The sequence below is a fragment of the Corvus kubaryi genome, unplaced genomic scaffold, assembly GCF_017639235.1.
Source record: "Corvus kubaryi isolate FWS band 111438036 unplaced genomic scaffold, C.kubaryi_AGA036_p1.0 37385, whole genome shotgun sequence".
Lineage (NCBI taxonomy): Eukaryota > Metazoa > Chordata > Aves > Passeriformes > Corvidae > Corvus > Corvus kubaryi.
Window position 1 is genome coordinate 4,106,574 of NW_024581127.1, and position 72,089 is coordinate 4,178,662.

Genomic DNA, 72,089 nt, shown 5'->3' on the forward strand with positions numbered 1-72,089 from the left:
GAACAGCAACTTGATGTATTTTGAGCAGCAAGGGACCATATACTCTACTCATGCATTTATAGAAGTACAGGTTTGCTGCTTCTTCATATTAGAATAGTCTTGATGGGGGATTGTGTAGCACAGGGCAAAATGTCAGAGGTAGTTCTCTTCTGGGTGTATTCAGACATCCCACACATGCTCTGAAATCTGGCATAATTTGGTGGAAGGTTTACATGAATTTCTCCAGTACTGCTAAAGTTTTTTCAGTCTGGGAATGCCATACCTTAACTAAGGTGCACGTACTGGTGTGTGTCCCGTGGCAGGGACCAGGATTGCCACCTGCAATCAGAAAGACCTTCAAGTATTTCCTGAATTCCTAGGCAATGTGAAGGGTAAAGGTGGCAGGAAAGTAGGGAACACTCACCACAAAAAACACTGCTTATAACTAAAAAATGGAGTATTTGAAGTAAACTACTCTAAGGCTATCAGTTCCATTTGAGTAACACAGCAGAGCAACAACATATCCCACTCCCTTGGGGTGCAGGTAAACAGATGGACCTGGAAGGCATGGGGCAGGGCTCAGAGCAGGTTGTCTGTGATGGATGAGAGCTCAAGTTGCATCACATTGGTGTGGCATTCAGGCTGCACCTGGAGTACTGTGTCAAGCTCTGGGCTCCCCAGCACAAGAAAGACAAGGAACTACTGGAGAGGGTCCAACAGAGTTACAAAGATTGTTAGGGGGCTGGAACATCTCTCTCATGAAGACAGGCTGAGGGAGCTGGTCCTGTTTAGCCTGGAGAAAGGACTGAGAGGGGATCTTATCAATGCATACAAATATTTCTCTTAATGGCCAGACTCTTCAGTGGTGTCCAGGGCCAGGACAAGGGGCAACAGGCCCAAACTAAAGAGTAGGAAGTTCTACCTCAGTATGAGGAAAACCTTTGTTCCTCTGAGAGTGACAGAGTACTGGAACAAGCTATCTAGTGGTTGTGGGGTCTCCGTCTCTGGAGATATTAAAAAGCTGGCGTGCAACCTGTTCCAGGTGAATCTATTTTAGCAGGGGGGTTGGGCCGGATCCTCTCCAGAGGTACCTTCCAACACCAGCCATTCTGTGATTCATTTATGTTCATTTTTATTTTCTTCAGCCTCTCTTATTAGAGGTTTTAACTTTTCTTAAAGTCTAGGAGGAAAAAGTCCACAAGCCTAGATGTGTAGAATTGCTTTGTTTCAAAATTCAACAGTAAGCTCTTTCCCAGTTATTCAGTCTTTATTTAAAGGCTATTTTGTAAGTTAGGATTTTAGACATTAAAAACAGGCTTTTACATCAGAAAATATGCATGCTGGAACTAGGATTCCATTTTCACTCTAGAGTCATTAATACATGTTTTATGAGTTCCTCAGGAATAATTGGTGCATTGCTGTATTTATTCAGATAAGTGGACGATGCTTTTATCTCTTCTGGAAAAATAAACAAAACTCCCTTATGACTCACAGCCCTTGTTGAGGACTCTTGGCTCCATCCTTAATTCCCCCAGCACCCCTTGCCTTTTCTTTCACCAGTGAAATTTAAGAAGCTTTATAGTACTGATAACTTTGCTGTTGTCACAGGTGACCTCTGAGCTAGTGTCAATAGAGCGCCTTCCACATTTTCTCCCCTCTTTTAAGATCTGCCATAATTGCCTGCAGCCCCCTGGTTGGGTCAGATATGCTTTATATTTGCACCTCCTCCTCCTCATCCGACACTCACTATTCCCCACTGATTTTTCTTAGCCTCTCTGTTCATATCTATAGATGTCACAATTAAGAAAATAGCTATTTTAACAGTGCATGTTCATGGTCTCAGGCTTTCTGGAGAAAGCGAGATTGCGCACTTCAGGGTGTGCCTCAGCTGTGCTATGGCCAGGAAGGGGAACTCAGGGGTGGCATCCTCTGTGCCACCTTTGTTTGACCTCTCTGTGTGACAACATCCACCACACAACTGATCTCAGGCAGAGAAGGCATCATAAATCCTCCTCAGCTGCTGTGAAGCAAAATTAGGATAGTCTCCTAGGTCATGGGAGACTTCCCAGCTTCAGGCCACAGCTGATGCTGTGTCCTGGGGGCAGCAGAGGTGGATTTCAACAGCCACCTTCACTTTCTCGGCTCCTTTTACAGAAGCTGTTTAGAAATGTATACTTCTGCCTTACCTTCCTGTAAGAAGTTTATGTGGGAAACACTCTCTTTCACTTCCCCAAATGTTTTTCTGTGGTTGTACCAGCCTAATTTTTGTCCCTCATTCCTTCCACAAGACTCCACTTGTCTGGTGGGTGGGAGGGTAAATGTGCATACTTCTGATTGTGGTCATCTGCCTCTGCTTTATCTAACATAATTGTAGCATGTATTTTTTTTATCCTTAGTACTTATTTCCTCTTGTTACAAAATATTAGAGATCTTTTCAAAGCAAAATATCATTTATTTGAGTCAGATGAAGAAACGAAGAAAATAGAGAAATCTTTTGGCTAGTTTTATCTATTTATGAGGAAACATGAAATAACAGGCATTTCTTTTTTACATAAGCAAAGAGAAAGTTTTACTGTAACTAACAAGGGAATAAAATCTAATGAAATTAAATCAGTCCAGCTCCATTTATAATCAAAGTTTGTTGGGTTGAGGTTAAAGGCTGAAGTGATGCAGACTCCCCAACTTTTCCTTTGTGTGTAAAGCTTGTCCACAAAACATTTTACAGGACTATCAGCCAGCTTTCTTAAGGGAGAAAGGGTCAGGGCCTAAACTTGGACCAGATACAAACACTAATCCTACCTCTCCTCAAAACTATACAAGGTAAGCACATTCAGATCACCCTACAGACTCACTAGAGCCACCTGAGATTCAAGCTGTTGCCTTTCCTTTTGCTGCGTATTGACACCATCACAACTAAAATCCAACAAGAGGAGACGTCTCTCTCAGGTGGTGTTTGGAGTGCCAGACTCCAGCCTGTTCCACACAATTCAGGGGAGAGGTGCCCCTCTGCCCATGGGCTACTCTGCCTGGGGTGGGAGTCACATTGCCAGTGGCAGCCTCTAGCCATGATTACTTTCAGCCATTTAATGCAGTTGTAATTATCTCACAGACTAGGCAGATATGCCAATAAATGTTAAAATCTGAATCTGCAGGAAGTGAGTCAGCTCAGGCGATGAGAAATGACTCTGAGGTACATTATGGCTATCTATCTCTCACAGCATCACTTCCATGCTGCCTTGTTGAATCATTCCCATGGACACTGCCAGCTCCAGGGATTATCATCAGGACTGAGCTGAGAAGCACACTTCCTGCTTTTAAAAGTTTTAATGATCTTAACTCTCCCTATCCTTGACCCCATGTGGCTGAATGCAGCTGAATTTGACATTGCTGTGAGCAGCACTGTTGTACTCAGATAGGGCCAGTGGTACCTTGGGGCTTTCTGTCTTTTTAATGTGATCACACTAATGTCAATGTTAGTCCCAGTTCCTCTCAGTTTTTTTATCTGAGTTACTGGCCTGTTTGAACTTTCTGTTTTTCGCAATCCTCAGTTCCCTGCTGCTGGTCAATTTTTAGACTGCAGTTACATTTCTGGATAAATAAATACTAACAACACTACTAAAAATTTCTGAAATTAATAGCCTTAAACTTTGCCCTGCTTTTTAAGCTGTGATTCCCAACTATGAAACAACATAAAATGCATCCTTCTCATCACTTGCATTACTTCCCATCTTGACTTCTAAACTAAATCTTACCATTGATGAGATTTTTCCCTGCCTGAGTGTCCTGGTTTCAGCTGTGATAGAGTTAATCTCTACAATACTGATGCATTCAAGCATCTGAAGCACCTTCTCGAAGTTACAGTGACATTGTCTTGGTGCATTTCTATAAGGATGCGAAAATCTTTACCTAAGAGGTTCAGGTATGCTTGAGTGGCCTGTGCATGGACCAACCTGCGCCCTGGCTCATGCAAATCTCTCTTGCAATTCCTGTGTCGGTACAGATTTGCACCTTGGCACCACCCAGTATCTTTTTACTGGCACCACCCAGTATCTTTTTACTGCTCAGCAGATGCTGCCTTTAAGCAGTGCTTAGTTTTGGTATCAAGAGATTTTCTAAGCTCCTGTGTCATTCTTTGTATCTGCTCAATCATTCAAAAGAGAAAGCTCAAAATACTCTCATGCTGACTGTTACTCCAGGGTGAGGTTTGCTCACTCCTATACTTCGTCTGTTCATTACATGAATTCCTGCCCAAAGTGAGACCCCTTGTCAGTCAATGTAAAGACAGCTTACAACTGATGCATACCATGTTGTAGCCTAAGTGATTCCTTACACCTACAGGGCAGAGTAAAAGGGCATTAACCTAAGGGAAAATCTGACTCTGGTTTCTTCTCTTGGGTCCTCCTCTACAGATTAAGGATATTGTCTCATCTCTTCTGTCTCTTGCTACATGCTCTGCTTATGGGCATTTCATCTCACAAAACGAAAATCTAACCAGTGAGATGGACCACCACTTTGTTCATATAGATTCCTCTTCTTTCTTAATATGTCTAGCCCTCAAGGGTTTGAAATCATTCCCAGCTGATTTTGGGGGTGTGGGTGAGTTCTCCTCTACCAATCCTTTATAACACAATTTTTCATACAGCATTTTGTTGTGAAATGTTTCACAAAGTCACATTTTCAGTATGTTGCAGATAACAAAATGGTATTATACAACAGAACAAAAGAACACAAGGCTATTTCTTTGAAGAAAAAATGTGAGTCAAGAAATGATGGAGACTTACTTATAGAGTGGCTTTGTCTTTGTTCCAGCAGCATATCCAGAACACCAATATGCACACTAGACAGCTTGAAACAAGTTACTTCCTACTTACTGAAAAGTCTCACTCTAATCCACTTCAAATTTGGGCACTTCAGATTCCTACTAAGGATATATTTTATTGCTCTAGCTAATTTTAATTTACATGGGCAAAGTATTTTGCTAGTCCATCCTTATCAGCAAGAATCTGATGCTAGAAAGCCAGGCATATGGATCTTTGGTTTCAGCAAGGGATTGCCATCTTGTTTCAGACTACCAGCTCATGCAGAAATCTCATTTCTTCTCCCAAATTGTGACCCTCCTGTGTGTCACACAGATGAGGCACAAATCAGTCTTCCCAACAGGAACTCGTGGGATTGACCTTGTTTTGGTGGGAGGAGATGGTGCCATTGACAGAACCATATTGCCATTCATCTTGAGGAGAAAACAGTGACAGCACTGCTGAGCAGCAGGAAATGAAATGGAATATTTACCCTCACTATCTGCAATATTTGATATACAATCCTGAAAGAGACAAAAGGTGACTACGTACGCCTACAGAGACGTCAGTAATTGAAAAGTAACCCAATTGAAAAGGTGTTACTTCCATACAGACTAAAGGGACGTCAGTGAGTATTGGGTACAGATATACACCCATCACAGTTTGCAGATACTATATTCACACCCAGAGGACACATTTCAGTAGAATTTATCCATCTTAATTCCTAAGTGTGAATTTAAAAATTCACATTATGACACTTTTGGTTAACATATATAGGCTGCACCTAACATGTAACATATCTACACAGGTGAAGGTTGGTCTCTTCTCCCACATAGCAAGCAATTGGACAAGAGGAATTGGCTCAAGTCGAGCCAGCAGAGGTTTACATTGGATATTAGGAAAAATTCCTTCACTGAAAGGGTGGTCAAGCATTGCAACAGGCTGCCCAGGAAAATGAAATTACTGTCGTGGAAGAGTTAAAAAACCCATGTAGATATGGTGCTTAGAGACATGGTTTAGTGCTGGACCTGGCAGTGTTAAGTTAATGATTGTACTCAATGGTCTTTTATTTTACCTTACTTAGAGGTCTTTTCCAACCATAATGATTCTAACAGGATTGCTCATAGAGATTGCTGAAATGGCCCAATATCTTCAGGTCAGTCTACACAATTTTTTTAACAGTGATTTTTATTCCAATTGTACTTGTACTTTTCCTTAAACTCTACACCTCCTGTACTTAAGTTCTATTAGACAGCTCTATCACATGATAAATAATCTGTCTGATGATTTCCATAGAAAGATAAGTAATTAATTCAATGTTATCGTGTTAGCTAATTATAAAATAATTTATTTCTGTCATTCTATTTAAAATTGGAAAGGAAAACTTTTCTCAAATTGTAAGCTGAACATTCAGAAAAGCTGAGAGGCAGCTGTATAAAAAGGTCTCAAAGTTCTGTTTAAAGAGGCTCGAAAGGCTCAAAATTTTTGAGTGCTGACTCCTTTGCTTGTGCTGTAACCATACTACTGTTCCTCTTCACTCAAAATGCATTTAGGTCCAATTTTCTTACCCAAAAGTGCTATCACTCACTGCCATCTAGTGTTAATGGCACAGACTGTCAGGAATTTAAAATTACCTTTGTTATTACATTTTTCAAGTTCGGCCCTATCCTGAGAACCTGGGCATTCCTTCTACTGACAGAGGGAGCAGTGCAGAAAACCTCAACAATTTATTCACAGGAATAGATCTCACTTTAGGGGCCACAACAATTTCAGAGACTATGGTTATATTTTTACTTTTTCTGCTCTGACTCTGCTTACATGTTCTCTCCCTGTTTCACAGTGTCACACCAAGCTTGGCCCTGGAGCAGAGCTGCTCCTCCAGCAGTCTCCTCCTTTCTCTATTTTATCTGGCCAGGATTTAAAGTCTCTCTCTGGGATAGAGCAGTTGGGTGAGAAAGAATTTTGCCTACTGAACATCCATAGCAATTTTAAGGCACAAGTCACACTAATTTACAGTGCACCTTCCAGTGTTTTCTGAAGACTGGACAAGTTCTGTACAGTGTGAGTTACCTTCTAGTGACTACCTTTTAAATAAAGAGGAATGATAATTGATTTTTAATGAGAAGAATTAATGTATACTAAGTTGTTAAAGAAAATGTCTGAATTCAAAAGCAGACCACAGAGCCTTACCACCATGTATAGTCATAATTAGTTTATTAGCACTGGTTTTGAAACAAATATATTTGGGTACTTAAACACATTTTAATTCATGTTTATTTCTAAATTTAATATATTACCATATATTACATAATGCACTGAATATTCAGTAAATGAATAATAAAACCAAAGCGCGGATTAAAGTAGCAAGATCAGTTTTAGGTTATTGGAAAGGCCAAAATCACATTAGCAGTATAAGAACAGCAAGTTGTAAATGACTAATATTAAACATGTCGTTCTAATAAAGCTATATGCATGCTAGTACAAATGATCCCTCTGTGAATTGCTTCCACTTATCTATAAAAGAAAGCAGTTCTTCCCTTACATTACAACTTCATGACCCTTTACTTCCTACCTTTCAGGCCTGATCCTGCAGTCCCTACTCAGCAAAACTTCCAACACACTCTGTCAGATCAGTTTGGTACTTTTCCTTAAGCTACACAAAGTCCATTGGCTCTCTCCAAACAGCTGAATACTAAATTACTAGAATCTAATTTCTAAAAATTTAGAAATTGTAAAAATACTCGTAACAGAAAATTATGTAATTACATACAGACCTAAGTGTACTAGGGACAAATCCAGGAACAGATCTAGACAGAAGCCTTGGGAACTGCCAGGACAGCAAGGTTGACCTCTGTTGAGTTAGGCACTTTCCTGATTAGCCACTCACTTTTAGGATCACAGTTTTGGATGTAGACATCTCCAGTCTCCTTAAATAATGTTTTGAGCACCTGCATCCTGGTTTTGGATCTGGCCTTTTTTATACTTGAGTACATGATGTATCACATTAACATTATGCAAAGACGATAAGAGAAGTGACCCTAAGGTAGAACAAAATGATAATACAACAAGATATCATAGTCAAGTCTAGAAGAAGCTATTGTTCTTTTCTGTGCTTGGGTTAGGCACACTTGTTTTAACAGCTTTTAACACTGTATCCCATTTACTATTCTTGTGCTCTAACTGCCTTTTCCTAAATTTGTGCTGAAATAGATCATTGCTGTCTTCATCTTCAGCCTCTGACACTATCTCCATTTTTTGGATAATCAGTTTAATGAGGTCATGCTGCTTTTCCAACAATGTTGATATATCTTTGAGCCTAAAAAGCAAACAAACAAACAAATATGCATCAGGCTTTGTCATTTGATTTCAAAGGACATTTAAGTCATTAAAATTACAGATGCAAAAATTGACAGTACTTCACACTTCTGACAGTACTTAACTAAACTGTTCTGCTAACAAGGACTATCATCTAGAATACATTTAATTCTTCAAGCTGAAGTACTTATCCATGTTACAGGAAACAGGATTAAAGAACAAATCCATGGTTCTTGTGAAAAGTAACTCAATATATAGTTAAGGTAGAAGCAACTTCACTCTCAAAATAAGGTTGTTGACTGTTCTATCAGGTTTTTCCTATTGACCTATTTTCTGGTCTGGCAAGGAAAAGGACAGAGTTGCAATAGCAATTAAGCAACCAAAACATTTAGTGAAATTCACAACTACTTTTACAGCATATGAGAAATACTGATGAGGCCCTAACTGTTCTCTCTCAAAGTGCTATCCAAAGTGCAATTGATGCAATTAAGTAGTTAACCTAAGTTAGAATCACACATACATAACACAGTATCTGTTATCTTTAAAGAAACAATGAAAGAAATAGGAAATGTGTCTAGAAACTATCTTTATAAAACTACCAAACAGGCATTTTGAAAATCTACTTTTCTGAAAGTCTAGACTCACTAAATTACAACATGAAATCTCATGACTGAAAAGGCTCTTAGTGAAGAACAGTTGGGCAGCTATAGACATAGTTAGGGTTTTTTTCTTCATTTGTTTGGTTTGGTTTTTTTTAAACAAGAAATGGTAACAGATGTTAAAATATATGAAAATCACAAGAATAAAAATACAAAACAAAAGAAAACCCCACCCCAAACCAAACCCCAAAAATATATACACCCAGCACTGACTGACACTAGCTCCAGCAGCAACTGAACTCTGTTTTGAACTCTGATAATAAAAACATACTGGCAACATAGTAAGAGTTTTCGGTCAATATTTTCAGAGTAGTAAAAATAACTTTCCATAATGATATTGTCACAAGTTATTCTATTGCAAAGAATTTTATAAAATTATAGTTTTCTTCCTTCTCTGTAGCAAAAAAATCCCAACCAAGAAAGAATCTGTTTCATGCTGTTTTATAATATATTGATGTAGTATGCATTTGAAGAAAGACTTGCTAAGTCCATGATTTGCCCATATCTGTAGGGTGTAGTCTCACCCTCCTTCAACTCTTGCTTAGTTTTTCATGCAAAAAAAATACTCAATCTGAATCTGTGCAGGAAGACAAAAATTTGGTAGGTTAAATAAAAAAGGGAAAGAAAAAAAATGGAGAGAAAAAAAGTGCATAGGAAAGTGAGACTGAGTGAGAAAGAATACGTTTTTCTAGCTGTACATTCACAGAAAACTTTTTTTGAAACCATTCGTATGGATACGTTGGTACGATAAGTAAGTCAAGAAAGTACAAAGAATGCCTTCCAAGCCTTTGGGAAACAGGATTTGTTCAAGGGAGAATCAAGACACCAATCCATTTCTGGGGAAGCAATCTGAATCTGATTTACTATCAGACCAGCGGAAAGTCAGTAACAGATTGCATATACTTGCAAACCAACTGGAATGACATCACTTGGGAGTTCCAAATAACTCTTGAAAAGCTCCATACGCAAATCTCTAAAATGAAAATGCATCTTCCCCATTACTTCAGATTACACTAATGAGCAACAAGCTGTGTTGGTTTGGGCTGGGGAACATGGAATGTTACTTTTTTCTTACGTACAGTATGGAGCTTTAGAATGCTTTTTAAAATAGAAGTATGTTTGTAATATTTGCTCTACTTATTTTTACATCAGTAAAATATCACAAAAAATACCTGTATTTCTGCTTCAGAACTTCCAATTCTAGTGTTGTATCAGGGCTCTGCGCATATGTGGTAGAGTCCTCACACCCAAAGCAATATTGGAACACGCTCTAAACAAAACACGGAACCAAACTTAAATAGATCCTATAGTCTGACAATAGATTAAATATGTGAATGGTAAGTCTTCACACAGTGTTAAAACTGAAAAGAATTTCTGTTATGATGTTATTTTTTTATATATTAAAACATTTGTTTTTCAAAATTTGTTTTATAAGAAAATTCAGTCTATCAACAGCAGCTGAAATGCAAGTAAAAAAATAAAAGAAGAAAAGCCAAAAGGGAGTAATTCTACTTTTTATCTGAACATCTTTTGTAGCTTGTCTCACTTAATAAAGTTGCAGTTCACTGAGTATTCAAACACTAATTATATCTGAATACCGCTGCACTCAAACTGATTTATCATTTTCATTGACCTTAGTCAAGGTCTAATCACAATTCCCTTGATGTCAGTTAATGATTGAGTCTTATTAACACAATGTCCTCAGCAATGTGTGTACAAAGTTAATCATATCCCTTTTTGGTAAGAATTCTTCTATGTAATATTCACCATCTTACCATAAATCCACAGTATCTCGGCCTGTTGGGATATACAGTGATTGATTCCTGGTCCACCCGACTTAAGAACCAAAATGGCAGCTTCTTCTCTAAGTTGGTGTGAAGATTAACCTAAACGTAGTTTTGCATTTAAAATGAGATATGTTTATGTGAAAATAACCATCATGCCATTATATTCAATTCCCTACTGCACTACTGTGGAGTAGTTCTCCACACTGCAAACAGTGGTATAACATTTGAACAGTCCAGCCCAGACATTAAAACTACATAGCCATACCAGAATTGAGTATCTTAGCAGAATTAATTACTCCACATAGATGTGCACTCTTTTAACTAATGACAATTTAGTATAGCAGAATGAATTTTGTGTCCTTTTGATTTTTGTGTACCTTCTTTCCACTGCATACATTCTCTACTTATGAGGGGCCGCTATGGCCCCTCCCCCACAACCTGGGCTGCTGCCACCACGGGCAGGGGCAGCTGGAGGGGAGGGATGCAGCTTTGGCAAAGCCCCTGACAATAAAAGAAGAGGCGGGGTGGCCGTGGTGACCATGGATGGCACAGGCGTCCCCGTTGGCTTCTGGTTGGATGCCCCCTTGTCTCTGTTTCTCGCTTTCCACAGGTCACCCCTGGGTGGGAGGGACCAAGGTGAGGAGACAGCCAGCATGTGCAGCCCACAGCACCGCCCCTGGGCGTGGAGCCGGAGGGCAGAACCTTCCACGGAGAGGGCTGGGAGGGGACCTCTCACAGAGGGAGTGGCGTCCCTCCCGCTCTCAGGTCCTTGAGTCTTCATGGCACGCGGGGGGACTGGCTCAGGAGATGTTGTCATTGAAGCGAGCAGGGCCAGGGACTGCCTAGCTCCTATGATGAAGCAAGTTGTGGTCAGTGATTTGTAGTGCCAGGACTGGCCAAGGAAGATCTAACACAGCAGATTCAATGGAATCAGAGAGCTCTTGCTCAGGTAGCTCTTCAAAAGGGGAAGATGAAATAATAGCTGCTTTAAGCAGTCGAAAGAGGGGAAAGATAGCGAGAAGAACCATAAGCGAATGTAGTCCAATAGCCAAACGTACTAGGTCAAAAAGGGAAGAACCTGTTCTGCAAGCCCCTTTGAGGCAAGCAGTTGGCAATCAGGGACCCATCTATATAAAAGTTACGTACTGTCTTGTAGAGTTAGAACAATGGAAGGCCACCGTTGGAAAATATAAAGAAAACCCAGATAAAGTAGCTAATTTGGTAGGTAGGGCAATTAACACACAAAACCCTGACTGGAGTGATTTGAAATCTATGACGGACACATTTCTTGATCCCACTGAGAGAGAGATGGTTAATAAAGCTATTATAAATCCTTCAGAGGCAAATATAGCAAGCAGGGCAATACAAGGTATGGTTACTGAAATTTTTCCAATGGATAATCCAGGGTGGGACCCAAATATGCCAGAACAGATGGCAAGATTAAAACGATATCAAAATCTCATAGTATATGGGTTAAAACATGGTGTCCCTAAAGCTCTTAATTGGTCAAAACGCTACAAAGTAAAGCAAACTTATGATGACTCTCCCACTGATTTTTTAAATAGTTTAAGAGAAGCTGCTATCAGATATACAAACCTAGATCCTGATTCAGCTGAGGGGAAAACACACCTAGTTCTCTTGTTTATGGGTCAAGATACAAACAATATAAGAAGAAAGCTGCAAAAATTAGATGGGGTTCAAGACATAAGTAAATTGTCAGAAGTAGCCTGGAAAGTGTATTGGGACAGAGACCCAAGTGACAAAGTTAGACACCATCCTAGCAAGAGGGTTATTCAGGAGAAGCCACACAAGAGAACTTCCCCTATGGACAAAGATCAGTGTGCCTATTGCAAGAAAAATGGACATTGGAAAAGTGACTGTCCAATGTTGAAGAAGAAACCTCCAGTTCCCCAACTCACAGTGGGACAAGACTTGTACTCATAGTGATGGGGACTGAAGGCTCTTCCCCCAGCAGAGCCTTCGGTTATAGCTAAACTGGGAAAAGATGATATCGAATTTGTGGTAGATACCAGAGCAGCATATTCTGTATTAAATACTTTAGAAGGGAAACTAAGTCAAGATACTGTTCATGTTGTTGGGGCAACAGGGGTAACTGAAACATGGCCTTTCTTCTAACCTTTGAAATTTAAACTGGGGAAGCACTGGGTAACTCACCAATTCCTTTATATGCCTAATTCCCCTAAACCATTGCTGGGGAGGGATTTACTGGAGAAATTGGAAGCTGAAATTAAATTCAAAAAGGAAAGGGTGTACAAGTTATAATTCCTGAACCTAAATTTGTCGAAGTTGCCGCACTTTTTACAGATGTGGTGAAATCCTCATCGAAGCTGAAAATGCTGTCAATCCAATTGTGTGGGCCAGTGATGTCCCAGGAAGATCCAAACAGGCAGAACCAATGAGCATTGCACTCAAACCAGGAGCTACACCGGTAAGGCAAAAACAATACCCTTTGAAATCAGAAGGTTGTAGAGGATTGGCACCTATAATTGAAAAATTCCTCCAACATGGGCTATTAGTGCAATGTGAGTCCAGGTATAACACCCATCCTTTCAGTAAAGAAAGCTGATGGTAAGAGTTATCTATTAGGGCAAGATTTAAGAGCAATTAACAAAATTACAGAGTACATACACTCAGTTGTAGCAAACCCCTATACTCTTTTGACCACACTGACAGACGAATTAGGGTGGTTTACTGTTGTAGACCTGAAGGATGCCTTTTTCTGCATTCCTGGGCATAAAAACAGCTAGGAGCTCTTTGCTTTTGAGTGGGGAAATCCCGAAACAGGGAGGAAAAGTCATCTTACTTGGACAGTCCTACCCCAGGGTTTCAAGAATAGCCCAACAATATTTGGAAACCAGCTAGCAAAGGAATTGGAAGACTGGAGGAGACAAGAGCCAGGAGGGGTTATTCTTCAATATGTTGATGACATCTCAATTGCAGCTAAAACGCAAGATGACTGCATCCAGCTCACTGTAAGCTTGTTAAGCTTTTTGGGACTGAGTGGGTACAGAGTTTCTAAAGACAAGGCACAGATTGCCAAGGAAGCAGTAGTTTATTTGGGACTTGAGATCTTTTGTGGACACTGACAGCTCAGCAAAGAACGGAAAGAAGCCATCTGCTGACTTCCAGAGCCCCACACCGTGACAGAGATGCAAGCTTTCCTGGGAATGGTTGGGTGGTGCAGACTGTGGATACCAAACTACGGATTACTGGTAAGGCCCCTGTATGGAGCATTAAAAGCAGCAGAAAAGGGAATCATTACATGGACTGAGAGCACAAAATCTGCATTTAAACAGCTGAAACACTCTCTAATGTCAGCTCCAGCACTGGGTTTACCAGACTTAACTAAAGCTTTTGAACTTTTTACACATGAGAGACTCAATGTGGCATTGGGTGTATTAGCACAGTGCCTCAGAAGCCAACGGAGGGGCCTACTTTTCCAAACAGCTAGACAATATTAGCCAAGGATGGCCTGAGTGTTTGAAGGCTGTGGTAGCTACTGTCACCTTGATTCAAGAGGCCTGAAAACTCACCCTTGGACAACATTGTAGTGTATGTGCCACACGCACTAGCACTAGTATTAGAACAGAAAGGAGGACGTTGGCTGTCTGGCAACCAGATGCTTAAATATCAGTCACTGGTGTTGGAGCAGAATGATGTTACCTTGAAAACAACTTCTGTTGGTAACCCTGCCATGTTTCTGTCCTCTGCTTTAACTGACAATGTGCCTGAGCATGACTGTTTGCAGACAATCGAGGAGGTCTATTCCAGCAGAGCAGACCTGAAGGATGTGCCCCTAGAGAAGCCAGACTGGGAGCTGTTTACAGACAGGAGCAGCTTAATGAGAAATGGTAAACGAATGACAGGTTATGCAGTTAACAACCCAGGACAAGGTGATCAAGGCAAAGGCCCTGCCAGCAGATGTGTCATCACAGAAAGCTGAACTGACTGCGCTGACAAGGGCCCTGGACCTGAGTGAAGGAAAGAAAGTAAATATATGGACTGACTCTAAATATGCGTTTCGTGTTTTCCATGCCCATGGAGCCATCTGGAAGGAGAGAGGACTGTTGAACACTCAAGGTAATCAAATCAAACACGCTGAACAAATCTTTGCCCTCTTAGAGAGCATCAAAAGACCCACAGAAGTAGCTATCATGCATTGTAGGGGTCACCATAAAGGGAAAACCACTCCAGAACTGGGAAATCACTTTGCTGATGAAACAGCAAAAGGAGTTGCAGAAAAAAGGTATTCTTGCAGTAATTCCACAAAAAGAGATTGATTTTTCAGGGTTCACCCCAAAGTATGACCAGGCAGACCACAAGTTAATCAAGTCTCTTAAGGCTGAGATCATAGAAAATGGATGGCTTGTTATACCAGTGAATCAGGTTGTAGTCCCACCTCTAATCCTTTGAGAGCTAGCTCGAAGAGAACATGCAAGCACACATTTCAGGGTTGAAAATCTTTTGAAACATCTGAAAAAGGTAGTAATAGGAAAGGGAATGGCAGATGTACAATCAGTAGCGAGCAAGTGTGAAATCTGCTGTAAAAACAATCTTGATACAAGGAAAAGAGTTGTGTTAGGAGTAACAAAGGCAGGGGATCTTCCTGGAGATTACTGGCAAATAGATTTTGCTGAGTTACCACGCAAAGAAGGATACAGGTACATACTGGTATTGGTTGACACCTTCAGTGGATGGCCTGAAGCTTATCCCTGTCGCACTAACACAGCCAAGGAGGTGGTGAAAGTTTTGCTTAATCATGTAATACCGAGGTTTGGGGCTCCTTTGGGTATGGCCCCAGACAGGGAACCACATTTTGTTGCAAATGTGATTCAGGAGGTTAGTCAGATTTTGGGAATTGCTTGGGATCTGCACACACCTTACAGACCCCAAGCAAGTGATAAAAGTCGAACGCATGAATGGAACCCTTAAAGTACAAATCAGCAAAATTTGTCAAGAGACATCCATGACATGGGTTCAGGCCTTGCCTATAGCTTTGCTGAGGATCTGCATACAACCAAGGTGGAGGGATAACATCAGTCCCTATGAAATATTGTATGGCAGGCCATATCAAATTCCACATGTTCCAGGTGAAATTCACATGAGGGAGAAACTTGATTTACAGAGATATCTGATGGCTTTAGGTTCCACTTTGCAGAAGCTCCAGAATTACATCGTCTTATCCAGACCCATAGAACTGGACACCCCTGCACATCCCTTCCAGCCTGGAGACTGGGTCTGTGTTAAGTGGTAGGACAGTGATCCTCTACAGGCCAAGTGGAGAGGACCATTCCAGATTTTGCTGACCACCCTCACTGCAATCAAAGTCACTGGCAAAGGACCCTGGATTCACTAGTCCAGAGTAAAGAAGGCTTCTGCTCCTGAAACAACTAAGAAAACAGAGACTGAAACAAACAAAGATGATGTAGTTTAAATGATTATTTTCCTGTGCTTGTTATCTACACAGTTGGTAACCTGACTCAGGTTTGGAACCAAAATTTGCATATGATTCTAGTCCAAAGTGTATCCAAAGACATTCATTTGGATACAGAGCTAACAAATGACATGGAAACCAAAGCGGAAATATCAGCAAAATTTGTTTACAATTTGAGAACCAACTCAGATCTTATGTTAGATAGCATTCAAAGATAACACACTGAGCTCTGATTATATCTTCCACACCCTGACTTCATGGTTACCAAACTGGCCCTGGATTAAAGAGTTGTTCGTAGTAGTTGTAATTATAATTCTTGTGTATAATATACTATTGTTAGATGTATACTGCTTTTAGAGTAGATATTTAGAATATTTAGAATAGAGTCTCAACAAGGTAGAGGCCTTGCCAAGCCTCTAAAGGGGAGGAATGATGCCTTAAGTTTTAACTTTTATATTTTTCAAATCCTGCACTGCTTAATGGGTAACTCTGAAGTTTCATGTGGCCTGTTAACTACTCTTCTCTCCTGCTGGTTAGACATATAAGCCTCTCAAGGTTTGCTCTTCAAGGACACCAGGCCCCAAAACGGGTAAACCAAAACCTAGAGGGGGGGCAAACTTGGAGTAATTACATCATTAACTGAAGTTATAATTGGAGAATTAACCCTGATATGCAAATCGACCAAACTTATAAAAGTGTGAAGAACCTGTGACCCAAGGTCCATCTTGGGAGTAGCCTCTTGACTGCCCAGGGTGTATCTCTGAAGGCCCTTCAAATAAATACCTACTTTTATTCTCTTATTTTTGACTAGCCTCTGTTTTTTAGGTGGCCACCTCAAGGCATCAAGACAACTCTGCGATTTCAAGCATTGTAGTTACTGATTTTGTGACTCTGCTTTTGGGAAAACTCAGAATTGCTTTAACTGATGGTTGAAAAATTCCTTAAAAATGCATTTGCTTGTACACTTCTGGGGCAATGACTCACGAGTGAGAATGAGATTCAGAATAAGGTGCCATGTTCACCAGTTTGCTTTACAGGTATCCTAAGATAGTTAGGAATGTGATGACAAATCAACTATTTAAATTCTAGCAATGTTAGTGTTCTAGCAGTGATATGTACTTCCAATATTTGATGCTTCCACAGTATGTTACTCACCTGCATTGCAATCCTTTTGAGTGCAGCATATTTCTGCACTTCAGCGATATCCCCAACAGCCAAACCGATCTAGAAAAAAGAAAGATTTCACTATCTATTTTTTAATAGTCTGTGATTTCAATTGTATTTCTCATTCACATTTAAATAAAAAAGATATTATAGAGTTAAATTATTTTGTCACTTGAATTTGGAAACATTTTTTGCATATTTGGAAATATTTGTATCAATAAATGCAGAGAGTGTTTTTACTGACAACACTCTGTCTGTTGGTAAGGCACTAAAGAGCTACTTTTATCAAGAATAACATCCCTTCTTTTTGATTCTTCATTACTGCTGTAATCTTAAGAAAACTGCTGATCTCTTGATTAAGTAAAATCATGGCAGCAATAAACAACTTTTAAAAACATGAGCTGTTTGATTTTTTACTGCTCAGCTCATATGAATACATTGTTTCCTAAAAAACATTATGTTCAATGGAACATGGCTGAGGATATATTACATATTTTCCCCCTTTCTCACCATTATCACATTTTCTGATTATGTTCAGATCAGACTTGTTAGTCAGTTCTAACACTACTTGCTGTTTTGTGTGCAATGAAGATTTGAGTTTGGGCTTTATTTTTTCTTTTTTGAATTATTATGGTTAGTGCTAGGTTATGCTATAACAAGGGATTGAACAAAAATCGTTGTTCCCCAATTTTCTTTATCAAGACCTCAGAATAATACACTGCAGCTCCAATTCAAGTTTCACCACAGTTACTACCTAAAGATATACAAAATAATCCTGCAGGAGTGAGCCGTGGGAAAGTACTTAGAACTGCAAACTGGATGGAAAACAAGTGCAGAGAATGGCAACATTTTAATATGTTACTGAAAATATTGGTTAAATAATGAAGGGCTGTCACTTACTGAAGTAACTCTATATACTAGAACGCTCTATATACTTGTGTTTAACCACTTTTGCATATTAATAAGTAGCTTACTTACTAGCAAGTTCATAAGAAGGATTGGAATAAGCAAGGTAAATATAATGAGAACCGTGTAACTAAGGAATGGATATGGCAATTCATTGCTTAGTAAAGGATCAAGGAATGCATCATGGTAATTTATGTCTCCCAGCATCATTGCGAATGTCTTCATTACGGAAAGCAGAGGTGTGCTGTATGTTTGCTGCAAAAAGAAAGAGCAAAATAAAGAAAAAACCCAACTGATGAAATTTTAAAATAAAGTCTTGAGATGCTTTAGTCCAAGAATATTTATAATGATAAAAACTTAACTATATTATTGAACTAACCTGTGAACCCAAAAGGACAAAGAAACTCAGCCCAAAGGCCAGTATCAGGAAAAAGAAAACCACAGCAATCCGAATCAAAGTCCTCAAAATTTCCCAGAACATCACAACATAGATTCCATAGTTCTCAAATCTAGGTAATAAGTAAAAATAAAGATATAGAATCAGTCATAGAATCACTTCATTCGGAAAAGACTTTTAAGATAACCATCTCCAGCCATTAATCTAGCACTGCCAAGTCTTCTCCTAAGCCATGAAATACTGAAGTTAGAATCCCTTGCAGTGATTTATGTAAGGCAGTAAGTAATGCCAATTTTCATCTGTGGAAAGAGACTGCCTCTCTGAGAAATTCTGTGATGGTAACAAACCTGTTCTACTTTCACATCCAAAAGAGTGCACGTGATTCTACTTCCAGCAAGCTTATTTTTTAATGCACAAGAACAATTTTTAGATAGTATTTTTCATGGATAAAATTTATTCTCTTCATAGGCATAGATAGTACAATATTGTGCCACTTTTGCATTCAGAATAACAACATTAGCAAATTATCCAACTTTTTTCTGCTTCTCGAAGCAAATTAGCAACCAGAAGAAAGGACAACTGGCACCATAATCCATGTAGCAGCCACACACCTGATTTAAAAGATTTCACTGTTTACAAGATGTGAAATAAACTACATATCTGTAGTTTTATTGCAATACAAAGTATGAAAAACAAACAAACAATAAGAAACACATTGCTCAGGAAGAGAAGGGGAATAGCTTAATTTTAAGACACCTGCGTTTCCAACAACAGTCTGTCACCGGGCAAGCCTCCCCTATTCTTAGCTAACACAAAAACTAAATCTCAGAACAGGAATTATCATAAAGCAGATTAAATTACTTTTTCTTTCAAACCTGAACGTGGGAATTTATGTCCTCTCTGAAATCCAGGATCCAAGAGATTTTTTATGCTAGTACAGTAGCAACTGTGAAAATCCCTCCACATGATTTTCACTCTGAAATATTATGTGCAAGACTGAAAAGGTCAAGCTAGAAATAAAGCAAACATGATCTTCTCTTACTTGTTAGGCATTTATCAGGCAAAATTCAATTGAAGTCAATGGAATCACAGGTTGCCTTGGGAAAATACAGCCTGAATGAGTTAGAAAAATCATGTGTAGAGTTCTATTGCTACACACTTGAAAAAATAGTCAGGCATTTCATTGAGCAGCAGAAGGAACGTTGCGCAATCATCTGTTTACTTTTCGCTGTGTAGGTTCAATGCTCATTTTGCCCAGAGCAGACAGGACACGCCCATTCATTACTCCTCTAAGATCAGACCCAGCCAGGACAAGGTTTGCAGCAGAGGCAATGCCATAAAGGCACTCTCTTTGACATTAACTCTGTTTACAAACCATGTCCTTAAACATCCCTACTATACTAAAACAATCCCAAAATTAATCACCAACTGTTGTGTTGTCTGTCTGCAAGACTGCATGGGGGTGATTAGTGCATATATACAATAAGGCTTGGAAGAACATTTATGCAGTGTTATCACATGCAGTCCTGCTCAGGCACAAATGCATTTAATTTTTTAGTTTTAAGCACTACACCCACATTATTTTTTTCCTCCACCCAGCTCTCCTGCAGTTTATAACTCTTGGACACTATTGTGCCAGTGACAACATTTAAGATAATTAAGGGCAATAAACAGATGTCATGTCAACTGAAGAAATAATATCATTCACTGTAATTCTTTTACAGGACACTATGGTATAGAGAAGCGAGATGTGCCACTTAATGAGTAAAATGACAAAAGAATTTTCCTTCTCCCAGGTATTACTCATAAAAACCTAACTTCCTTATGCCTCTCATAATTCATATTTTTCTGGGTTTTTTTAGTCAAAGTCTATGCAGTGTAACAAAAGATGATTTTTAAAAGATACAATTAAGCATTGTTTTGCTTAATTAACATTAAAATAAGTATTGTTGTTTCTATAGCTGCTGTAACAAATGCTGTGATGCTCTACATGAAAAACACTGAAAATGACTTTACAGTTCATCAGAGATTAAAAAATTCCTATGGTCCTAATCTGGAAACTTGTATAGTTTGAAAAAAATAAAAATACAAAATGGGACTGTCAAACTTGATCAGTCACAGTTTAGGATATGTAAAATATCCGAAAATATTAAAATATTTTATGGTAAAGCCCATAAAAAATTTTTACCGTTGAAGATAAAGCAAGAAGTTCATCCAAGACAAGTATACAGCAATTGCTCCACATTCCCACTGCAAATGAGCTGGTGTATTAATAAATAAAGAAGACACAAAAATTATGCTTGTAGTATATATGGTCCAGTCCAGTAGATTGGAGTAATCCAACAAATATTTCAATTTCTAGGATTTAAGAGAAACAGGTTAATATTTACAAGTCATCCATCATTAAAGCAATGAATTCAATATGCTACTTAAATTATCTCCTCAGTTTTAATCTTTACATATATATATAAATTAAAAGGTGTAAATTCGCATTTCCCTTCTAATCAGGAAAAAATCAGATTAATTTCAATATCATACAAGCTTCCATGCAAGCACACTGTCTGATTAATGTTATTTCTCTATGTACTTACCTGCTGAATTAGCTGAAATATTTCTTTGCAGATGCCCAGTAAACTCATAATTAAAACTAAACACATGCACACCCTGGTGAAGTATGAGTCCTGAAACAAAAATCAGAGCACAAAAGAAATTAGAAATTATTAAAGGAATGTTCATTTCAGCTCTACCTATTATATATACATTATATTGCCAAGTTAAGCAACTCAGCTTGTGCCATATAAACTTATTACTATCTAAATTCTGTTTTACTAATATTTATTGTGAAATCCTCGTACTGGATTGGGCTGCATATGTGATTCTCATGATTTTTTCATGTATCAGGATATCTTCATGAACCCTTTATAACCCTTGAGTTTATTTTATTTTGCATTTCTACTAGCATATCCTTTTTGAGTTCCTGTTTCAGTTCTATGCCTTTTCTCTCATGTGAATCATTTTTCTTCAATATTAAACAAATATTATTCACTTCAGAGAAAAAGCTGAAGTAACCATGTGTAAATTTCTCAGAAAAAAGTAAAAACAAGAAATGAGAACTGAAAATTATATAAAAAGGTTGCTGCTGAATGCTTCGAAATACACACTTTAATTCTATTCCTTAGAGTTGCTAGATCATAAATTAATCTAAAAATTATTTAAATAATGTTATCATTTTGCTATAAAAATCCTAAACATATTGTGACTACTAATAAAAGTACCTCATATTCTAATGGTCTTGCTTCATAGAGCTCTGTTCCATTCTGAGGTCTTGTTGGTTGTATGTGAGTGACCAGAAGAGTCAGTGGGATGAGACCAAGAGAATATATGCCTAAATTCATTAGATGTGCTCGAAACCCATAGGCCATCCTTGAAAGTGAGAATGTTAAAGTTACAACACTTTACAAATTTAGAAGAGCATGCATTCAAATTTAACAGCCAACAATGTCTTCAAGATGAGGAAATAAACATTTCTTGAAATGTCCCTTTGTGATGAATGTGTTCATCATTTATGTGGACTAAAGTGTATTTGCCATTTGTTCCTTCCATTTTTAACTTGGCAACCTTAATTTATATTTTTGCAATAATTAGGAAACAAAGATAGTAGTTTTCTTTGTTGTAAGTATCAAAAAATCTTTACCAAATGCTAAGTTACTCTTTACAGAAAAGACATTTGCTCAGTCTACTCTATAAATATGCACATTTTATTAAACAACTTTCGGGCACAATAGTCTTTATCTTGACATGCAGTGTTATATTTTATGTACATTAAAATAGACCAACCATTTCATAAGCAAGTATTCTTTACACACAGGATGACTGAGTAGCTCCATGCGATTGTGGCGCACCATGGCCTACAAAACACAAGTAGAGAAGGATCCAATTTAATTCATCTAGGTAAGCAAAGTGATTACAAAACTGGATAGGCCACCTTTTTTACCTGAATATTAGCCTAATGGAAAATAAAATGTGTGTAAGATATGGCAAAGTTCTTTTGATTAAGTACTCTGGGGCAAACCCATCACTATCTTGCCCTCCCTGCCTGCTAAGGCATTCAGCTTCTCAGCTGTGGCTCTGTTAGTCTATTTCAAGCTTAAAAAAATTATACAGACTATTTTCAACTATACCTGTGAGACCACACTTTTAAGTTTAATAAGAAAATATTTATTTATTTATTATTAGTCAGTGCAACAACTAATTGCCAACAGCTATCCCAAAATGTAAGCATATTAAGCCAGAAAGTTTGTTGTATAAACATTTTCTGACAAAGAATGAGAGAACAGATTGACAATGCAAAAAACCAGCAAATTTGTTTGGGTCACAATAAGTATTTTGCAATTAGCATATGAAACAAATCAGCTTGTCAGGTTTTTCAGTGCCTTACATTCCAGTGCATGGTCACTACAATGACTGGAGTGTGGTTTTCTTTGATGTACTACCTGCACATACAGCACATTCTCTTGAACAATCATAGCTTTATCTAAACCTAAAAGAATTTTTTTTTATTACTTAGATCTTTGGCCCATACTTAATTTCAATATACTTTTAATATACAGAGTTATGGGCTTTGGAGAAGAAATATTATGATGAAAAATTAAAACCTCTTGATTGTATCTGAACCAAGACAGCAGGCAATGATGTCAGAGTAAAACTAGAACTTACGTTTAAAGTGGTAAGTGGTTCATAGAAAATATCTTCACCATCCTTTACTTTCCTGTTAAGTGTCAAGGGACACTGAAGATATCGGAAGTTATATTCAATCTATATAACACACATACACCAGAATTTAAATATAATGCAAATTGTTATCTCAGTCTTAGATTATGTTCTTAGTACAAAAAGGCTGTCCTTTAGAGAAAAAAAAGCATATTGTGTCAAGGTAGTCAGAATCAAGATGTATATTCACTGTTAGCTGAACACATGCTATCAAGATACACATCTGTGACTGAAAGACGTTTAAACAAACAGCCATTTTGAAATGTAAAACAAAAAGTGCACATTTCTTGCTAACACATTGCTATTAGCAATGATCATTTTCACAACTGTAATTTGTTTTAATGCCAACTTTAAAGAAAAGCTTGTCTTTAAAAGTTATATGGCTTTGATAATACAATATAAAGAAAATGCACAGTAGCAAAAAATTTGCAAGTTTTCTGTTAATGATGTGGACACAATCCAATATAATCATTGATAAGGAGGTTTTCAATATGGTTTCAAAGGTAATATAACATTCATGCCTCCGTAGCATTGTTAAAAGCAATCTACTGCTTAAGATTTTGGAGAAGCATGTACAAAAAAAAGAAATGTTGAACTCTGAATCAATGATGACAACTGCACTACTTATTACAAGCATACTTTTGATATGCATAAATAGATATTAGGTGTCTTCTCTCACTGCTATTTTGAAATACCCATAATCTCTGATACCCAGCCTGACTGCAAAAATTAACATAGCAAAGAAACCGTTTATGGATTGTAGAAGTTTAATGTCACACTTATTAAAATGTGTAAGCATGAAGATTACAGAAACTGAACTTCAAACCATTTACAGTCCAAAGGATAAAATAAGATCTGTTACCTGTGTTCTGTGTTAATATCTGAGATTCATCTGCAAGTGTACCTTACATATTTGAACTTGACATATACATTAAAATATATGTACTGTGCACTCTCCCAGACCTTTTCATCTACTTACGTAGAAGTCTCGACTTGTCTTTTCCTCTGAAGACTCGATTATGCAGTTGTCCAACACCAGCTTTGTAGATGAACAGAAAAGTGAATTAAGGTGATATAGACAATGTTCAACAGAAAGAATGTGTTTGGACCAGAAGAAAATGACCGTCAAATACAACAATCACCTAACAGAAGTGATGATTCAATCAGATTTTGTGATGTATGTTTTGAAGGCATAAAATTCCAGAGTTTACATGTAGGAGTTAAATATAAACTATTCAGTTTACAAGGCTACATGCTAGTTTACAAATATGAAGGGTGAATAGTTTATAAATACATACATACCAAGTCACTTGCTATTTTAATAAAAAAACATTTCTGTAACATTTAGCAGTTAGCTGAGAGAGTGAAAATATCTCAGATGATTTTGAACCCAATTCACTTATGACTTTCATTACATTTATACGTCTTTTTATGTTACTTTTATAACTCCATTGATCTCAGGAAGCTAAGAACTTTTCTAATACTGAAGAACATAAACTCGACAATTAGAAACTATCACTAGAATAATATTAAATAATTCTGTGAACTTATATTATTTCTATTTTATAATAATATGTATTAGTGAGGACAGCAAGCAGAAAAATCAATGCAACACAACTAAGGTTATTTTGTGAAGTCATGTGCAGAAAACTTACTTTAAATGAATCAGGAAGATACTCAACCATTTCCAGCAAAGGACACTTATTGGCACTGGAATAGTGAGAGAAAGTCACAACAGCTTCTTCCCATCTGCAAAAAATTATTTCAGATAATGCAAAATTATTTAATTGCTTCTGTTTTAAATTAACTACTTTTAGATTATTTGAGTTTTATTTAAGGTATTGAAAATCATAACATATAACAATTTTATGCACTATTAAATGGAAACTAAGCTGTTTCGGGAATAATTGAGTAATATTCTGGATGTTTCTGTAAGAATGATTCATGTTAAATTCTGTTATCAATTAAACAGAAATGTTTTGACTATGTTAAGATCTCCTAAAAAATATGAAACTGGAATGAATTCTGGAATCTTGGGTTACAAAAGTAGGCAAGTAATAATAAATACAGTAAAATCCTGTGAGTATTCCTGTAACTCTTACCAAAAGATGCAATGATTAGGCAATAGTGTAATGCTTTATTCCTAAAGTGGGGTTTCACTATACTGTAACATAAAATAGTCTAAACTGCAGTTGAAATGCCACATTTTAAAATATGTGCAATATTTAAAATCACAATTTTAAATTAAATCTCTTGAATTTTTTCAGTGGTATTTACACTTTGATTAATATTCTGTAGGCATTAAGCATTATGTGATAGGTCAAAATTATTTCTGATGGCTTCTACATGTTTTTTAACACAGAATCCAAATACTCAATGTAATATGAAAAACAACTTGCCACGTATCTGACGTCCATTACAATTATGCCATTTTTGATTTGTGCTCATTAGAACAGAACATAACCTCTGGAATTTTAAACTAAGTACTCAGTTTTACTTATTAAACTACAGATTTTCAGAATTTAATCTAATTCTAAAAAACCCCAACAAAACAAAACACACTGGAAAATAAATTCAAAAAGTGTTTTCTGTATACCTTACCTTTTGTGCAAAATGACAGCAGACACTACATCTTTTCTCCTATTGTGTATTGCTTCATGGAAAAAAGAAGCTACTGCTTTGTTGAAGAGAATTTTTGCACCATAGTCAAGAAGTAACCTCACTGCTTTTGCATGACCTTCTCGTGCAGCCAAGTGCAGAGCTGTGTTCTGAGCAGACAAGCAGTATAGCAGTATGTGAGCAAGTAAAAAAAGTGTTTCAGTGCTTTCCCACATTGAAAAGCCACAAGCTTTTTGCAGTTTCAAATCTCAAATGCTTTTACTAGCAACATAGAACATTAGAATATTGTCAGAGATTCTCATAGAGATTACAGACATGCTCTTTATGTCTACAGCTACAGTAGGGCAACATCTGAAGACGAAACTCACTGTAGGTAAGAAAAGCCAATTAATTAATATCTTTTAGTTTCATAATTAACGAACTGCAAGTCACCAATAGGTAAAAATGATGGTACCTACAGATACAGAACACCTGCATTTGATAATCAAGAAGAGAAGCATCCAGTTATATCCAGATGTTCTCATAAAAAAAAATCTGCAAGAAAATCTGAGGGCACAATTTTGTAAATGGAACATTTCTTTTTTCTTTGGTATTTTCATAAAAGTAAGGGAATGAGTGGTTTAGGAATCAAGTACACTGAAACTGACTTTTGAGAGTCTTCTGAATGCACCCAGATTCTTCTGATTGAAATTAAGGACAAAGAATTGGCTTATCACAAATTTATAGTCAAGATTTGTTTCTAATCTAGTAATTCTAAATGTTTTCAACACCAGTTCTCAGAGAAATTAGCAACAGCTTCTGTGTTGGGAATTGAACAGTTCTTTAAAATGATCGCCCTATGTTTCTGATGGGACAGGTTCATACAAGAGGCCTTCAATCCAAGAAAGGGATTCTGTCTTGATCTAATACACACTGCAGTTGTCCACACTCCAGAGCAAGATAGGTGCTGTTTTTGTTGGACAACACTGTGCAGTGGATATTAAACAATATGTTAATGAGCTATAGTTGATACCAGATTTTCAAAAATCTGTGTAAGTTCTTTAAATTTGCCTTACCGATGTTTGTACTACATTGCTAAAATATTCTTGCACTGTACAGGGAGCAAGGGAGACATGTCTAATACACTCAGTATTTCATGTTTTCTATTAGGCTATTTGCTATTTTTTGTCTCCCACTTAAAAGAATTGGATAACAATTTCATCAATCATATATTTATTCAAGAAATGAACATTTAACAGTGGTGAAATGTAACAGCACTGAGTCTGCCACACAAAATAAAGTATTAAACATGTAATACACAGTGGAAAACTAGTAATAGCCTAGCCCTGACATTTTGTCTAGAAGCAATAGCAGACAAGAAACAAATAATGTTAACACATACCCCTTCTTCATCCACTCTGTCAGTACACTTCACATTAGTATCCAAAATGATCTGCATTGTGCGAGTGTATCCTCCAAAGGCAGCATGGTGCAGGGCTGTCCAGCCTTTATAATCACTTACATGTAATGGTATAAAATTAGTTATTATAAATAAAACACCTTTTATAAATTTAAGGTAAATGTAAATGTATGCTCCTTTGACTCAGACCTCTTTTCTTTGGCATGAGTACTGCAGAGATGTCCATGCCTTCTGTCAACTACTATGTGAAGGTCAATATACCATTCAGAAATACGAGGTTCAACTCAATAACAGTACTCAGGTCTCCCTCTTTTAATCTCTGTTTCCGAGACATGAGGATCTTTGACCTGAAAGCAGGACTTACTCTGCAAGGCAGAATGCCTGTGAACCACCAGTCCTAAGAAACCCTACTCAAGCCTGTAACTGAAGCTGAAATGATTGTAATATTTCCAAACCAAATTTTTTTCCATGAAAAGGTTCAATATTCTTCTCTCAGGTGGATTCAGAGAAACCTCAGTTTCCCCAGCATTAGAGGCCTTGGCTTTACAGCTAGCCCTGACTCTCTGTTTTACAAGTATTTTATAAACATGCTCTTATGCTGCATGTTTGTATTTGCATACATTAATATAGTAATTATTCTAATATACTCATATTTATATTGCATTAACTTCCCAGCAGATGAACATAAAACATAGGGGGATACTTCTTTTTTGGCTTAATGAATGAAAATCTGTATACTTACCAGAGGAAAAGAGCCCCTCTCTTCAGAAGAAACTGAACTACCTTCTCATGACCATTCTGGGCTGCCAAATGAAGGGGAGTCATTCCCTTCTTATCACCTTCATTCAAAAGTCTTGTGTCTTTCATATCTCTTATAAGTCGTTGACAAGTATTGATGCGCCCATAGCTTTGCAAGATACACACAGAAATTAATGTCAAAAATACAGAAATTAAAACCATGGCATGGATTCCATTGCCCAGACTGTGCCACTAACCTGGCAGCAAAGTGTAATGGCGACTTCTTATCCCTGCTCTTAGAGTAGATGGAAACGTTGAGGCTGAGTAAATTATTTACAGAGAGGGCCACTCCTTGTCTGCATGCATAATGCAATGGAGTGCATCCTTCATTATCTTCATCCACTACGAGATTTTTAATATGTTCCATCTGTTATCCCCCCAAGAAATACCCAAAAACAAAAAAAGCAGAATTACATGTGTATCTCTTATGCTCCATATCTTCTAATAGCTTGCAACAATAGCATTAATACTTTAAAGCAGTATCTAAAAATAAGAAATAAACTTAAGTAAATTTAGGAACAAAGAGCATTTTTTATCTGCTGATTTGGGCGTCACCATTTTTTTCAAGCAACTACTCTTCAAAGAACATAGGAGTCTGCTAATTTGCATCCTTACTGCAGCCCAGCCACAGCACAATACAGGAAATTCTTCTTTGCTGCCATTCCAACATAATGCTCACTGCTGGCAGCAGAAGGCTTGTACCTTCATACATAAAGGCAGTCTTATAGTCTAGATTCAGGAGCAAAACCTCTGATTGTCAAAACCCAGCAGTTCACTGCTTTACAGTGTAAATTCATTTCCCGTTTCTCTTTTTTCATCTTCACTTCCCTGTTTTCCTCTGTACCTTGTCTAATATGCTACAACCTTTCTTAAAACAACAAAAAAAATCCTCCCACAGTCTGATCCACTTATTTGTCCGAATTACTAATATGATCCATAATCAGAAAGTGCAGAGAACTATCACTCTGTTTTAAAACTGATTCACTACATCTGCTGAAAAGGGAGGCTAAATCCATGCTGAAACACAATCACAGGTGTTCACAAATTTCAGCACATGTTTTAAGATGAGTTATATTTGATTCACATTTACAAGGCTATTTCTGGAACTCTGGAGGCCAGAAAATTTAACTGCTTCAAGCAAGCTTGGGCTCTATCAATATGAGTGCTTCATTTCAACATAGCCAAATACAAATTTATGTTCGAAATCTTTTTACAAAACCAAATCTAAGACTTCATTATGGTCCAGTCCACAGAAAGCTCCTGCAGAATATGCTGCAAATTCTAGATGTTGACTGATTATGAGCACGTCTCCTAGCTTTACTGCATGCAAGCTGGGAAAATAGAAGTGAAAAGTTCTATATTTTATTGCCTACCTCTTGAGCTATTCAATCCCCCAACAGCAAAATAATTTATGGGATTATGTTATTCCTTTGCCTGGCAATAAGAAAACTGTATTATTGGCTTTGAAATGTTTTCATGAGAGATATGTGATATGCACCTCTTCAAACCATTTCTTGTGACACTGGGCTACTAAACAAGTAACAAGAATTTCTATAAACATACTAAAATAAAATGGTAGTTGCTTTTTTCTTTACATTTTCTTAGTAAGGGTAACAGAAAGACATAAATTGATATTTACTGTACCTGTTGCTTTTTTCTTTACATTTTCTTAGTAAGGGTAACAGAAAGACATAAATTGATATTTACTGTACCTGCAGATATTTCTCATTCAGATGCTGTAATCCTCCAGGCTGCAACACGGTCAAATGCAAGAAATTCCGACCAAGATGATCTTTTAATGATACATTTGCTCCTAAATAAATATGGAAATAAATACCAGCAACTTCAAAACTGCTGGTTCTTGGCACTACATAATGATGTTTAAGACAAAGGAACAAATGTTGAACAAATATGTTTTATAAATCTATAAAATATTCAAGTCAGCCTTGTAATGTATAATTTTGCTTCCCAAAAAAATCACTCCTACCAACAGCTTTCATCATTCTCTTGTGTGTATGCATTTTGTATTTCATTGCAGTACTAAGGTTTATATGAGGCCCTTATATTCTAAGATGCTGAGCACCCACAATTCAGGAGGAAATTTAAAGATGCAGATAATCACCTCTTCTAATCTTTGAAGTTGTAACCTTATTACACTTTCAAAACTTACTATAAGGCTTTTTAACAAAATCAGTTGTACTATTAACTAGAGGAAGTAGAGTAATAATCATTAACTTGCACCAAAACACAGCAAATGAAAGAGATATAGCTCCAACATTTTCAAGGTGACTGTGATTTCATAAAACCATGGGTGAGGCTTGAACTGTGGGCTTTAACATTCAAAGATTGGTTGCTGGTACGAAACACAACTCTGTATGACTGGTGCATTTATTCTGCAGTTCCGCTTTACTTCGTGAGCTGCTGAGAAGTGCAGGGATGGAGTGCCAGTGCCACCTCCACCTTGAGAAGCGTGACACATGGCATACACATTCTTCTAATAGCCTGTTCATGCTGTATTTAAAGGGGTGAAATCATCACACCACTTCTTCCTTTATCTCAGGGGATACCAGCAGTGTGCAGCTGTTTAGCTCAGCTGCTCCTGGGATGGATGACAAAGTAGTGAATTCAAATTGAGAGGAAAGTTGGACCCAGAGTTTTAACATGAATGAACCCTGCTCAAAGGAAGTATATAAATATATATATAGTATGTGTATATTCCTTTTTTACCTTTTGAGAGCAGTAAATTGACAATTTTCCATGATGCACAGGAAGTGGCCAGCAGAAGTGGGGATCGACCTTCTATGTCGACGCTATCAATATTAGCCCCCTGCAAAAAAAGAATTCCAAGTTTATGGTGAATAATGAGTAAATGAAACTTTAAAATGGTGCTACCCTTTATCATCATGGCAGAAATATAGGCATTCTTAGTAACTTCAGATGCTCCAGATAAGTAATTTCACACTACATAAATACACAAATAAACACATTACCTCTCTCTATAAAACTGCTAGGGTTTCTATCCATCAGCCACAGCCCAATCATCTATATATAAAAATTCAGATGCCAAAATAATAGTGGCCTACTTCTAGGTATACTGAACTTACAGCTTATGATCTTTTTTTAGAGAACCTTTCCATGTACTTAAATTCTCAATATAAAATTTTAACTCGAAGATACCAGGATTGACACTATGTAAAAATGCAAAAATTGTAGCCCTTTAAATGGTGTGTTCTTATGTATCAAACAATTAGCAGAAAAAGATCTTTCTGAACCTCTACACGATTCAAGAAGTAATGCATCCAGAAATCAGTAGAGTTCAATCTGCATAGCTTGATCTATATTAATTTTCCATTCTTCAGCACAAGCAATATGAACCAAGTCAATTTTGATGCCAAAGTATCTGTATCAACAGTGGGCATATTTTATTCTGTTTTGTCTACTTTTGCACTGACACATATTGCCAGGACAGTATGGTCACTATAGTCACAGTATCACTATAGTCATATCAGCAAAGTACTACTGTAAGCATAAACATATCTATCTAAAAAATCCCACCAAGGGAGCAGGAAGATACAAGCAAATGAACCAATGAGATGTATGTATATTTTATGATGGTTTAGACATAATTTTTTTCTAGATATTGAGTTGCAAGTCAAACTTGATGAGTTGAACAAAGTACACAAAAAAAAATCTATTTTATTTCAGATAATATTCAAAGTTGATGAGAAAAAAAATCAATGGCAGCTTTTCCATTAACTTGAATTATCTTTGGGTCCAATCTTAATTTAAGAGAATTAATCACAATCCTGAGCAATATTTACTTTCTAGGATGGTAACACCTGTAATGTAGTAATAAGAAGCACTTAATAAATGGACAGTGATTACTTTTTCACGGAGAACAGGAAGCTTCCAATGTATGTTCATTAAATATTTGGGAGTAATACATGCAAGACTCTTCCCCCATTTACCTTTCTACAAGGTCAGACAACCACTTAAAAATTTTTTTTTTCATCAAGAAACAGACCTTTTTTTATCCAAGTGTCTCATTTATTTCAGTGAATACAGGGCAGCAATTTCCAGTTCCTTATGTAATATTTAATCACCTTTCCGCCAGCTAACGTAATTGTTCAGCTTTTGGTAAAGTGAATTTGGCAGCATTCTAATTACTTATCACAGTAAGAAGTAACTTATATATTGTCACATATATTTACCTCATTTATGATACAGCTGAAATAAGAGTTTGTAAAATAGTTTCTGAACTCCATTTACTTTTCCATTTCTGCTACCCTGAATGTATTAACATAAATGAGTTAAACAGATAACAGATAAAAACAAACATGTCAATTTTGTAAATATCAATTAATATTTGTACCAATTTAATCTTTCATTTTCCTTTTAGCAAAGACGCAGGAAGAAAAAGGGGAAAAAGTAAAAAAAAACAGAAGAAAATGTGTAAAATTACTGCTTATTTATTTTGAATAAAATGTGAATATTTAATGCATAAAATAAACAGATGCTTTTCTTTATTAGAACCCAAAAGCCTTTCTGAACTGGAATTTGCTAGTCCTTTCAAGCAGTTACATTGCTGCACCTTTTCTTTTTCACCCTCATGTACACCACAGCATAGGCAGAACTTTGTGATCTTGCCAGGAGTCCAAGGGAGGAGGCAGCACAGGCTGTACATGCAACATTCCTCTAACTCCAACTGTCATATTTAGAACCATTCCCAGACAGGATGAACTAAAACAGTTCTAAAGCATCAGAACTGACATACTTCATATGGAAAGCCAAAGAAACCCTCAGCAAATCTTCTGTGGAAGAGGCCAAAGTAGTCAAATGGCACTCAAGGAATGAAAGTTTGTTCTTAGCAAACGCAGTGTTAAAGGTATTTATGATATAATATTTTGTACACACAAGCCTCCACATGCAAAAACTTGTAACTGCGCTTCTCAGGTAATAAGGTTAGTTGACAGGTGGTTTTTTCAGAGAAGTTTAAGTAGACAAACCTCACCATTTCACATTTGAATCAAAAATAAGCACAACATCTAATTTGAACTAAATCCCTGTAACAGAATTTCTGAGAAAAGCAAAACAGTACGTAGAAGAGAATTTCTTTTAGTATAATTGCTATGAAATTAAGTAAAAATCCTAAACACACATAAAACAAAAAAGAAGTCTGATGTTTTCTGAAAATGTTCTCAGCCAAGTGGGGCGCAGAATGATTATATGAGCTTTAATTTAATTGGCAAAAATGGGCATTGGGAGCATAGCCAGTAGCATCCCTGATAACATTTCTTCTCTTTGTCCTTCCTAATTACTCAGTGAAGAAATACAACCAAAGCACACAGAATAAAAAATATTTCTAGATCATGCACAAACTTTGATATACAGCTATGTGATCCCATAGTAATCATATGTACATTCTTTAAAGAACAGATTTATTTCTGAAAAAAAATCAGATGAAATTCAATGCACGTTTAGCATTTGTTTTATATTTCATGTCTGGAAAGTGTAGTATGACCAGACCACTTCACCATATTTGGTAAAAGATGTTTATGAAACATTCTGAGGAAGTAAAATGGAAATAAAAATGTAAGATTTCATCCTCTGCAGCTGTGGGATGATATTATGGATCCACAACTACAGTTGTACTGTAACTCTCAATTGTACATTATGAAATGTATATGTCTATCTATCTAAATAGCTTACACCTGAGAACACATTCTGCTTTGTGAATTTCCTCTATGCAGACCTGTAGCAATAGATAGCAATAATCTCTAAACATGTTGCTTGATTAAATATTTACCATTGAAATCAAATACTCCGCCAGTTCATAATGATCAAACAACGCTGTTCTGTGGAGAAAAATGCAAAAATATATTAATATTAGAAAGGACAAAGAAGTTTCAAGCCAAAGGATAGCATTCTTCTTTTCTCAATTTTCTAATATTTTCAAATAAATCAATTTTAAAACAAAGAGACAGAGAGCTACTCTTATTACATAATTCATTTTAATGAATTGTTTTAATTTTTCTCATGGAGTTATCTTTCCCAACTAATTTCAGTTAAGTTACTACATTTGAAACTCACTGCAGGAAACAAAGACCTCATTGGTAGGTAAACAGGCACTTTATCCCCAATTTTTAAGAGAACCAGTAATTTTGCATGTCAAATCATTCAATATACCACACAAGGTCAATACAGAATTCCATAAATTTCAAATGCAGTTTCTTCCAAGCATGTCTGGAGCTTGAAATTAATTTCACTATTCAAAAATAATTTGGTTGTGTTTTGTGCAATAATGCTAGTATGAGGTTAAAATGGCAATGGCTAAATGTATTCTGAGTGTGGCAGGCAAGTCCACTTGAAAAAATATGAACAAACTAATCGGTATAAATTGGGCGTTTGAAGCATAGTCAGTATCATTAGATAAATATACTGATAACAAGTTGTTGTCGGTTACCAAAAATATTTTAAAGCTGTCTATACACTTGGAAACTTCTCCAGTTTTATTCTACAGTAAGACACTGAATTATATATTACAGGGGAAAAAAATGGTCAAAGCATGAAAGTATAGCACAGTAAATACACACAGACAAAACGTTTTCACAAGTCAGACCTCTATGAAATATCTGGACTCAATAAGCAACACAGAAGGATAACTCCAAGGTTGTACTGTATCTCAAATGAGTTGCCTTAGCATTACAAGAGGTAATAATAACATTGGGTGTACTATAGTTAGAACTCATTACTCAAAAGATGCATCTTAAAAATCAAGTCATGGTTCCAAATATGTAGAGATGCCTCCATTATCTATAGTAGGCCCTTCCAGCCACACATTAATACTGAATGTTTCACAAACACTCAAATTCCAAGGTGACTGGAGCGAAAGCAATGTCAGTTATGAAATATTTAGATGGAAACACGACAGTAGGAATGCAAAAGCATCAGGTTCTACCTATCCTTCACTGCTGCTTTGTTTCTCAACAAGTTAATGTTCCTACTCAGTTTTTTTATGTTCTGAGATATTTAGGTGACTTTCTACCTTTCTGATGATTCTTGATAATGTTTTTGCTGTTTCACAGACACCGAGACTAAAATAGTGTTGTCCTTTTTACCAAGCTTTTTTCAAGGACTGTAATTTTCACTGATATAGCAGCCAGTTATCTGTTCAGTAGTACAAGTGTCTGCACAATTTGCTTTGGCTTTCTGTCATCACTTTGTCTTCAGTCATGTTCTTCCATGGTAACATTTCCAAGTGTACCCAAACATTATCTTAACTTTACAGCAAACTCTTTTAAAGTCTTCAATTATCTTTGAATCATTTGACTTTCTACTGTGTCCAAAGAACGATCATCTCCACTGCTTCTACCACTTACTTCATACTGTAAAACTTCTTGCAGAATAACACTGTCAAATAATTATAGTTAAATGCAGTGAAACATATCTTTCTTGCAGAAAATATACATGGGAAAATATATTATATTCCATAGAGTTGGGAGACAGGATGTTTAACCAAGTATCTTTCTACTACAAAAGACTGAGGAAACTTCTCCACAGTCCAGTGCTCTCGTTTTAAATGGAGTGTGAAAGACTAGAAGTCTTGAGTATTTTTACATACAAAAACACCATTTGCAGCTTTGAAGTCACAGGGAAGTGTACCAACATTTCCTTTTACTTGATCAGGTATAAGGTAAGTCTTCTTGGAAAATAAAAGAAATATTCTTTTAAACAATTTATATCATTTTTCACTCATTTTCTGGAGAACATCAACACGTTAGATAAGGGCACTTCTTCCACATTATCAGAAGATGTTAACAATTCCATAAACTTGTTCCCCTACTACTTTACTGGAGTAAATTTTCAGTGTGAACTGTTAGTGACCATTCCTTGACATGGCTCCAAGTAACTAGAACTGTTTTGATTTTGGTATCAGCACCAAGATTTTTAACATTCTGACCAAATTTTTGGCTGTTTCACACTGCAGTAAAACCACCTCCCATACCAAGATTCAAATAATGTGGAAGGGTGTTCCAAATGCAAGGAATAACAAAGAATATCATGGCCCACAATTTATAGTGAAATCTGGCACAGCAGCTTCCTACCTGTGAAGCAATGTTTCCTTATTCCCATCTACAGCATCAATAATGGATTCCTCACCAGCATAGGATGACATCATTAGCTTTACAATCTCAGTTGCTCCTTGAGTGGCAGCAAAATGAAGTGCTGTGCATTTTTCATTCTATAAATGGGAAAACGAGACAAAATATAAATATTTAAACCTCAGAAACCTATCTTCCAATCTATTAAACACACTAGTGAACCAGCCCAGGATTTTTAATTCATGAATATCTTTTTATGCAAGTAATGAAGCTTTAGTCTTTAACTGAAGTAGTAGAATTCTAAAGAGATTGATAAAACCAGAAAGGACTAAAGAGACAGTTTTAACAGATTACTATGAAGCTTCTTATCACTCTATACAAAGTCCTTAAAATTTGAGATAATTATACCCTTAACAATCTTTTATACTTTAATTAAAAACCAGACAGATACAGCACCCTTTAGTACAAGAGATGAAGCAAAGGAAAGCCACAGAAAACCATTTCTAGGCCAGTAAAAATGAATAAGCAAACAAATGGGTCTATAAAATACAGAAAATGCATTTTTTTTAAATGTCATTTACTTCCTTAAATGGAGTCTTCCTTAGAAGTAACTCTTAAATCAACTTTTCTGCAGGTAAAAAATAACATTGTCCAATATGCTGGAAAACTATTATAAACTAGACAGTCATAAAATAATTAAGCCATATATACATGATTAGAACAATATTTTCTAAAACAGGAGTCTGTTTAGCTAGATGGGACAAACCAGCTTTGATAAATGCCTGAGCGTTTTGACTTTCTCATTTTTAGAGCAGGAACATTTTGGTGAATGCATTGGAATGAGCTTTTCCCCAATGCCATAAGCAGTCTGACCCATCACAAAACCAGCAGCATGAATCATCTCATGCAAAAGCTGTGTGTTCAAAGAATCAAACCCATAAGAGAAGGCAAAACTATGTTCTAGTTTTGCTCTCATGAGTTGATTTCATCCTTGCAAACATTTTGATTAATGATATATATTTTTTAAAATGCTTATTTATGAATGAAGCTGGGCACAGACCCTTACATCAGCAGTGCTACACCATGGTAGAGGCAGTAGTATCACAAATTTGTGTTTGCTTATAAGGAAGATACTGCAAAGGCCAAGGCAAGGCTGAGGATAAACAAGAATGCATCATAAAGGGTCAGACTGAAGATCCCACTTCTGGGAAGGGATGACCCCATGTCACTTCTATAAACAAACGTCACATTTTGCCTGATTTGAACCAGTGACTTGTTTTCATTTGCTGCTCCCTTGGCTTTGCATTGGAAGAGACAATGAGCAATGATTATCTGCTCTTCTTTTTTTCATACCACTCAGAGATTTAGAGGTACCTAGATTTTATCACAATTACATTTTGCTCCACTCTGAATTTTACCTGTTTTAGATCAATTTGGGCTCCAAATTCAATGCACATTTTAATCATTTCGAGGTCACCACTCTGAACTGCCAAATGAAGTGGACTGCACTTTCCATTATTGGTAAAATTGATGTGGGTTTTAGCAGAGTGACCCAATTCTTCACCTAAGAGATGAAAATAAATGGATTTTTTTAAGTGAGAATGAGATAACAGAAAGTAAAAGGCATTCAAAACAAACATATTAAGTGTGGAATAATATTCTCCCCTCTCAAAACAGAAACCTGTCACATCTATCATTAAACAATAGATGAACGTACATTTAGCAAAGGAGCTAGCTGGCTGCTGCAATCATACAAAAGTTGGCAGTAAAAATTGCTCTTAGGAATAACTGCAATAACTTCTTGTAAGTTCAAACACAGTTACAATTGCTTTTTTTCACAGTTATTTGAGAACTAAAGCAGCAAATTGGCACTCACTGCTTGGGAACATTGTATTTTACCTTTTTTCAAAAGAATTTCCAGACATGTTTTTGCACCTGAAAATGCCGCTGCATGGATAGGCATACATCCCGTTTTGTTTGGTTTACATATTTTCCCTCCGTTTTCAATCTGAAAAATAATGTCTCAATACAGCTTAATGGCATACAGAAAAATCTGACAAATGAACATGCTCTTACAGATACAGTCTCCTGGATAGCTCTCTCCTTTTTCTTAATGTTGCATATGTGTTATGAAGTTTATATACATGTATCTTTTGCATGTTATGGCCATACAATGCATGTGCTTCATTCTGTCTTCTTATGACCTTCAAAATCAGTTTTTTTCCTTAAGTTTGCCACTCAGATATAGATATAATATACCCTCTAAAAGATTAAAAAGTTTCTTAGTAACCCATGCAAAGCCACTTGAACACTTGATCCATGATTGACCTTCCTGCATTGAACAAAGACAGTACACAAGGAACAGAATAACACTGCATCGAGGCAGAGAGAATCACCTCAAAAGATGATGGATAAATATACCTACCAGGAGTGTCAATGCTTCAGGATTGTCCTTGTAACATGCTACAATTATAGGTGTGTTCCCTGCTTCACCTTCCAAGTTAACATCTGTACTGCTATGTTGGACTAAAATCTAAATGTTTAAGAAAAGATTCAGTCAATCATAAGCCAAACATAACAATAAAAGACTGTTCCATTATTTTTGTTGTTTACAACCTATAGCACCTGTGCAACTTACTCGTTTTGCATGCCAAAAGCTCACAATGCATAGGCAGAGGAAACACAAAATGCAGGAGAATACAAAAATATGCTGGTGAAAAATGCAGATATGAACAGATATGAAGTAAAATTCTTTCCAGCTGACAGCCAGGTAACTAAGTTAAACTCTGCACATAGCTGCAAAGGATTTTAAAGCCTGGTTTAACAATATCTCAATAATGGGAGAAAGTATTTTCTGTAGTACATTGCAGATAAGTATTTTCAACTGAAGATTTCAACAGAAAATTCCCTGGCAAGTGGCAATGTTGTGGAATCTGCTCAATTAGGAATCTGTTCAGTTGGACAGTAGAATGAGGGGAGATGGGGCTTGATGAAAACTGGGACTGTGCAGTCCTGAAATCCTGCTCCAGTCTCTAGGTTAACAGCTGACACTGAACTATCAGCATCATCAATTATCTCTATGACTGCTTCCAGCACTTTTTGAGAAGCAAAGGATCTGGAAACTGTAATGACCCCACTGCTTATTTATTCCACTAGCTACATATTTATTTAATTGTCTTTCAGTAATTCCAGTTATTTATTTTTTCTGTACTAGAGAAACTGGTGCATTTTAATCACTCTCAGGCAATTTGGCAATAAAAACCAAGGGAGAATTAGTCTGAACAAACAACAGAGTGGGGAAAAAAATGAGAGCACAGATTCAGTCAAGAACCGAAGCACAGAAGCTGATAAAAAGCCCATTTAAAAAATGTAATTGATTTCAGATTTCATTGTTCTTAGTTCATAATAAGTACAAATTTTGTAAAAGATTTGAGGACACTGAAACATTTCTAAAGAAGTCTGAGCCTTGAATACAGATAACATGTGTTTCTTTTGTGTGGATGAACTAGAACAAGAGAAAAAGAGGAAAGCAAGTATTGCAATTTTAAGGTTGCATTCATCTAAAAAATTTTAAAACTTTACCAATTCTAAAATTCTATCCCTATGCTGCATATGAAATGAAAACATTCTCTTGCACTTAGACAAATGGTTAAAAAATTATGCTGCTTAAAATCTCAATGCTGTTGGTATTTTACAAAGTTCAACATGGACACCTTAGTAATTTCTTCACAATATATTTTTGTGATTTTTTAATTGCAGATTTAGTTCTGCTACTACTCAATTGATTATTAGAATGTTGGTTGTAAGAACTGTGCTTTCTGACTAGTTTTAATCTGGTTTTTACTTTAAAAATACACTAGTTTCAAGGAAGTCTTGATACTTGTACAACATCCCATACAATTGTAAAAAAAAATCAGAGCATTATAATTTGAAATAACACATGCCTACATGAAGTTTCAGTGTTAAAAGGAACCCTTTTAAAGAAAGTTCCTTGCGTTTGCAAAATTGAAAAGCATTTTCTGTGAACCATAATGACTACTATCATAGCACAAACATCAGTATTCCTATAAATCAGCAAGTTACTTTTTATTTGCAGTGCTAAGAAGATGCAAACATTTCTACAGGCATCACGTTACACATCCTGCTCACTGAAGAAAGCATATGAGGAGATATGGCATGTATCAACAAGGCCTTGGTGCTCTGCACGCAGCTGCTGCTGAGCTACTTATCAAGTGTGTACATTTACATGGACTTTAGACTTACCTTGACAATTTCATTGTGCAGGGACTGAACAGCCATATGCAAAGGTGCCATCATATTGGAGTTGAGAATGTTTGGATTCGCTCCTCTGCTGAGAAGCAAACGAACGCTTTCAATCTGGTTTTTCTTTGTGGCCCAATGTAGTGGGGTATTTCCAGAAGAATCCATCACATTTAATACTAGGTCAAAGGAGAGAAAACAGAACAAAAACCAAAGCAAAACCATCAAACATTCTGATTGCACTGGAAAAAAAGCGCATCCTCTATGAAGGTGTAGGTCTCTGCTACTGCATTTCTTTGAAAAAGGAAAGGAAAAGATTTCATGAGATGCAATGCATTGTGTTAAATTGATTAAATATTGTGCTGAATATAGCGTATTTGTGAGAGAAATGGGAAACCTGTCTATTTCTTGCCCATTACTATATATCTTTTTTTCCTCATGTAAGAAGTTACTTGATTTCCCTCTCTCCTTGACTCTTTTTCCTATTTTATTTGGCTTTGCAGCTATTTCTTTAGAGGCTGCACAAAATAAATGAGTGCAAAGAACTGAAATAAGAGATAACAAATAAGTGCTTGCAAACTGTAAGAAAATTAAAGACCATATATACTCTGTTTCACTTCAGAACACAAATCAATTCACACCAGTTATAAAAATGGTCTGTTCTACACATATATTTTGAGCTTGAAAACTGAAGATAAACTTCAACAAATACCCTAATAAATTATGACCAAAATGACAGACTGAAAATAAAAAAATATATATTTCAGCTAAAATAATCTAAAATTAGATTGGCCATCAATAGGTGAAAAAAACAAGCTTTTCAGGGCCATTGTAGGTTTTCTCAGTAGCCTACAGTCTTATCATTGGAGTCCGATGTAGTTCACAATGCTCATTATGTAACAGACACATAATATGAATAAGGAAGACAAAGTCAAGTCTTCTGTACATCACTGTAGCTTTCTTTTTCATAGTGAAGACTATCTCTCTGAGTGTCAAACAAAGTAAGGCATATTGATTCACTGCGTTAGAGAGAAAACAGTCCTACATAACAAGGGCGACCCAAACCACACCCGAGACAGTGCAAACTGTTTGCAAGACAGTTTGGATTATATATATTATATAAATGGAGATAACACATATCAGTCCTGTTTCAGTTGGGTAACAGACACCTTGGTTATTGAACTTTTCTATTCTGCTGAATAAAGTAGTTCATAAAGTGCACGTTACCTTCGCAGGAAGAATCGTCTATGATCAACTGCATTAGTTCTATTTGTCCTCCTTCGGCAGCGTGATGCAGTGGGGTGGCATTTAATTCATCCACTTTTGTAAGCCCAGAACGATTCTTCTTGATGAAGCTCCGTAGCCTACAGGCACTTCCATCTGAAATAACCTGTTTTGGAGAAAAACATTCTCCTAAAAGGCTGGAAGTTAGCAATGCTATAATGGGTTTTTGTGGGCATCTTACCACTCAGTAACTCCCTCCCAGTTTGGTTTCATACAGAAGTTCACAAATCATGATCAGATTGAGCCAACAGTGAAACTCTGATTGGTTTAACTGACTGCAATGTAAGATCCAGATGAGAAACAGCGCAAAATGAACAAAACTGGTAATCATCTTCAACACATTGTTTTCTCTTCTGTAGTCAGCTCAAGATCCTTCCCTCACCACGGAAAATATCAAACAAGCAAATTCATCACTTATGTTTTTGTACTCTTTCCTGTAGTGGCCATGTCAAATGAATGCAACAGAGAGGAAAATTAATAATCTTGATAAATTCCTTTTTTTAGATCTTTCTACAGAGACTGATACTGTGTACTTTGGTTTCAAGTTCAGCCATTTGGCTTCTGTGATGTTCTTTATGTCTGGGAAACCAATATATTTTTTAATTTCAGCAGCATGCTTAGAACATCAGACTATTATCTCAGCCTGAAACAACCCAGTATCTGCCCAGTGAGCCCACTGACAGCTTGATATATTCCAGGTACTATGCTTTACAACCAAAGCCCACTATGGAAACTCTGCTGATTCTTATTTTATGATGTTCTCCAAATATTTTTGTTACAGTGATTCAAACCCCATATTTCTATGTGAAGAAAAGTGATAGAAAAAAATGATTGCAGTAGAATGGGCAGTAATTTAAGAAACAGATATGAAAAATTAAGAGAGAATAAAAAAGAAAAAGAATTCAACTACATTGGATGGAAAAAAAGGAGAAAAATGCTTATCTAATGTAATGCAAACTTTCAAAAGGTGTGTAAGCAAGCAAAGAATAAAAAAAGGTAATTTCCTAAAATCACTTCTTTTTTTACACATGTAAAAGAAAAGGAAAACTTTGCCCTCCAGGATACCCTGAGTCACAAAGACTCAACAATTTTTGCTGTCCTTGAGCAAATATACATTATAGGGCAGCCCATTCATGAGGTTGAGCACGTGTTTAGCTTCATTCACTTTAACAGTCCCACTGACCTCAGTGAGGTTACTCATGTCAATAATGTTACAAATGTGTTTAAACATTTAGAAGACTGAGGCCAAATACAGGGCTAGTGTCTGCCTCAAAGGTGCAATCAGAAAAAGCTAACTGAAAACATGTGATATAATCGTGGAAAGGGTATTTAAGATGAATCATCTGTCACAAAAACAACAGGTCAATTACACACACAAATATCTATACATTTTAAACACACCAAAAAGCTGTCTAAGAAAACCTTGTTAGAGAGCCCAGTATTTTCTATTCCTTCTAATGTTCTACCTTTAGTATTTCTATTGATTTAGACCACATTTTTCCACTTTTAACCCTGGATTTATTTCTCAATGTAAGACAAAATGTGGCATGATGATAATTTCTATCAAAAAAGTAAGATTTATCAGCCAATACTGCAGTGTTTCACTCACAAAATAAGGAAGAAAGAAGTCAGTTAGGTGTTCTCAGTACTTGGGTTGGTTAACAACAGCAAAGCAAGCTATGGTAAACAACAGCAGCTCCTTTGCCCTGTGTCTGAACAGTTCTGTAGCAACAGATCACCCACCAGAATGACAAACCACATTATGCTGGAGAGGTGTTGCTCAGGTCTATAGCTAGCACACAGAAAACATATGTGAATGGAAATGACCTCAGGAGGTACTTAAACCCATCTATAAACTTTGTCAAATTTGTTTAGCCTGCTGTTAAACTTCTCCAAAGTTATCCAAGTCTTCCATCCTGTAAGCAAACTCTTCCTTTGCCTAATTATTCTTACCCTTAAAAAAGACCTTGCCAGATTTTGGTCTAGGTCTCCCTAACAGCAATACAAATGCATGACTTCTCATCCTATTCTCTGTTAAAAGTGGGAAGATATTACGTCCTTCCTGGCTGCAATCTCACTTTTGTAGTTGCACTGTTGCTTCCCTTTCCCTTCGTAACAGTCCCAGTGCTTCTAAACTTTTCTTTTGTGTCATTCTTGTTAGCTGATCTGTTAATTTCTGTCATGACCTCTGGACTTCCCTCTAAGTCGGAGTCTCTTTCTGTGCCCAGGGGGAATGTGTGTTCTGTGTCAGCAGCCTGCCACCCACACCCTCCTTCGCCTGCTCCCCTACCTTGCCGCTCAGCCTCGGCCACACAACATCAGTGTCCTGTGCCTTGGCACCGGACGGCCAGGGCTACTCCCAGCCTGTCTCCTATCCCGCACAGATCCTCCCTCCCGGGTCCGCTGAGTGAGCGGAAAGGGTCTCCTGGAGGAATGGATCCCTGGGACATAACCACTGCCGAGCCCGCACAGCTCCAGAGACCGTCCGCACCCTCGCCCACCTCACCCTCCACCTGCAGCCCTCTCTCCCAGCCCCGGGCCCGCCGCCCCTCCGCACGCACCTTGAAGACATCCTGCGAGGCAACGGAGGCGGCATCCGCCTCGCACACGACGCCCTGGTAGGAGCTGGAGACGGCCGCCTTCTCCCGCGCCCGGCACAGCCGCAGCAGAGAGCGCTTCATGCCGCCCGCCCGCCCGGCTCCGAGCAGCGCCCGCTCCGCCGACCTGCGAGGCGACACAGCGAGTGACGGCCGGGACCCGGCGGCCGCGGGGGAGGCGGGGAAAGCGGGGAAAGCAGGGAAAACAGGCGGGGGCGATCCCGCCGGGGCGGGCATCCCTCCGGGCGGCGGCTCCCACTGCGGGTGGGCAGGCCCGGGCGGACCCCGCGGGAGCGGAACGCCTGTGCCTGGCAGGGACCACCGCCCGAAGTGGTGCTACCTACCCTTGCCCTGCCCTCCCGCCTCTAAAAAACGGGCTCGAGTTTTCTCCTATTAGTTTCTCTTTGGAGCCATAAAATTTTCTTGCAGAATTTTTTTGACCAGACAGCTTGGGGAGGCGTGGACAGCTGTAAGAAGAGTATAGAAAGAAGCAGCATGAGGTGTTTCAAAGGGTTAATCCTAAAGCGCCTGGAACTGAGTCAGTCTTTACTGAAACGTGTAACTCGGGGAAGTAACAGTTTCCTTAAGGTGAGATGAGCAGCCCTGCCAAAGGTCAGGTAGTGGACGGGGCAGAGGCTTAGGAAAAGCAGGAGTCGTCACACGAGGTGGTATTTTGCCTGTGTTTTCATGGTTTATGGCAAGCGGCAGCTTAAGGACTGCCAAAACCAGTTGTCACACCCCATATAGCTGTCAACAAGCAATTCTCCATTATTTCGCTCATTCCCTTTTTAAAGCCATTTTATACTGTCTGTGCCACAACATCCTGTGGCACTAAGTGCCATAATTTCATTACATATTTGTGAAAAAAAAAGTTTTACCACTGGCTTCACTTAGTGCTCCCTAGTGTTTTTATTTTGAAAAAATTGAGCATTCTTCCCCATTTTTTTTCATCCCTGTTAGTGCTCATTATTTCACAAAGTTCTTCCAGCACTTTGCTCACTGATGGGGCTTTGTACATGCGGTTTTCCTTCTTACAGATACCACTTTTTATCTCTGAATAGCCACATCCTGCTACTCTGAATCTTTTCCATGTTCCTTTAGAAGTGGAATGGCAAGACTTACATGCTCAAAGTATATTCAAGTGATAGTATTCATTGTTTGCTCAATTTTTTCTTTCATTCCTCCCATAAATGTTCACAAATATGTTCGAGGTTTTTTGAATGCCACTGAGCTAAGTTTCCATAGAAATTTTCTCCACCATATTCCCACTTCTAACTGGTGATAGTATCAATAAATAGCATTCAGGTACACACTCATATGAAGCTAGTTAGGGTTATGTTTCTTTTGGGTACTCACCTAGAGTTTATCAACATTGAATTTCATCTGACATTTCATTACTGTATCAGATCATTACTAATCTTTTGGGATCTGCCACAATCACCTGTATTTTTGGTCATTCTGAAAATTCAGTAGTGCTTTCCAAGTCGCCAGAATGTTTTTGCACCATTATATCATCACTGACTTTAAGGGGTCCCAATGAACCTCCTTGCTTTATGAAGTTGTATTCCTACTCCATATTTTTGAACACTTAACCAAATTCAGGAAATCTTTCTTGCCTGTCCTATGACAGTTTAGTTTCATTAAAAGGCTATAAGGAGGGACCTTTTTGAAGAACATTCCCAAATCCACTTGACTCTGGCATCGTTTGTACCTCTTTTGTTTGCTGATTCCTTCAGTTTCACTGGTGTGTGCAACACCAGACTTCTCTCTACAAACTCGGCGTTTGTTATTTTGATCCTGTTGTTTTGAGCCTGCAACTCTGGAATTGTTTGTCGTAAGTTTCTGAAGTTACAAATCCTTAACTAAGGAGTCTTAAGGCCATAAAGCTAAATAGTTCTAAGACTAAATGGGTGGGTTTAAGTGCTTGTGGTAGAAACCTTCATGATGCCTTGATTAGGAGCAGGCCCAGTTAGTGAGAATGTTCACCTTCCTGTGGTGAGATCCTTTTGAATTCCCTGTCTGGTCTTGACTTTTCTGTTGCCCACAGTCCTCTTTATGAGAAATTAAACTCAACACCTGGGTATTGTATAAAGAGAATAAGTGCAGTTTTCTGTAGGAATCATTATCTGGAAATATAAGTGTCACTGAAATATCAGTTAGCATTAGTAAAATTATCATCAATTTCTTCTTAAAATCCCCTAAATTTCAGCCAGAGAAATGCTGTGAAACAATAGAAGTCATGAACCTCAACCAACCAGAGCTTTACTAATTTTCCCGAATCTGATAATACTGCTCCCTTCTTTTAAAATTACTGCTATATTTTAGTCTTCTAGTAAATGTTCAGAAGAATGTTCAGAGTATTGAAAAAGAGTACAAAGATTTTCCATTCCCAGTAGGATTCAAATGGAATTTTAAGTGGGCTGACCACAGCTTTTATTTCTGCGTAATGATTTGACATAAGGAACTAATTCACAGAAGTAGTCGAAGAGTAACCTTTCGTACAGCTGTTTTTCCCTAGAGTGGATTAAAATACATTTATACCATTTTATTTCAAACATGATCTTGCTAATGGAGGAAGCGCATCCATTAGTACAAACAAAATTCACTGAGGGTAATAATACCACAGCATTTCATTAAAAATATGATTGTTTAATAATTAAATTGTATATACAGTAAATATGCACCATTATTACTCCAATACTGGACCCTGAGTAACACAGTACTGCAATTTTGTTAATTTTTCAGACACAGGAACCATAAATTCAAGCAAGTGGCAGTAATGAAAAGGATGTACTGTATGGGTTTTTTGCTTTGGAAGTGATTTATTTGGCACCAGTATTACATAAATTATGATGTGTAAAGTGATCATTAGGATTTCATGAGTCAGCTTAATTCAGTAAGCCAAATGAAGTCATGATGCTACTTCAGATGTTGATTACAGGCATTCAGGAATTAATCTCAGTTACGGCCTAAACAAGCAAGAATCCATTGTCTCCTAGAAATTTTCAGAAACACACTTGTACTTACCATGGAGAAAAAAAATGCTACTGTCATTTTCAGACGAGCAAGGTCAACTTGAATAATACTTTACACTTATGTCTAATGGATTTTTCACTGCATTCTTTGTTCTTGAGATTTTGTTGTAGTAAGGAACATGCTGTTATGCTCAGCAGAAGGATTTACGTTATTGGCAGGTTTGGTATGTGCCTAATTCTTTAAAAAAAGAGGTTATAGAAAACAATAATTCTTTCTATTACACTCCAGAGTCTTTCCTTGTCTAATGATAAAATATGATGTGAAATAATATCTTACAGATTTTGAGTCCTACTCTTAATATATTGGACAAGAAGAAATTTAAATAGAAGCTTGTAGAGTAAATCTGTGATTTGAAAGGAAGTAGAAATTGATTTTATGGTTAATATCTATTGTAATAAGCAGGTGTCACTCCATGAGAACATTCTTGATAAGGATACTTCCTAAGGTGTCCAGTGCAGCCCAGCAATTAATTGAAGCAACTATTGGCTTCAAATTAGCTCCTAGATAAAAACATTGTGCTGGATCTAGAAGTTTAGGGGTATGGTAGCAAAAGTGAATATAACCCCTTGTCCCTGGGAGGGTTGGATGCTTCAGAGTAGAGTGTGTAAGGTGAGGGGTGACTTAGGTACCCATTTCAGACAGTAATCCTCCTGTGAGGCTGGGAGCTGAGCCATCTCTTGCAAACTATCTTTTAAACAAGTGAAGAGCTTCTTACATGACAGGCATCATATGCCTCCCTCAAACTAAAGAGATTAAAACGTTCTCTCTACTTCATAATAAAAACAATCATGGCCACCAAATGGCAGCTTGCTTTCTGGTCATGATGCTCTCTCCTCCCCCTCTTGAAGCTGTGCCAATGTACAGGAGATCAAAGTGCTGATGTTTGATTCGCCACCACACTAGAAATCTTGTTGCAGTGGGGATCCTGCAACATGCATATACCAAACCAGGAGTCCCGTGGAAAGGAAATATATATGGACAGACTGATTCTTGATAGCTGTTTCAGAGAGATGTTTATTTCTCCAGCCGCATGGCCGGGGCTCTGCCGAGGAACTGTTCCCGTCACGGGACCAAGGGTCCTTCTGCCCGCGCAGGGAACACAAACCAACCAATGGGAACGAGGCTGAGCAGGGGCAGGGAAACCCCGTGTGTCCCCTCAGGGCCCCTCTCCCAGGGCTCCATGGCAGGGGAGGGACCCCAACAAAATCTCACCTTCCTTTTCCTGCCTTCTGCACTGGTTTTGTGGTTTCACATTCAGTTGCTGCTGACCAGACCCAGAAGTGAAGTTGGGGAACTCCATCCGGGGCTTTTCCTAACCATGAAATTTAGGAAAAGCTGAATTATCAGGCTTCTGAAACTTTCTGATCCCTCAGTCCAATGAGACTGAGGCATGGAACATATGCTTTACACTGCTTATTTTGAATGAACTTATTTTGGTTTTGGGGATTGTGAAGATACACCTTCAGTTGTACCATATCTAAAAAAAAGGAGACTCTTGATAATAAAATATCTAGAACTAAATATTATTTTGAGTTGGGAGGTGCCAGAGACTGAAATATTGTATTTTATGACTTAAACATTTTCTTAAAGGACTTTTAAAACTGTATTACAAAAGCTGCAGAGAAGACTACCACACCCTGACTGAGGCCTTACTTACACCGCTCCCTGATGAAGATAAGAAAAAGTAACAACTCAGTGCTGGGGACATTCACTGAGCACAGGCTTAACACCTCCAAGATGAGGACCACAGCCCCAGGGCTATCAGCTGCCATGCTTGCACAGACCCCCTGCACCAAAGGGCAGGGGGAAGAGAGGTTTTGGGTGTGTGTTGGAAAAGCCTGTGGTCAGAGGTGCAGAGACTGCCCATCCTCCACTGTGCAGAGGAGCCCAGCTGAGGGCTCCTCACCGGGGGGGAGAAGCTTATCCACAGCAGAAGGGGGTGACATGGCCCATCACAGGGGCCCCCCCTCAAAGGGGTGCCCAGACCCTGCCCCAGAGCACCAGAGGTGATGCAACAGACCCTCAGTGTTGCAGGGGACAGTGTCAATCTGGCCCCTGCAAGGGGAGACACGTGGGCGTTCCCACCTGGCCCAAAGTGTGCATTAATCCACGGGATTCTGCACCCTCTGGCGTGTGGCACCGTGTGGCAGCGTGGCCACGGCGGCGATGGGGGACCCTCACCACCAGCAGAGCAGATGGAGGGGAGCAACGAGACATCATTGGGACCCTCGGATGGGTGATATGGTTCCACCTAACCCCTGTCACCTCTCCCTGTTCCCCCACCCCCCACGCATACACGCATACTTCTATTTCTTTCTTTCTTTCTTTCTTTCTTTCTTTCTTTCTTTCTTTCTTTTCTCTTTCCTTCTCTTTGCCTCTCTACTATTAAATAAAATATATCCATTTTTGGCAACAATATTTAATCTTGTTTGGTTTTAATCTCGTTTCTGGGAATATTTTGAACCTTCTAAGTTCTTTCTGGTTTATGCTCAGAGACTTAGCTTGCTTTGCTTTTCTGGGTTTAAACCTGATCGTAACAGGAGGGACCTTCAAAGGCATCTAGTCCAACCCTTCTGCAATGAGCAGAGACATCTTCAGCTAGATCTGATTGAAGATACAGGTGCCTCAGGATATTTATGCATGTAAGAGTTAGACAAGGGTTTGTTTGGGGCAAGACAGTCCTAGATTTCGGAAGCCTAAATCCCACCTGCAATCTAATTCAGGTACTTTCTTGATGACTAGTAATACATTCAGAAACATTATTTCTTAGTGCTACTTGGTCCTTCCTCAGCAGCTGTGTATTTTACATCACCGCTGTCCTAACCTGCACCTACAGAGTTTTCCTACTTAGTGTATTTGCTGCCTATCAGGGAACACAGCACCCTCATTGCAATGGTGCTTTTCATTCATTAGTCTGTCTTTTCAGAAATCCTCTTCTCCTATGGACATCCTATCTGGCCAAATCTGTCCTCTACAAAGATGTCTTAATCACTCAATTTCTACTCTGTCTTTCCATCTCTGAAGAGAGCTTTTGATTACATTTGTTCTTCCAAAGATATAGTCTTTGGTGGTTATTGATAATGAGCTGTTATTGATAAATGTCTTTAAAGGTGGAAGTTCTTGAAAATGACTGTATGAAGGAAAACTGGCCAGAATGTGTCCTAGTAATTCACAGCTCTCCTATAGGGCTGTACTTGCCTTTCCCATATGCAGTAAGAGAAAGACAAAATAAGTAGGAATAATTTATCTCAATTATATAAACTGCATTATTTATGATTCTGTTGAATGTTTCCATGCATACATTATTTCCTAATGAAAACATGCAGTAAATTTTAAGCTCACTGTCTTGGAATTCCCTCATTTTGTCATATGATTCCTCAGAGTGTGGTGTACATCTCACCACTAAACCAGAGTGCTCAAACCTTTTCATGCTCATAGTTGTTGGGAACCTGTGTTGGATAATGCTGTGGATGTTTCCCCTGCCACCAGTTTGCAAATATAGAAAATGAAGGGTGGCAACCCCAAACATGGAAAAGTAGCATTAGTAAAGCAACGGCGCACGTGATCTCCAATGTCGTCATGTTGGCATTTCAAACTCATTTTTATGACTGTGTCTGTACCCTTTCTACTATCTCTTCTCTTTTCTGTTCTTCTCCCCTGGTTTCTCTCTTTATATTTCAAGTCTGCTTAATCCTCTTCTCCTCCCGTGACATTACTTTCTTTCTGTACACATTATCCAGCCAAAGTCTGTCTTCCTCTCAGCTTCTGCTGACTATAGTTTCTCTTTCTTAAACAAAGAAGATTCACTCTCTAACTTTCTTAGGGACACACATTTTCTGAAAGCATTTCCATAATTTCTGATATCTAAAGAGAGGTGTGGATCCTACCTTTCCAGTGGTTAACCTGAACCTTTTGTGTAAGTAACTGGGAATAATGAATTTAATATATTTTGCAGAAACAGGCAACACTGGAAATCTTCAGTAAATGCTTTCTGTGGGTCATCACAGACTGGTATAACTGCAACAAAATATTTATTTATTTGTTTATTTTTCAAAATAGAATGCAATTTCTATTTTCTATGTCAGATTATACCTCAGGTCTTCACTTCTTTCAAATATCAATAATGTATTCTGCAAGTTTTCTGTATCGCTTTTATTTCTTCTCTATAAATTGCCCATGCAATTGCATTGAAATCATGAAGAATAACTTTTGGTATATTAAGCTATATTTCTATCAACTTAGAAAAGGAAGACATTGAAAACTAAATTTATTAAAGGTATGTTATATAGTGCAAATAAGCTATATATATATATTATTTTATAATGAAAGAAAACATCTTGAAAATGGTTACATATATAATTAATCAAAAATGATGCTTACATACCTGAATCTAAAAAAAAAATTGAAAAGATACAATTTTGTTTTAAATTAGTCAGTTTAAACAAATATAATTCAGGAAAGAAGAAAAAGGCAAAAATATTTTAATGAAATTACTGCAAGTACAGTACTGCATATTTTAGCTCTTCTTTAAGACCTGTTAACTACTGACTTGATTTCCACAAGTCCTGGATATTCCTGTCCTAACTGAAGGACGGTTCCTATGTCAAAATCAGTCAGACATTGTGTCTTACTGACTAAGATTAAGTAGGCTTGTTAGATGGAGTAGATATGGGTATTTGTTTGAAATATATTTTCTATTTCATATTTAGTAGACATGAAACTATGACCAGACTCTCATCAAAAATACTCTATTTTAGTCTAAGCATATTTAATTAAATATTACATTTTTACAAACATCACTTGGAAATAGAGTTAATGTCTACCAGTGAGGTAGGTAGAATACTTGGAATTTTTTTTCATGTGGATATACTGGGGTAAATAAACGTCTGGTGGCCAAAAAGAGAAAACAGATTGTGAAAAACTTTCACCTATAAAAAGAAATGTAAAGTCATACTGAACATCAAAGGATGCAATATTATTTGTATATTACTTGCATTTTCCTGCCTGTAAAATATGGATTTTATGAGAATCAACAAAAATATGTATCATAGAGTTTTCCAGTTAGTGAAACTATGCAAAATTTTCACTTCAATATGAATTCTAAAAAATTCTACCTTGATTTTTAACACAAAAATCTCCCTAAAAGCAAAAGAAAAATAGGCCCAACAAAAATTTGAGCGACAGAATCTGAGCGAAAACTGTATTACACTTACCATTCAAGAAGTTTGCAGATGATTTCTCTCTGAAGCAACACATATATAAAGGACACAAAGATATGACTGTTTGAATCCTTATCTGATGCTTATCTCAGTAAGTTCTTGTGGAGGGTGAAGCCACCAGTTGTGTCATCTGGTGGCCCACTTTGTGTAAGGAGATGCTTATTTAAAAGAGGTAGGTATGCATTCCTCAGTGTGGGAGGAGCATCAGTACTCACCAAGGGATTCTTGAAGCTCTCTTTTTTTAATACATCCGATCCAACCCCATTTCAAATCTGGCTGCAAATGTACCTGCCATACAAGAAGTTTTTTTTCTAATGCAATATCTTAGAGTAGTTTCAGTTTGTCAGGTAGTCACTGGAGGGTACTTGTTTACCTATTTGCAGTGAACTAATTGCTTTTAATGGAAAATCTAAACATCACTGAAGAGGAAAACTGCCTACTTATGAAACTCACTGTACTAATAAATGTTTCAAAAATTAGAATTACCATATAAAAAGTAGTGGACTGTGATCGATTCCTAATGCAATAGGGAGTAGTGTAAGAATTGCATATGCTTTCTCTTTGAAATATAAATCTTACTTTGTCTTCTGCACTTTTTGTTTGTTTTCAAAGTGCCACAATGTTGTTCAGCTCATTTGAACTAATTCTCAGAAGACTGCTTGGTCCTATCTGCATTAGACTGAAAGTAAGATTACAGAGTTCTCTGACGCTGGAATAGTTACTGTGGTCAACATTTTGATAAAGAACAAATTTTCCTTGTACTAGCACCTATCAATTATGTTGTCTTATCACATATACTGGAATACATAATTGTGCAGTCTGGGGAAAATAGCTCATATACTTCAAGCAGTACCACAAATGTAAGTTCTGTGATATTTCATATTCTTTCAGAATCCATAAGCCTTGCTTGTTCTCAAACAAGGGATTGAGTTGTGGTTCACAGAGTAATATTTTCAAGCTTTTCTATCATTTTGATCACATAGAAGCTGGACAGCAACAAAATATTTAGAATAAAACACTTATTCTAAATTTAAATAAAGTCTTATTTAAATTTATATTCAGATAAAGAAATTTAGAAAAGCCTTCTAAATTGACATTGGGAAAGGATGACTAGGGCTTTTGATTCTGCAGCTCATCTTTGCCCAGCCTGCTAAAACCCACCAAGCACTCTAACTCAGTCATGCAAGCACTGATTTTGACCAGATTCCTTAGTGACTTGAGGATACAGATGAAGCTTCCTAACCTCTCACCAGTCAAGAAACGTGGACATTTCTCCCTACAAAAGTTGTCTACCATCACTATATAATTCTATTTATCTGTCTCTTTGGAGATGGAGTCTCTATCTCAGTAAATAGAAAGTAGATATGAACATAAAAATAGTTTAAGTGTTAGTTGAAGCTTTACAGCACCAGATTAGCTTTAGAAACATGAAACTGAGAAAGAATGGTCTTGACAGACTTTGTGAATTTACCAGTGCAGTTTGAGTTGTTTTCCAGTGCTGCTGAAATTGAAGCATGAAATTTGTTGTGTTAATGGGCCGTTGTTACAGCAGATCTAGAGATTACAGTGCACCGTTCTATTAATGCGGACCTGGTTGGAATTTTGTGAATATTGAATAGTGTTTCTCAGCTAGAAACCCCAATTTACTCAAAATAAAAATATCAAATCACCATGACATTTTCTCTGAGGAAACTTTAAAATGAATAGTTTGTAAAAAAGGGATTTTCACTAAATTCAGTCATCTGATAGCCCAAGTGTTCCCACCATATCATTTACCAGGTGAACAGTTTCTGCCTTGAAACCTGTTATGTTTATTGCCTCTGTTTTTTCTCCAATACCTTACTGCTTTCATGATTAGGGATGTTTCTGTAACTCCCAAGTTAAATATATTCATGATCTTGGGATGATAATTTCCTCTTGGTCAACTCTGTCTTCTGTTTTAAGCTATTAGTCCCTCTATAGATACCTATACTATGGTATATCTCTCTGTTCTTATTTACTTTGAAGAGGACAATAGTAGCCCTTTACAGCCATGATTTTGTCAGACTCAGAAAACTAAACTTTCATTCATTTTCTTTTCAAAAATTCCAATAGTGTCTTGAGACCTGTTCCTCTTTGTTCTTACAGTTTCCAAATTGGCAGTTTATAGGGTTTATCTTCTGTGAGTATTAAAACAGCAACTATGCAATTAACAGCAAGAATTCCAATATACATTAGGACAATTTGAGAACATTTAATGGGACTAATGAACTCATTGTACCCCTTCTGTTGCCCTGAGAGTGTAGTCACACTTTTGACTATCCAGACCTAGACTAGGAGTGTTTCAAACATGTCTCCCTTGTCTCCCTCTCCCTTTTCCTGATGGTAAAATTGATGGCCAGTTTTTCTCATATATGTCCAGGGGTAGAGATGAGATTTACAAATCAAGTATGAGGGCTGAGAACTACTGGGACCCAATCTTCAAGGATATTTAGGTCCCTAATCCCTAGATACCACTCTTAAGGAAAAGCAAGGAAGAGACAGTATAACATGAGGAAGGAAAACCTCCAGGATGCAACTCTGTCAGGCAGAGGAGTACCTAGGCTGCGTACAATGTGGAAATAAATATTACAGCATCTTTTATATACTATGTCATATAAATATCAAAAGCATTTTTTCAAATTTAAAAGCCAGTAAGTGCTACAAAAAAAAAAAAAAAAAAGAAAAAAGCCCTGCTTAATGAATGGGGTATTAGGTGCTTAAATATTTTTTACCCATTTTTAAGAATTCGGTTTTTAAAACTGACACTAAAGGTTAGGAAGAGTACCTTTGAAAAGTCTACTTTTTTGTCACAGAAGTGACACAAGTTAAGAGAGAGATTGGGATGGAACCAGCAGAGTTCCATAAGTCATGTGTCAGCTGGTGATATAATATACAGAGAGAAGCAGAAAAACACAGCAAAGTGCACCATACGAGACAAAACTATAAGATAGCATTACAGCATCAAAAGCAGCAGAGAAAGCAGCTGAGAATGAAAATTAAAAAAAAAAAAAGAAAAGATATTTTGGTGAAAATATCTTCTACAGATTGGGTAAAGTGTGAAGGATTAGCAGTGTTAAAGTCAAAGGAAAGAATTTATATATGCCATCTAATGAGTACAGCACTGAGATTCATAGATTCACTAAATAAACATTAAAAAAAGTGAATAACAGGATAAACTGAGAGGTATGAGGATATCTTCATATGGTGGTGCTGTGAGGAAGGGAGAGCAGAGAGGAGTTAAGAAAATATTAAAATACTATTCAAGTGTTTTCTTTCTTGAAGGCAAGTTATGCTTTAACGAGATTAATTATAAACTGAAGATGAGAAAAACGATGCACAGTTCATGCTCAGTGACAAAACACATCAGGTACTCAGCACCGTAAAAAGTCAAACGATTTGGAAGGCTCACAATTAGAAGATTTTAATCAGAAATATTGTCTAATTACACCCAGTTGAATACACCCTGGATAATTTGTTCATTTTTCTTCAAATTTTTCCTCTCCTACTGACTTCATTTCTGCTCTCTGGAACACAGGTACTGCACTAGATTTCAAAGCAAGACGGAAGATAATTATTACTAAAATTTTATAGAAAGTATATGAGGATAAAACCTGTATTAAGTTCAAGATTCGTGTTTGAACTGTGCTATCTTCTCAATGAATGTGTGACCTCCATGAAAAACTGATTTTTTTAAATATAGAATTTCATTATCACTTCATTTAATTAAACTATAATAGTTAATGTCACACTGCAAACAGTGCATTACACCCTCGCTTCTTGGATACATATTTACTTAGGGAAAATTCTGATAACTGTGAATGCAGGTGACTTCAATGGGATGACAGTGTGAAACGTTATCCAGTGTATTTAAGGCATTAGTATGTATTTTAAAGAATTCTAACATTTTGACAGAACTCCTTCAATACAAATCATTGTGAATCACCTCCTCTGTTATTGCCAAGCTAGAAGACAACTTTAAAAAAAAATCAAAATCCTTCATTTCTTCTTGAGTGTGACTTCTGGCATTTATTAGAACATCAAAATTGTTCCGGTAATACAATGGCTGTTCCAGTGTTCGAGTTACTGATTCAGCACCAAGAACATTAGCGTGCTCTGCAGCTACCCTGGGAAACTGGGATGGCATCAAGCCACTCCTTTCCTAGCACAGGATTCTCAAATACTGGGTACATAAACCCCATGTCCACTGGTTTTTTGCAGTTTCACCAACCCAGAAAGACATAATAGATGTCTTCAATGGAAATGAAAACTGTATCTTTGATTTCAAAAATAAAGAGACTAAAGCAACTAAGCCTCATTCTTCAATTCTGTAGCTATTAGTACTTGACAAATAGTAGGCTTTTTCCCAAAAGTCAGTGCTAAAAATGTATGCACTATTATGAATTTCTTTTCCTATTATGTCTAATCCGCTTGTGTGATTTCCCTGAGTGTATTATATTGACCCTCAGACAGATTCTGCATTTATATTCAGGAATTAAAAGTAGCAATCAGAATAGTCTGATTTATCTATCTTCTTTCCAGATTTGCTCCGTTTCATGTAAGAAACTTATATATAAAAATATGTTTGCATTAACCTGTATGAAATATGATGTGAAAACAGACTTTCAGGAAAGCTTCAGTTGTACTTTGTCTTAAGACTAAGGAGGAATTTTATTAACTTGAGTAATTTCAATATTATTAGCCATTATATTTGCTGTTATCAAAACCTTTATATTTTATGGGAGTGCTTAAAAGGAAAAGCCATGTATTAACATTAATTAATTATTTAGTAATATGTGTTAAAACTGCAGATTTTGTCAACAGTCACTTTTTAGTTGCTGGAAAAATAGTAGGCCCTGTTATAGTACATCCTATTAGTCATTGTCACTAAAATTACACTGGATTTTTAGGTAAAATAGTTTACTGAAATAACTGAATATCTCTTTCATTTTATCAGAAACTCCATGTAATGACATGTGAATTACACAAAATTAGTAGAGTGTTAAGTTTCTGTCTTTCATAAGTACACGGAGGGCCTCAGGTTATATGTATAATACCAGATATTTCTAAAATGAGAAGAAAAAGTCCAAACCTTATATCAGGGAAGAAGGGAAGAAAAGAGAGAGAGGGAAGAAGGGCTGACAGGCCAAGGGAGAGTGAAGCCGCAGAAGGCAGGAAGGAGAGGGAGGCAGGTCAGAGGGAAGAAAAGGAGAATTCTGGCCACTATTGCTTTTACACTGTCTCTTCCTCTTTGGCAATGAATGAATTGATTCACATATACTTACCATTTTTTATAAATAGCCTGGCAATCCAAACTTTTAGGGTATTTTTGTATCCATAGCAGGAGCCAATTTACTTTATTTCCTGTTAGTACATTTAATGGATCGCCACATGAGTAAATGGTAGGTTTGGGTTAGAAGGGGCCTTAAAGATCACCTAGTTCCAACTCCCCTGCCTTGCGCAGGGACACCTTCCACTAGAGCAGGTTGCTCAAAGCCTCATAAATACTCCATTAAAATGTGCTTTGTAACTGTCTTAGACACTCTGAAATGCTTTACTTGTCAGCTTTCCCCACTGCATTGAGCTTCCAGATGTGTGTTTGGAGTGGCCAGAGTGATTGCATTGCTTTAATTGAGCAACAAATAGGGCGACAGCTGTATGCCAATCAATTGGCTTGCACAGGAAGTCATAAGACACCAGTATGCTTACATCTGGTTGCAGGCAATACCACATCCATCAGTATGACTCATTCTGTTTAGTGAAGGTCATAAGCCATTTGAAAAACAATTGTTTCCCTGAAAGTATTGCTAAAACTACACCAAGATAATCAGTCACTCCAGCTGAAAATGTCTTGCCATGAAGAATGAAAATACAGGTGAGACCTGCTGAAAAAATAAGAATGTGTTGGAAAGATTTGTAAGATGTTTGTGTCTAAAGGAGTTTCAGATATGCAAGCTGAAAGTCTGAAAATGCTGCATGCCTTTCAAGTGGCTCATAATAACTGAGTTTACAGATGACGGAAAAATGGGGTCTATGACTTCTCCATCATATTTAGGTCATGCCTTGCCTCTGTCAAAAGCTGGCTATCAGACTTGAAAGACTGTCTGCATCTGTCACCTCCATATACCCTATCTGAGGCTGGATGAGGATCTCTGTGATTTAAATATTTACACTGGGTCCCTTTTAGTGTTTATAATGTTAGTAGAAACTTAATTATGTGGATTGTGTCAGGATTGTAAATATTAGCTTGGATATTAATAGTAGTCTTACAAACACAGTAAACTGACTTTGTTTACTTCCCTATTCAGTCTAAATTAAAAATTATATTGTTGGAAACAATACAACAAGAAGCAGATGACAGCTGATGAAGTGTTCAGCATACACACAGAGTTTCTTTCTGCACTTTACTTAATGACAGAAAAGAAAACCTGACAAGCAATTGCACAAAGCCATCAGTCTGCTTATGCCACTTACACTGAATTGGTGTAAAACAATTATCAACTTTGGGGCAATAAAGCTGATGAACCTCATCAGTTCAGTGGAACGTCTTATTAGTTAGCAAAAGCAGCATAATCATTATAGATTGTTCTTAAGGATTTGACAAACTGAAGGAAAAAGAGGAAATAGAGCAATGTAATTAGAAATTAATAGGAGTAATAGAAGAAAATAACCTCAGTTATGCAGTCCAGTTTCAGGAGTAAAACCTTGACTGTTGTGGAATATCCACTTAGAAAGGACAACATAACATGACAGTCCCTTAGAATTCTTTACAAATAGATCCACTAGCAAGTGATAATAATAATAAATTCTCTCTCAGTACTATTTGCCCTAGCAAATGGGTGCAGTGTTTCTATTTTAAATCCATCTTGATTTTGTCCAACATGAAGTCAATACAGGAATTCTGTGGATGTTACTAGTTCAGAAGAGAAAAAGGTTGGATCTGTCATAATTGGCGGCCAAAATTCTCACCAGATAATGTGAACTATATTCACTATTGTATTTTTAAATATGTATTTACATATGTGTTTTGACCAGATATTAAAATGTCTCAAGCTTTAGCATCAAAAGCAAAATATTTACACATATGCATTTAAAAATTTATATTTAGGTACATATTTTGCTTTAAAAAATGGGGCCAAGATGTGTAGTATGTTATACAGCTGTATATATCTGACAGTAATCAGCTCCAAACTGTGTGATGGAGTCTTCCATGAAAAAAAAAGGCTATTCTTAAAGTTTCTTAGAAAAGCAGAAAAAAATCTTAATAAGACAAGCCAAATATACAATCCAGATGGACAAGTATTTAATTCTGTAGGAAGAAAGCAGCAGAAAACTGTAGCTGAAACGTTGCTATGACCTGACAGCCCAACAGATGACCAAGGCCTATGGCTACAAAAAGGACTGCATTGGGAAATTCTACCATCAGTGAAGTTGCTGTGCATTAGAGAAGACGTCAGCACAATATGTGAGAAAAAAATCAAGACAAAATGCAGTAATTCTATGCTGAATTATTAATTGGTAGGGTTAGGCTACTGAACAGTAGACGCTTGAGTGCAGGGAGACCTGAAACCAGACGATTCAAGTACAGCACAATCCACTGTAGGCAAAATTCAATTATAGTGCAACCAGATTCCACAAGCAATTGCTCTGTGTGCAGAGGTAGAATCCAGATGTTGCAACCATGGCTTCCTGGCCCTGTGCACAATACAGACCCACAGATCTCGCTTCACCTGCCTTACAATCCAGGTCAAAGTAGTATATAACAGGTGGTAAGCATCAAGAGAGAATATAGCTAATTTGAGTCTTTGTAGGTTAGTGATTTTTACTGGTCTTTGCCACAGCAATGTTTTCAGATTATAGTCTAAAAATATATTTTTAAAAATACAATGGCTTCTCAATAGAATTTTTTAAAGTGACTAATTACAGATCTCAGCAGTAACAGACAATTCCTTACCCAATTTGTGCACTGTGCAGTATAGCAATGGAAAATAGGCAAAGTTTTGCTAGCTTATTCTATCTAAAACTGTTTATTCTATCTATGCCATTTTTTTCTATCTAAAATTTTTATATTTTTGTTTTCAAGCTAAAGCAGCAATACATTTTAGCATAGTGCATTACATACCCATGGCTGGTTTAGGTTGATGAAACTGAAAGTCCTGTGCAGGTTTCCAACTTTGCCATGGATGTCCTGGACTCTGCATTTAAACCTAAACTGTTCTAACATCAGTACTTTAAACAAAACACTAAAGATAGCAAAATGGATCTGTTGGTTTGGACACCTGCCTGCCATTGACAGGATCCAAGTTCCAGTTGCTATTCCAGTGACTCCCTAGGGTGACAAACACAAGTCATGAGCGTCTCCAAGCTATGCAGGCTTTTAAGACTGTCCATATTTTCTCTTCCTAATCTCTGGCTATGACATTGGCGTATACCCAGATCCACCAAGACACCTGGACCCGAAATCTTTTACCCTGCAGGAGCTATAAACATCTTTCATCTGTGATTGAAGTCCCCAGCTGGCTGATCTTTCTGCATACTTCTTCAGAGGGTGTGTTGTGACTCTTGGATACACAATGATTTTGGTTGCTAGCTCTTAGGATCAGGATTATCTCCCTTGGGTACATAAGTGTGAAACAGAGAGAGAGCTAGTTTTACCGAAAATAAGTGGTTTCGGAAAATTTTGCAAACGTTTCTTTCATTCCCCACTCTTTTAACTGTGCCATGCTGGCCTGAGAGGTAACTACCACTGCCTCCATGAGAAAGGATTCATGTAAGGATTCATGTAATCCATGTAAGGATTCATTAAAATCCATGGCATCTCTGGAGAGACTTACTCATCTGATGTATGTTCCTGTCACTTAGCTTAAGTACCCAACACAATATGTGCATGTTGTAGACTTGGATGTATTGTTGTCAGATAATGTAATGCAAATTGTGGTTCTGTGTAGAACTAGAAACACACTGGCCCTTTGAAAGTGGCGCATAGTACGTGATGGAGCCTAGAACAGTGGGTACTGCCATCACCATAGGTGCTTGTTGCTGTAGCTGCAGGCAGCGATGCCCAGCAGAAAGGTAGGAAGCCTTGGTCTAACCGAGTTTGTGGTCAGAAAGCCATCACACATGCTTGTTCACGTGTTCAGGAGGATCTGTTCCATGATCTTACCAGGCACTGAGGTATGACTGACTAGTGGGTAGTTCCCAGAGTCATCCTTTTCACCCTTTTAAAAAATGGGCTTGCTGTTTCCGTTTTCCCAGTCACTGGTGAGGACTTTGCCTGACTGCCACGATTTTTCAAGTATCCTTGGGAGTGGCTTGGCAACATCAACCGATTCTCTCAGGACTCTGGGATGCGTCTCATCAAGTCCCATGGAGACATACTTAGGTTTATCAGGTGGTCTCAGACCTGGTCTTGTCCTAAGATAGGAGGGACTTCATTGTCCCTCCTGCTGCCTTAAGGTCCAGGGTCTTGAAACATGTAGGAAGAGAGATTACCATTGAAAGAAGGCAAAAAATTGTTGAGTTCCTTAGCTTCCTCCATGCTGGTTGTCACAATTTCTGTCTTACTGTTTTCTTTAATCTTCATTCTCTGGCCAATGTACCTGTAGGAACCTTTATTATTCTTTGCATTCCTTGAAAAATTCAGCTCATGACTTACAAGCGGCATAAAGTTTGAAGCCCAATCCATGAAGACACTTTGTACTTAGCATCACACTGGCTTCAAAGTGAAATGGAGTTAGGGATGGACTTAGCTTTCTAATATTTGGTAGAGCTAGGTCTTTGTCTCATGCATTATTCAGTCAACATAATAAAGAATAAACCACAGAAATTTAGCTATTAACTTTTAAAAATCATTTTTCTGTATTGTCTGGAAAAGGACATTTGAAACACATATTCAAAACACATTCTTACTGCCTTTTCTTCCAGTTTTTTTATTCTGCATTTCAGAGTAGTTGAGAAGTCTAGTTTAATATTACAATGTTTTTCCCATGAGGTAGACTAAGTAATTTTTGGCAATTTAAATGTTGATTCTGAGGTACTGATGTGGGCAAATGTAGCATTCATTATACTCTCTGCAGTAACTTGGAAGTAGCTCCAGCTTGTATAATCTTGTATAATCGAAAACTTGAATACAACCTAGGACACCATAGCTTGTCATCTTTTAAGCATGTTCTATGATTTAGAACAGAATGTCCTTTTCCAGCACTATCACTGGAGATATTCAAGAATCATCTGGATGCAACCCTGAGCAATGTGCTCCAGGATGATCCTGCTGGAGCAGGGAGGTTGGACCAGGTGACCCACTGTGGTCCCTTCCAACCTTATTTATCCTGTGACTCTGTGATTATTGAGACTGAAGCCATGCAAACTTTGGATGGAAAAACACCAAACATAACTTGCAACCAGGACGAACAGGTATTTGTGCAATCTGCTGGCATGTTTAGGTAACTGTCATGAATAACTGTATTAATGCAACTGAAAATGTTTTTAGTGGCAGTGATTATGAAATCTTGAAGCTCCCCACTGTCACCAGCTGTCCCCTTACCCACCATCACAAAACTGTCTGGTCTCTTACGATCTGGGCTGAAAGTACTTACATGCATTTCTTATGGGGTCATATGAGAAATATCATGTAAGTGCTTCTTTTTTCCCCCTACGTTCTGAAAAATACTTTGGGGTTTTTTCCACTCAATTTGACTTTCTAGTGTAAAGCAAAAAGTCACAAAACTGTTGAATAATGTTTTAATGTTCGGTATTATGACCTAGGATAAACAAAGTGCAAAACTGAAATCAGAGTTAGGCCTTTTGCAGAGTTGAGGTTAAAAAAGCAATTAAAATTAATGAAAAATATGTATTGGGTTAACAATATGTAGGTACTCAATACATGGCACTAGCAATATATATCTCATAATGTTGAGAAAACAAAACAGTCTGGTACTGGTACGGGCCCTTTGAGTGACATAAGAATTTCCTGGATGGTTGGTTGGGTTATGATTGCGCATGGACCCTTCTCTTTGAACGTCTGGTGATACGGACATTGCCATTGCAGGGTGTGATGTACCCAGCTAACAGATAATCTTTCTGGCATTATACACTCCCCAGTGTCTAACACAGGCCAGAGTGTTTTCTCTGGTTTGCTATCTCTGCAGCCCTGTTAATAGCGCCAAAGCCCTGTCGTGCAGATAACTGGCAGTGAATTCCATAGGTATGAGGAGCTCTAAACCATCCCACCCTGACCTTCATCTCCACTGTGAAAAGGGCACCCTACTACTGTAGCTACAGGCACTTGAGCAGCCTGCAGAGGACTTATAGTCACCGGTTTTCTAACAACTGCCCTCCAAAGATATGCCTCAGTCTCACAACTGCTTGTTCTACGATCGTAAGATTTCGTGTCAGGACTTACAAAGAAAATTTGCATTGGGAAATCCAAAAGCAGCAAGGGTATGGGAGAACTCTTTGGTCCTGTGGTTTTCATTCAGCAAATAAAACTCACCTCAGATGCTTCAGTTCCTTCAATCTATGTCATGTCAATGTTGAAATCTGGGAAATAATCAATTCAAGTACGGAGACCACGCCTACTTCAAATGGAAAATATCCCATTTTCATCTGCCAAAAATAATTCCCAGATTTTGCCATTATAAACAGAAGCTTTTTTGAATTTCTAATTATTAAAAAAAAAAAAAACCAAAAGCAGCAAATGTAGAAGGCACAATTGAAAAAAAACAAAGCTTTTTATTGTAAAATTAAAATTGGGCTCTAACTACCTGTTCACAAAAATTATTACTTTTTCTTCTCTGTTTCAAACTGGAAAGAAAAAAATCTCCTTAAATCCTTATGGAACTGGAAAAACTTGTTTGAAGTAGCTGAATGCACCATTCCCTTGTAGATGACATGCAAAAAAATTTTAGGAAATGCCTCTGTTTCTTAACCAAAGAAATAAGGAGTGATCAGATGAAAAGAGAAAATGATCGGTCAGAGGAAAACAGAAAATAAACACTCTGTTATAAGCACGAGTGGGAGCAGGACAAAGCAGGACAGTCAGAAAACTGAACTATTTTCTTATCAGCCTAATATATTTGGGGAGTTTTCAGCATATCTCAGAAGAAAAAACAAACAAAAAACCAAATGAGAAAACACCTGTTGTTTAATAGTCAGCCTCTAAATGAGAAAGATGTCACTTTTCTAAACATTTCTTCTCATATTTTCTCTCTTATTTATACTTTAAAATGTCTGTTTAAATACAGTAATATTTACATTACTGACAGGTGTGATGCACTAATGGGTTATGGTGGAATAAGAAAGGCAGTAAATGTTCCTGTGCTCCTTACACTTTATGTTGTTCTGACATAGCCCATTTGCAGCAGACTGATCTAATCCTTCATCCACATTTGAGTGGAAATGAGGCAGAGCTTACATAAGCAGAGGAAGGAACACAGTGAAAAGATACCACCCTTTAATCTAGCTTTCTGTTTAGTTGTTAAATCTCCTTCCATGTTTTCACATCCTTTGAACACCATTATCTTTTTGCAGACCCATTTATGCATTCCAGCACAGCAAAAGCCACATCCATATTAAGTGTACAAGCAGTGTAGTGCAAGTATGGAACAACATTTCTATCCAAATGATCTATACAAGAACTGTCAAACCTTTGGACACAATTTATGTAGACACTGCTGTCAGTGAAAACAGAAAAGCAGAAATACATCTCACAGTATTCACTTATACATGAGGAATGGAGCTGCCATCGCACAGTAAATCTGAGTTCCTAGTACCCATGCTTTTTTTTCCCTCCTCCTCCTTATCGTAGAGAGGAAAACTGAACACTTTTAAGCTGAAGAGAGTGGAGGAAAAAACCAAAATGGCAAGAAAGACATAATGAAATACTACAAAGGAACAAAGCTATGAGTCAAGAGGAGCTGCATATACAAAATCTGCTTCACTGGTTCACAGGGTATCTGCAGTCAATAATGTGTCTGCTCAACCCACATGGAGGTACTCAGAGGTGAGTTTTCAGCTCCCTGAGAACCTGCGAGAGTGGGATGCAATGCCTCAGGTAAGAAAGCCTACCAGAAGACCAGTGGATCTGAAACAATTACTACTTTCTTCTTTAGTCCTAGGGAATCTTTCTCTGAAATGCAGATTAAACCTCAGGCCATTTGTTTGTGTCCAAACCTTCTTTTGTGTCAACAAGCTCCATAAAAGTGCAGTAGTTTTATTGGCTGACAGTCTGATTTTATGAAATGTGCTAACAAAGAAGATATATTTTGAACCACAAATTTAGTCTATAGTTGCATCTAGATAAAAACACACATTACCTCCAACCTAAAGCACTTCAATATTTCTAATGATTTAATTTTTATAGCATCCTCATTCTTGAACAAGGAAGTCTTTCAAAGTGCTTAAGCAGGATGCCTTTCTGTAACTTGATGTCAATGGATCACACACAGTAGGATTTGATCAGAGCAAGGTTTGCAATGCACTGAATGCATAAAGCTAAGGAGATGCTGAAACTGAAGACCAGTAAATGAATGACAGAATGACAGAATGACAGAATATTCCCAGCTGGAAGAGATCCACAAGGATCATCAAGAAGTAAAGTTCCCCAGTGCAGATACATTTTCTAGTAGAAAGAATTCTCTGTGCTTCCTTAGGGATTAGGATGAAGTTACTTAAAACCAACTTCGAAATTCTATTGACCTCAATCACTACACTATGACCTCATTCTTTCATGTTTTTGTTGGTTTTGTTTTGTTCTGTTTGTTTTTTAAAGTGCCTTAAATTTTGAGTTATTTCAGTCTCAAGAATGTCAGACTCTCCAGGATAAATTACCTACTGTTACTTGGTTAGAATGCAGTAGGACCTTTAAAAAGGTTCACTAAAATATCTAAGAGTTTCTGAAGAACTCAACATCTTGTTGCTTCATACATCCATGTTGATACTTCTATACTGAATAAGAAGGGAGGAAAACTGTTGTCCAGGGTAAAAGTCAAAAAGGGCAGTATCTACATTCCTGATACTTTCCCACTGGAGTTACAGAGTGGATTTTCCATATAATGTACATGGGGATTAAGCTGTGCTACAAGCATTTCTTCTGACAGAGAGGAGGCAAGGCTGTTATGGAAATTTGCCAGTGGTATAAATACCATTTCTGACTGGATTATTTGTAGCATATTCTGTAGCCTACAAGCTGACTTCTTAGAGAATTAGAAGGAAGTGGTTCAGATCTACTCAAGAAGAGTAATGGCTTTAAGATGAAAGAAGATATGCTGAATTAGATGTTAGGAAGACATTCATAACTGAGGGTGATGAGGCACTGGAATGGATTGCCCAGAGAAGTTGTGGATGCCATATCCCTGGTAGTGTTCAAGGCCAGGCTGGATGGGGAATTGAGCAACCTGTTTTAATGGAAGTGTCCCTGCCCAGTGTTCCAAGTGCCCTGCCCTTGGAACTAAAGGAACTTTTAAGTCCCTTTAAACACAAACCATTCTACAAATCAGTGATATGCTATGAGGATGTACCATATTGATCCTTCATAGCAAAATGTAGGTGGATAAAACTTAGCTGAAAGAGTCTTCCTCAGCATCTGGGCTCTTTTGCTACTACTTCAGTTTTTGACTGTAGGCCCTAGGCTCTCACAGAATTAGATCCCAGCAGGGGTTTAGGACATAAATTTTGGGCTGAAGCACAGAAACTAATATTTTAACATTTAGACCTTTAGTGGATTGACCCATTTTGGACTTAAATCTTCACAGAGAAATTGAATAAGCATTAAACGTAAAATGTATAATTTCACTTCTGTCCCTTTTAAAATGTATTTACTGTGCTTCAGCTGCATGACCATAAGAATTTGCAGTTTTCCTTCTGGAAGGGCTTCAACAAAGAGTACAGAGAATACTTGAATCCTAACTGCCCTCTTGCTTAGCCATTTGACACATTCATTGAATGTGAAATATGGATTTGGATGTCTTCTGCACTAAGAAAGAACCGAATAAAAGTTTCTCACTTCCTGCATGGGTGAGCTATTCAAAAAGCTACTAATTAAGGAGTGGTACAATACACACAGTACAAGCTACAGAGATACTGCTTCAAATTAAATGGGATGTGACAGCAACATTTTGTAAGGAACCCAGGGTAGCAAACATTGAGAATAGCCCAAGCTCACCTCCTGCACTGGGTCAGCCACAGGAAATAGGCAAACAGATTATTAAACTAAATTTTCTAGAAAGACTGTGTTAGAGACAAGGCTGAGCATCACAGAGCATGACAATGGGACAGCTGTTTTGTGTATGTGTGTGAGTGAAAGACCTGCCAGGCACCTACCTGAGACAGGCATCTTGACGATCTTTCTTGTGATCTGGAATGTACTTTGGTGGCCAAACCCTTTAGTTCATTGACCATCGTTCATTTTGTCAACATTTTGTAGACTCTGGACTACATTTCTTCCTGACATTTTCCTCGCCCACTCAAAAAAGAATGATTTCCTGAAGTAGTTTACAATAGTCAAGAAACTCAGGAAGACATTTCCAATTATGGCTGAAACCATCAAAGTAAGCTATTACACAAAACCTCACTTCTCTGTGGCAATACTGGGATTAGGGTTTAGTTGCTTTTATGGTGGAAGTTTGAAATGTCTTTCTTAAAGCTTTTATTGCCTTATAAAGCAGAATACTTGCTGTACTACAGAACTTCAATTTTAAAATGTTTTAAAATGAAATATATTGAAATGTCTAGCCTACTACTCAACAAAGAGAAAGAACATTATTGACCACTTAGAAATTTAATACTTACCACAAGAAACAACAATATCCTTATGGTACAAAAATATGATTTTAAGGGACAGTTATGAGCTGAATGAGCTTTTTTCCCTCCACTGTATGAGAAGTAAGTAGTGTCTGAACCTGTGCATACAAAACAGAAAAACAAGCTTTTTAGATATAATCCTTGCTTTGCTTGGTGGCAAAACATATTTATTCTGGAAATAAATAGGATCACATCAGGGAACTGCAAGGACTGATTTTCAGGATCATAAATATAATGAGTTTGTGTTCTATTGGCCTCAATAAAGGATGAAAATACTATCTGTTTATGACTTAAAAAGTTTTTTGAGTAAGAAAATATGTGATAAGGAGATCCTGTATTTAATTTTCTACTTCATTACTGAAGAGTGTTTTATGGCAACTACCATTAAACCAAAGAAGATGTGACATAAAAATGTCAGGTTTTAATACAGAAGCCTGAAGAGATGTTGTCTTTTACTTTACTGGGATTTTTATGTGGTTGGTTTCCTCTCAGTTCTCATGGTGTGATGCAGCAGCGTAGAGATGGGGCATGATGGACAAAGTATCTGACTAATGATTCTTTCATTCATAGGGGCTTTGTAGCTTTAAATATCCTACCACTATACTCAGTCTGGACTATGAGCCATGAGCCAACAAAATATTTTTGTCTGCCTTTTGCAGTGCTTTCAGCACCTAGCTCCATTTCATTCAGTGTCTCAAAATAATTTTTATATGGGCTTATGGTTTTCTTCTTTCTCATCTATTTTTTATTTAATCTAACTTTATCATTTATAATGTGGAGAAACTGCAAAATGCTAATAAAATCTTTAGAAGAATTAACAACATCCTTATTCAAATACCTTTTCTGTATATGTCTTTGGATCAGTCTGCATAGACACTAGATAGTAACTGGACACCTCTTTAAAATATTAATGGAAAATATACATGGAAAGTAACCTCACAATAAACCAGAGTCAATTTTGATACAAATTGAAAAGCAAAAGAAACTCAGAAATGCAACTTTCTCCTTTCACTCCTGTAGTGCCTTCAAAGTGCTCTATCTCCACACACATTCACTATTCATTTTGTATTCACTTTCATGTTAAATTTGCTGCCAACTAAATTCCTTTTCCTACTGGTTTGTAAAAACATATGTCCAGCAGAAAAAGGAAACCACCAGTGGTTGATTTCACATATTCCTAACAAATATTCAGGAAAATGTGACTTGCATTCACTATTGATCTTGCTGGGACTTGGATGAAATTCTTTTTGGCGGTGAGGAGTATCATTTTTACACACTTGCCCTCTACTTCTTACTAAAAAGAAAAAAAAGAATTTCAAAGTTGTCATCATTGTTGTTTAATAAGTTCCGAGAATCATAAAAATAAAACAGCAGATATTTCTAATATTATTATTTAACAATGTTTAATGATTATTAAAACTATTATACAGCCCAAATTACAAATTATGTAGATGTTGGGTATAATGACATTTCCCTCTATCATGCTCATGCCACAAGCATGCTCATTCATATATCAGCAGGATTTGTATGCTAAGAAATATGATACATTTGCCAAAGACAGAAATGACTACATAAAAAAATACTGAATTTCTTCTGCTGCTTGATGGTCTTTTTCCTATTACTCTGCTTTTCTTCTCTATTATAACAAACAGTGGTGGTGGGAAATAGAAACAACAGTAAGGTTTTGATAAAGTCATGGGACAATATCCAAAGAAAGGCATTAGTTTTGATAAGTTTTTAATATTAATATTATTTTCAAGGACACAAACTCATCAATATACTTACATTCTCTCCATAAGACTAGAAATAAATTAGACTTCCCAAATACCGATCTATATACTTTTAATTACTTTCAAGACTCCTTTTGTTTAAAGCACTGCATTAACTTCCAAATTAGATTTTGCCTGTTGGGAATGAGCTGAGAGAGTAGACTTAGATATGATATATGGGACAAGAAAGAGAAAGACAAAACCATACAGACCCATGAAATACTATCTTTTTATTTTGTTTTCCTTTTTTTTTTTAATATTTTAAGTAAACTAAAAAGGAGGTATGTACTATCCATGTGGCTTTGCAGAAATCCTTTAAGTCCACTAAAATAATGCATTCACTGTATTTAAATGAGTTTTGCCTATCAATTTTCAGGGCTCAATGCACTGAACAGTCAAACCACAGCTCTGCAATGAAGGTACACTTTAATTAAATAAAATATGCCTTTAGTTTAATTCCTCAAAAGGCCTGGAGAAGTGGGTTGAGACAGGCTGTACAATGTTTACAAAGGCTGTCAGAGATGGGTTGCTTTTGCTGCTCCTTCTTGGAGTAGCATCAATCACGGGTGATTACTAAAGAACTGGAGCATAACAATGTTCCTTTCTCACAGATGTTTTAAGCATCTCTGCTCTTTTCCCATTTCCCTTTAGCATTCCTTCTTTTGCAGACTCAAGCACCCCTATTACAAGCCATCCTTTCTAATATCAGTACTATGAACAATTTTATCTCAGAACTTTTGGCAAAACTCACACTTCCTAAAGACTCTTTTAAAACTTCAACCAGGACAATTTTATTTCTGTCTGTGGAACAGTAATTTTACAATTTCTTTGTGAATGCAGACTATTTCAACAAGAGATAATGTTTTCACAATGTTTTCCTTGTGATTACAGTTTGATCCCTGGAATTGCCATCTGCTCAAAACTGTCAGCCACAGTTTACATGAAATATCCTGTTTCAGCAAGCAGCGTATAATCAAGAACCAATCCTCCATCTCCCTTTAAACAAAAGCCCTATAACTTTACTTTGGGGCATTCAGGCTTTATTAAAAAGACAGAACTAGTTAAATATAAGGAAAGTTGTATAATGCTGGTTGGCAGTTTGAATAGATCACTGCAGATGCACCATTCTTGTAGTGATTTATGTTATATTATTTATTCCCCTCCAACCTTAGATAACCATCATGAAAAAAAGAAAATATTGCAAGCAACATATTAATACAACAATGTACTTGTACCTCTCTTCTCCTTAGTAGTGAAGTAGCACTCTCTGGCTTGAATAAATATTGTGTGAGTTATATTTCCTTCTGTCAAAGCAACAGGAGTTTTCTCTGCTGTCTTCCTAATTTTGCATCATCTAGTTTGATATGAGGCACGTCCTTCCTTCCAATCCAACCTGAATGCTCCTACAGTCCTCTGTTCATCTGATCCTGGTGAATGGGAAAGAGCCAAGAGGGTGGATGCAGTCACCAGTGCTAGCAGGGAGTGCGGGATGGGAGCCAAGAAGGCTGGCGGGATGCTGTGGGAAGGACACCCTGCCCCACACAGAGGTGACTGGATGAAGGATGCTTTCAACTCCAACCCAGGAATATCTTGTGACTAAAAGGGAAAAAGAGAACTGTGATTAGTAGAGATAGAGAATTCTAACATTTCCTGCAGAAAGGAATTGCTTTAAAACAATATTTTACAGGGGTTTTTTTTCAAATAAAATTAGTTTAGAAGATCTAACTCCTGGATTTTAAGGGTTCTGTTCAGCTCAGGGTACCAAGGGCATCACACATACTGCAGGGGCATAGGGCAGCTTGTGGGGCAGAATGACACATACCAGCTCTGGAGTTACCACCACCACCACCATTTTCATGGCAAGGCTGTCCACAGCCAGCAGTTAAGCAGCGTATTTCCTTGAAATGTTTCCCTGATTATGAACTAATGTTTTTCCTGACAAACCTTGTTTCACTGGATATT

General features: G+C 37.3%; 1 protein-coding gene across 1 annotated transcript; it reads right to left on the minus strand.

Annotated features, from left to right (window-relative positions):
* Positions 1–6,972: 6,972 nt before the first annotated feature.
* Positions 6,973–44,532, minus strand: TRPA1 (transient receptor potential cation channel subfamily A member 1). Its single transcript, XM_042036396.1, has 27 exons — positions 44,252–44,532; positions 41,634–41,796; positions 40,410–40,585; positions 38,572–38,679; positions 38,046–38,154; positions 37,565–37,710; positions 36,150–36,286; positions 33,851–33,899; positions 30,772–30,871; positions 29,757–29,857; positions 28,242–28,411; positions 27,989–28,153; positions 27,229–27,343; positions 25,830–25,996; positions 24,884–24,977; positions 24,208–24,267; positions 23,175–23,273; positions 22,296–22,366; positions 21,734–21,881; positions 21,050–21,139; positions 20,647–20,816; positions 18,441–18,570; positions 18,134–18,316; positions 17,147–17,215; positions 10,525–10,635; positions 9,922–10,019; positions 6,973–8,091 (listed from the first exon to the last, which is right to left on the minus strand). The coding sequence occupies exons 1-27, from the start codon at positions 44,522–44,524 to the stop codon at positions 7,860–7,862; spliced, it is 3,534 nt and encodes a 1,177-aa protein (XP_041892330.1). The 5' UTR covers positions 44,525–44,532; the 3' UTR covers positions 6,973–7,859.
* Between the last annotated feature and the right edge of the window lie 27,557 nt (positions 44,533–72,089).

What these genes read in the sequence shown, in the direction of transcription:
- TRPA1 (XM_042036396.1), bottom strand. Translation starts at nt 44,524, where the DNA reads ATGCCCGCCCCGGCGGGATCGCCCCCGCCTGTTTTCCCTGCTTTCCCC. An exon ending in TGCACAATGAAATTGTCAAG is followed by an intron (nt 38,680 to 40,409) that starts GTAAGTCTAAAG and finishes TTAAACATTTAG; the next exon opens with ATTTTAGTCCAACATAGCAG. An exon ending in TATTTCAGCTAATTCAGCAG is followed by an intron (nt 20,817 to 21,049) that starts GTAAGTACATAG and finishes CTTAAATCCTAG; the next exon opens with AAATTGAAATATTTGTTGGA.